The sequence below is a fragment of the Notamacropus eugenii genome, chromosome 6, assembly GCF_028372415.1.
Source record: "Notamacropus eugenii isolate mMacEug1 chromosome 6, mMacEug1.pri_v2, whole genome shotgun sequence".
Lineage (NCBI taxonomy): Eukaryota > Metazoa > Chordata > Mammalia > Diprotodontia > Macropodidae > Notamacropus > Notamacropus eugenii.
This window is the reverse complement of record NC_092877.1, coordinates 388217394-388283464: the sequence shown is the minus strand read 5'-3', so window position 1 is coordinate 388283464 and position 66071 is coordinate 388217394. Positions and strand designations below refer to the sequence as shown.

Here is a 66071-nt window from a genome sequence, read left to right as displayed (position 1 = left end):
CCTCTTTTCCGCTTTCCAGGACGGTTCGAAATGCAGCAGGGAACTAGGGTGCAACGCCAGCTGCCCAGAAGGGCCCGCCGAGGCTGCGGTGAGTGTGGGCCCGAGTTTCCTAGCCCGGCTAGGAGAGTTCCTTAGCCCCGCCCTTCAGAGCCCCACCCCCGATGCGTGGCCTCCATAGCCCCGCCCCCTGAGGCGTGGCCTCCAGTTTAGGGAATCCCCGGCCCTGCCTTCCGGAGCCCCGCCCTCAACATCCCCGCCCCCTGGGCGTGCCCTCCAGAGCCCCGCCCCGAGGCCTGACCTCCCACCCCCGATTGGGTCTGGGGGAGCAGGGGGCGTGCCCTTCGCCCCGGCTCCTCTGACCGCCTGTCGGTGGTGTCCCTGGCCAGGACCTGCAGTGGCTGCGGCTGCGCTGCGAGCTGTCCTCCGCGCCCTCCAAGGTGTGGCTGAGGGCGGAGCTGAGCCCGCAGGTAGGCTGGGACGGGGCTGGGGAGGGGAGCAGAGCGGCCCAGCGGCCCCCACCTGCCTGACCCTCCTTTCCCGCCGCAGCTGGCCAAGACCCTGTCCAGACTGTACCTGCCCGCTGAGATCTCCTTCCCCGAAAGTGTGTACGAGAGCCAGGGGCTGGGCAGCCTCCGGAGCTCGGTGAGGGGCCGAGGGAGGTTGTTCCCATCCGATTCCTAATGGAAGCGCTGCTGACCGAAAGGCCATCGAGAAGTCCCCCCCACTCTTGTCCCCTTTCACGAGGGCCCCTCCCCCTCCACACTCTCAGGCACCTTCTCTTGCCCCCTCTCGGCCCTTCCGAGGGCCCCGATGATGCCCCGGGCACTGGGAATGGGACCCTGGCTGGCTTCCCAGGGAGCCACATTAATGCGTCCTTCCTTAGCTCCCTTTTAAAGGGAAATAGAGTCGGTTTGGAAAGTTCGGGAGCCGAAGGGTTTGTCCGCTGCCTGCGGACTTACTCTGGCCACTAGGGCTGCCGAGGAGTGCGGCTCTGGATGTCGGAAGGCCTCCGCGAAATCCCAGGCGGATGGCCGTGTTTGCTGGGAGCAGCGCGGAGGCCCCTAGGACGACGTAGCGCCACATGTACTTGTGGACCTGCCCGTTGTTCTTAGGGCATCCTTTCAAAGCCACACCACAAAGCCAGACCGAAGCCCTCAAGGGCAAGGGGAGCGAGGGGGGCATTTAACTGAATTCAGAGCAAGAGGTCTGGCTCCCTGCCTGTGAAGGCAGCAGCAAGGTCGATCTGGGAAACATCCCTTTTGGACAGTGACTGACCAGAAACCTGGGGATCGTGGGATGCCTGCAAGGGGGAGCAGGGGAGCATTCGTTCATTCAAGTGTCTCTGACCTTATTTTATAAAACGCGAACAGCCCACTTGGAAATAGCAAGGGGTGCAGATGTTTGCTTTACACATCTTATCGAATCCTCACAACAATCCTGGGAGGGGGGCTGTTATTATCCCCATTTTACAGATGAGGAGACTGAGGCAGACAGGTTCAGTGACTTGCCCAGGGTGGCATAGGGCCCCTGCCCTCTCCACTGCAGCGCCCCCTACTGTCCTCCAATTTCTGGAGAAGGGTGTGGTGATCCCTCCCCTTGCATAGATTACCTACCAGCTGGTTGGCTGTCCTTCCAGATCACTGTTATCCTGCTGAAGGCTCCCAGGTTCCATACCTTGCCCATCATCCTGGGAAGCAGCGTTGGTGGAGTTCTGCTGCTGGTCGGGATCATCGCCATGCTCTGGAAGGTGCGTCCTGTTGGGAAGGTACAGACTGTGGCTGGGCAGGAGGGTAGTGAGGGCCTGAGGGCAGGGACCTAAGGACAAGAAGGGTCCAATCATTAAACATTTGTTAGGTGCTGAGCTGTGCCAGGTGCTCCTGCCTTCACGAGGCTCAGATGGGTCATTCTCACATTAATGGGAATTCATTTAAGCCAGTCGAGACTGGCGGAATGGTCGCCCTGTGGGACTGGTGACTTTTTGATGGCAGGGCAGCCAAGCATCATAAGAGCCAAGGGAGAGTTCTTTTCATGGTGGCAGAGAAGATGTTGTAGGTCTGCCTGGGAACCAAACCACTGTCCACTTTAGAACCTAAAGAAATAGACGCCTTTCGTATTGGGTGTTCCGCATCATGCTGGAAGCTGCAGGATGCCAGAGAGGGGACAAGAAGCAGGCAGGTCCTCAGTAGGCACAGGAAGCCTTGGCTGGGAGAAGGGTGCTGAGGGGGGCAGGGCAGTAAGGGGCCAATGGAAGTCTGCTTCGGCTTCACCTTGGCCCTGTGCCAGCCTGGGAGTCAGTCTGCTAACCAAGGCCACAAACTAATGGCCTTCTGTGAATGCCAAATGATTTTCTTTGGCCTGACCCAGATACTTCCCTCCCCTATCTCCCACCCCTAGTGTTGTTACTGTGAGAAAATGGGTCCAGCCTGAAAGGTTCAGAGCATGACATCCTCTCCCACTGTGGGCCAGATATACATGCACAGTTTGGCTTCTCCATCAAGGAGTTGTTTTTCCTGTGAGGCCTCCCCCAAATGTCAGGATCCTCTTTGCCGATGGATGCCTCGTGTCTCTGACTTCGCTTTCCCTCTTTTTTATGGACATTGTAGTGTGGCTTTTTTAAAAGAAAATACCAGGGTGCTACCTCAAGCAACGCAAGGAAATCCCAGAGATCAGAATACCTGCTCCAGGCAGAGAACTAGGGCCCTGCAGCAGCTGGCTAGCTGGTATTTGGCAGCATCATTAAGATTTAACCCTCACATCAAACCGTGCTTATACTGTGCCTGGCAGCACCACCACTGGCTCTGTATCCCCAAAGAGTTTATTAAAAAAAGGAAAATAAACTACATGTACAAGATGTCTATAGCAGCTCTTTTCTGGTGACAAAGAATTGGAAAGTGAAGGGACGTCGCTCAGTTGGGGAATGGCTGAGCAAGTTGTGGTATATGATAATGAAGGAGTACTTTGTGCAATAAGAAGTGATGAGCAGGATGCTCTCAGAGAAACCTGGAAAGAGTCACCTGAGCTGATGCAAAGGGAAGTGAGTAGGACTGGGAGAACCTTGTGCACAGTAACAGCTCCATGGTAGACTGATGATCTGCTGTGAAGGACTCGGCTATTCCCAGCAATGCAGTGATCCAAGACAGTCCCAAAGGGCTGGTGATGAAAAGTGCTATCCTCCTCCAGAGAAAGAACTGACGTCGCCTAAATGAAGATGGAAGCAGACTTTTTTACTTTATTTCTGTTTCTTTATAATCTATACTTTCTTTTACAACATGACTAATATGGAAATATGTTTTGCATAACTAACATGTATAACCTATATCAAATTGCTCGCTTAATGAAGGGAGTGGGGAAGGAGGGAGAAAATTTGGAACTCAGAATTTTAAAAACTAATATTGAAAATTGTTTTTACATTTAATTGGAGAAAATAAAATACTAAAAAAATTTTTTTAAAGGATTTAATTTTCCATGAAGTAGTTGGGATTCAGCCTCCCAAGAACTATAAACCCACAAACTCTAGAAACACAATTACGAGACACTTTTCACACAAATAAAAACAGATCTAAACAACTGCAGAAATAGTAACTGCTTGTGAGGGGGCCAAGCCAATAGAATGACAGTTCTACCCAAATCTATTTACTTATTCAGTGCCATTCCCATCAAACTACCAGAAAACGGTTTTATAGAGCTAGAAAAAATACCTAACAAAATTCATGTGGAAGAAAAGATCAAGACTGTCCAAAAACCCAAAGGAGGGTCCTCGCGGTGCCAGATTTCACGTTGTATGGCAAAGCTGTCATCATGAAAACAGTCTGGTCCTGATTAAGAGAGACAGTGCTGGATCCATGGGATAAATGAGGTATACCAGACATATTAGTGAATAACCATAGGAATGTTACATTTTTACATATAATTTAAAAATATAAAATTCAAAGAAAAAAGAAAACAAGCACAAATTAAAAAACAAGATTTAACCTTCCCCAGGGATGTCAAGCCTGGTATTTGTAAGGGCTAAAGGGATCCCTGTTTTTGTAAAGGGAATCATGAAATGGGGGTCACCTCTCCGACCAAGGTGACAAGGGCCTTGCTTGTCCTTGACACTTGGGCTGCTATGTGGGTGTGGTCGCTGAAAGCCAAAACTGGAAGAAAGACCTCAGAGTCCCTCTCACCTGAGGACAGGATATGGAGAGACCCCCGGGGCTCTTGCTAGAGTCAGCAGAAAGGTGAAGAGGGCCCCTGGAGGGTGGGGTAGTGGGGCCTTGTCCCCAGAACTCAGCCTTCTAGGAGACCCCAAGGTCCCAAACCTCCATGCTTTTGTTATACACAGATGTATTTGGATCAGCTAAAAGCAACTGGTTTTAAATGAAACAAAAAGGGCCCAGCCTGCTTTTTAAAAATCAAGTTGGGCAGTTAGGAAGGAAGGGAGAAGAGGAAGGAGGAGAAGGGGGGAGAGGGAAGGAGGAAGGGGAAGAACTAGAGACCTGGCCGTGTGGATGGCAGCCAAAGGGGATCCTGGTGTTGGGAGCTGGTGGGAGGTGGGGGGAGCTGGGGAACTTTGTTCTTTGATCAACAGCTCCTCCAGGCTGGATTCTACAATAGGAAGTAGGGACCCTGGTCACCCTTGGTTGGTTGGTGGGCCCTTTCCTAGGCTGCCAGTCATGCCTGAATCCACAGGGAGGGCCCAAGCCTCTCTTGAGGTGACTAAGGCAGCCTACAGGCATTTGGACGCCAGGCAGAGGAGTCAGGCCCAGTCTTGGTTAATCCAAGTTCTTTTAGGATTTCCAGTAGATCCCCTAAAGCGTTGTTTAGGGAACCACCCTGAGGGGGAGCGTCATCAAAGTCCACACTCCTGAGGGTCTGAGGGCCTACTACCCCTAGGGCAGCTTTCTTCTGCCCTCCCCCCAGTTACTTCCACTCCATTAGCATTGTCCTCCCTCTTTGTCCCCATTGGCTCATCTTAGACCCCATGTCCTTTCCCGGCTTGCCTGTCTTAGGCTTTAGTCTTAGTCATGACATGAGGGGTGCCAGTGGTGGTGGGATGATGCCTTCTGCTTGGGCCACATTAATAATGTACCACCCCTTCTATTTATGGCATCCATTTGTCACCAGCCTCTTAGCAGGCACTACCCACATTCCTTTGGTGGAGCATTTCTTGCCCATCTGCTCCTCTGTCCCTCTTCCTGGACATCTGCCTTCTTTCTGCCTGTGAATCTATAGCTGAAGGACAGCCTGAGTCATCCCTCAGTGGGTCATCCCTCCCTCCAGAGCTCTGCGCAGGGAGGCTTAGTGGTTCTCCTCCTTGACCTGAACAATTTGCCTTCTCTGCTCTTGCTGTATGTACCATTATGCTGGTGGAAGAAGCCTGGACACCAGATTAAGCTCAGTTGGCTGCCTTCCTGTTCATACACCGCCCCCCCCCCCCACCATGGCTCCCCACAGCCTGTGCCCCTGACTCTCTCTTCCTTCTTGTCCTCTGTCCAGCAGATGGCTGCCTTTCTGGCCGGCCTCATGGAGAAGACGGAGGCCCTGGACGTCTCATGAGCTTCTACCACAATCAACCTTCCTTGTCTTTCAGGCTCAGAGATAAGGTGACCTCCCACATGTCTCCATCCCCTCCCCTCCCAGGTCCTTGATCATTCCTCACCATCTTCAGTGTCTCCCTAGTTCTGACTTCTCCCCAGCCCAACAGCCATACCTAGCTTCCTGTGATCTCTCTGGAACCTCGAGACATCATCTTGTCTTTCTCTCCCTCCTCACTGCTGATACCTTGAGTCTTAAACCCTTTGTGGTGGGGTTTTCCTGACATTACTCTGTCTGAGAGTGCTGGGGACCAGTTTTATTTCAGTTCTCTCTCAGTCCTGGCCTTCGGGCCTCCTTTGTTCTGCTGACCATGCCTCATGCCCCCCAAGGCTCCAGCTGGGCCCCTCCTTTCTTGCTCCTCCATATGACCTCTCCTGCTGACCTCCCTTGCTCCCAGGTGTTAAGCTATCACTTCTGTGCAGAGGATGCCCCAGCCCTTGCACTCAACCCTGAGCTCTCCCCCGGCTCCCCAAAGACCTGCATTTCACACTGTCTGGGGGTTGAGCCTGTCCATTCAGAAGCCCTTCTGGAGCCTCATCCTGAACATGGGAAGACCAAACTGTGCCCTGTCCCCTCCCCCCACCCAGTCCCCAAACCCACTGCCTTTCGAATTTCTGTCCTGGTATCCTGGTACCCACTACCTCCCACACACTCTCATCTTGACCTCTCCTCCCCTTCCCTTTCCTCCATTAACAGGGTTCTATCCATTGACACCATACTCAGAGCCCTGGGCCCCAAGTCAGGAAGACCTGACTTTACCTTTGGCTTAGTTTCTTCAGCTGTAAAATAAGATCATAATAGCCCCTACCTGGGAGGATAGGGCCTATGCTTATTTCCTTCATTCCCTTCCCCTCCTCAGCCATCCTCATCCCTTGCCAAGGCCTGCTGGTTTTACCTCCACAGCATCTTCAGGTTTGTGGCCTCTTAGAGACTCATGGTGGCCCTATTCTTGTCCAGCCCCATAGCACCAAACTGGGGCCATTGCAAGAACTTCCCAACCCATCTCCCTGCCTCGGGCTCCCCCAACCCACCCCGAAAGGTCTGACTATCCCATAGCTGCTCCCTATTGCCCCCCTGGTGGCAGCCATAGTCTTCTGTCTCCCACGCTGGCCTTGTCGCTGCATGGTCACCTCATCTACTCCCATGGTTTCAATGATCACTTCTCTACAGATGACTTCCAGAGCTACAGATCCAGCCCTAACCATTGCCTGGGCCTCCAATCTCACATGGACAGTAGCCTATTGGACATGGCTAGCGATAATAATAGCTAGCTTTTGGGTCCTTGCATAATCTTGGGAGGGAGGTGTGATTATTATCCCCATTTTACAGATGAGGAAGCTGAGGCAAACAGAGATTTAAGTGACTTGCTTATGAGCTAGAGCTAGTAAGCATCTGAGCACGGATCTGAAGTCAGCTTTTCCTGACTTCAGATCCAGTTGTGAGAAATAACCATCTCACCAAAAAATTCCACATGGCCCTCGGTGAATTAAGGAAAGATTTTTAATGTCATTTAGGACAGATAGCCTGCCTGACACCCCCTTGTGGAAAAGGGTAACAACACGTGCAGGCACACTTCAAGACAATTACAAAGCCATTTTATCATTTCTGTCCCAGTTCGAATTTCCCCCTTGTATCCCAATGGTCAAGCACTTCTGGGTTCATAGCCTATCTGAAAACACCTACTTCCCACCCCCACATGAATCCACACTTCTTACATTTCTCATTTCCACATTCCCCCACTTTTCATCCTCATTTTCTTTATACTTTATTTAACAAAGGAAATGCTAAGCCATAAAATGCTTTTAGTCTCATCCCAGTTTGTCTGCATTGGATCTTATGATCTCCATAGCATGAGAAAGGAATTTTCTCAATTGCTAAGAGAACTGACAAAAGTTGTGGGTTGAAGATTCTACCCAGAATATCCATGAGAAGAGTCCCATTGTCTAAGACCACGGATGGGTTAATGGACCACATCCATGGTGAGGGTCTGGTGGTTTTTTGGATCCACCGGAAAAGGCCTTCTCAGAACCAGAGAAGGGGAATCTGCTCTTCAGATGCGCTGATTTAACCTGCCTTACTTCTTCCTTCTGCAATCAGTTTATCTTTTACGTTAACAACAAGTATGATTCCTTATGTTTCACAAATTATATCTGTATGGTTTCTGTGGAAACAAAATTCAATCATACCTTCCACACTGAGCTATCCACTGTGTGCTCTGGGATCATATCTAGCATTTACATAGGAACTTGAGGTTTGCAAAGCACTTTATATATATTTTACTCATCTGATCCTTACAACAACCCTGGGAGGTAGGCACTATTATTATCCTCATTTGACAGATGAGGAAACCAAGGTAAAAAGCAGTTAAATAACTTGTAGCTAAGGAGGGTCTGTAGCAGGATTTGAATTCAGAATTTCCTGACCCCCGGTGTAATGCTCAGTCCATTGGCTTACTGCCATCCTGTACTAGATGACTTGTAAGCATCTCAGGTTTAACATGTCCAAGACTGAGCTCATCATCCTTTCTCACAACCCTTCCCTTTCCCAACTTTCTTATTACTTTAGAGGGCACCACCATCTTCCCAGGTTCTTATCCTCAAAGTCATCCTCCACTCTCCCCTCTGCCTCATAGCCCCAGATCTAATCAGGTGCCAAGACCTGTCTGTCTCACCTCGGCAGCATCTCCGGTCCATTTCACCTCTGCAGCAGCTCTCTCTTTTTATTTTCATTTTGGAAATAATCAGGGTTAAGTGACTTGCCTGGGGTCATACAACTAGTAAGTGTCTGAGGTCAAATTGGAACTCAGGTCCTCCTGACTCCAGGGCCAGTGCCCTATCTACTATGCCACCTAGCTGCCACTTGCAGCATCTCTTGTCCATTTCAGCTCTGTAGCATCTCTTGAAGGTGTCCCCTTCTATTCTTGGACACTCCCCCTACCCTGATACAGATCATTACCTCACCTGGACTATTGCAATAACTGTTGGAGGGGTGGGTGTCTGTCTGCCTCCTGGCTTTCTCTACTTGAGTCCATTCTCCACTCACTTCTGAAAAAGATTTCCTAAAACACAGGTCTAACCATGCCAGTCAGTCAATAAGGATTTATTAAATACCTGCTATGTGCCATTGCCAAGCACTGGGGATGCAAAAAGAGACAAAAGATAGTCTCTGCCCTCAACGGGCTCACAATCTAATGGGAGAAACAAGTAAACAACAATGTACTGACAAGCTCTATACAGGATGAAGTGAAATCACCAAAGGGAGGTACCAAGGTAAAGACATCGTGTAGGAGACAAGATATTAGTTAGGATTTAAAGGAAGCCAGAAACGTCAGTAGTCAGAGCAGAGGAGGGAGAGCATCTCTGATCTGGGGGATAACCAGAGTGAGTGTCCAGAGTCAAGAGATAGAGAGGGTCCTCTTCATGGAATGGTCAGGAGGCTGGGGTCACTGGAACAACAAGATATATTGGGGAGGGAGATGTAAGGACTGAAAAGGGAGGGGAGGCAGATGAGGAAGGATTTTGAAGGCCAAACAGGATTTTATATTTGCTTTGGGAGGCCTTAGGGAGCCACTGGAGGTTAGTGAGTGTGTGGGAGGGAGTGACATTTCTACCACCACCAATAGGACATAGGGAACCCGAGCAGAAATGCTGAGGGGATGCTCAGAGGTGCCCACAGTCTCTCATTTAGTTCCCTCATTCCTTTTACTTCCTCACCAGCCACTCCTTTTTCTGTACCTTGTAACCTGAGTTCTTGCCCTTTCACTTGATTGAGACTATTCTAAGCTTCCCAAGACCTTTTCATCATTTAATCTGGAGGCCTCATCTCCATCCTCATCTTTCCTGGCCTCTCTGAAGCCTCTGCCATGGTCAGATGTCCTTTTCCTGGATACTCTCTTCTTCCTAGGTTTTTGGGACATTACTCTATCCTAGTTCTCTGATCTGTCTGGCTCCTGCTTCTCAATCCCCTTTGCTGGAACCTCATTCAAGTCTTGCTTGGGTGTTCCCCCAAAGCTCTGTCCTGGGCCCTCTCTTTTTCAGTCTCACTTGGTGATCTCACCAGCTCCCATGGGTTCAATGACCTCTGTGCAAGGTGATTTTCAGATGTCAGCCCCCAGTTCTATCTTGAACCCAGACCCACATCACCAATGATCTATTGGACATTTCCAAATGGATTTTCCATAGATATCTCAAACTCAACATGTCTAAAATGGAACTTATTACCCCTCCTCCGCCCTCACCTCTCTCTAATGTCTCTATTTCTCTGCCAGTGCGGACTAAAGAGCAGGGACAAAGGAAGCATTCTTCATTTCTCTATGAACAGACCCTAAAGCATCCACTTTTCTCTCCTGGATAGTGTGGTGCATGTGAAAGTAGGGCAAAGGGACCGGAGGTTCTGGTGTGGGCACCAGAATATGTGGCCTATGGGTGCCCTGTGATCAAGGCACAGTCACTCTTAGATTTCATAGTTCAGAATGTGGACGAACCAAGGTGGGCACATTCTATTCTGAACGGGATTCTCATCTACAAGAGGTTTCAAGGATGGAAATCATGGGAACTATGTGGGGAAGTGATCCTTCTCTTGCGATACAGGCAAGGAACTGGAGAATAGTCTGATGTGTGCCCTAGATTTGGGGAAGGGATGCATTTCAGAAAGTTCACAGGCAGGATTCGTAGCTTCCCGTGAGCCAAAGTTCTTTGGGGATTTTTGCCCAGGAGGGTTGGGAAAGGAACAGGAATGAGGTGGTGTGTGTGTGTGTGTGTGTGTGTGTGTGTGTGTGTGTGTGTGTGTGTCCCTTTGAGTGTTTTACTGATACATATTGGCTCTTCAGCTGCATTCATTTCCCAAGAGCACCCTCCACAGCACCAAACAGGACTTTTCCTTTTCAGTGAGAGAATCGTTGGTAATGACCTGCTGTGGCACCTCTGCCAGACAGAAGGCCTGGGGATGCTTGGCTCTCTACTAAGTGGGAAGAGGTGCCTCGCATCATCTGGTGATTTTGCTGATCTGACTTTGGTGGGCTTTTTCATCCTCTCCACAGGGTCCTAACCCAGTCATTTCATAGAGGAGAAAACTGAGGCTCAGGGAGGTAGCCAAGGTCACAGGCAAGGTTCCCCTGCCTATCCCAGAGTCCTTCTGTGGTACCGCATTGCCTCCTGCCTCCGTCCAACCATTCATCCTTCAGCGGAGGCTTCCTTTGTTCCAAGCTATGGATTACCATGAGAAATGCTGGTGAATTTTTCATGTGTATGTCACTTGTCAGTTGCTGGCTTCCTTAGGTATATGTCCAGTTAACAGAGTGTTGGGTCAAAGGTTATGGATGGCTCAGTAACTTTTCTAAGTGGTATCAAGCTTATTTATTCCTGTCAATTCACTGTGGATTTAGGATGCCCAATCTATCACAGAGGCAAGAATGACATTCTGAAGGCACAAAGAAATAATCCCAGTTAGAAGGAACAAGGGGAATCATCTGTAGAGACCAATGGGAATGCACATGGACCTCATAATCGACAGTGACTTTAAAATACACAAGTGGAAGGCAGAAGGAAGGGCAAGAAATCCAAATGCTTAGCTGGGCTGGAAGGCTAACAACAACAAAAGTGAGCTTGGGATTGTGTGTGTGAGTGTGGGAGAGCATGTGTGAGTGTGAGTATGGGAGTGAGTATGTATGGATGTGTGAGTCCAAGTGAGTATGTGAGTGTAACTGAGTATGTATGAGTGTGTAAAAATGGATGTGAGCGTGTAAAAGTGTGAATGAGAGTATGTGTATGTGTGTGAAAGTATGTATGTGTGTGAAGGTGTGAATGGGTATAAGTGTGAGTATATGAGTGAGTGTGTGCGACTGAGAGCATGTGTGTGTGTATGAGAGAGTGTGTGAGTATATTGTGTTTGTGTATGAATGTGTGTGTGTGAATGTGAGTATTGTGTTTGAGTGTGTGTATGAATGTGTGAGTGTGTGTAGAGCTATTTGTGGGGAAAGAGGTAGCTGTGAGCATGGAAAGGCCCACAGCTTCAGAGGGATGGGACAATGAAAATGGACAAGGAGGGAGCAGAGCTGCAGTTTCTCCAGCCTGCGAAGAACAGACCAGAGTTGGCTGATAAGACGTTCACTGCCAGTGTCAGGCAGGACACGAGGAGAATGCCCTGGCTGCTCAGGACCAGCTCACCCCTTACGGAGCTCAGACAAATGCCACCCTCTGTAATGAAAGAACTGGGGTGGGGTGGGATGGAAGAGATGCCACAGGACCAGAAGAGGGAAAACACACCATTGTTCCTAAAGGGTTTACAAACTACAAGTCAGGGAGCGTGGCTTGGTTTCTGGGCAAGATTTGAGAACACATTATTAAAGCAATGGCTAATGACCACCTGGAAAAGAAAGCGGTGATTACTAGAGCCAGGCAGCCTTCACCCAGAACAGGTCAAGCTAGGCTGAGGTCTTTTTGTGGACAGGGGGGCCCAATTGGCAGATCAGGGGAACTCTGAAGGTCACTAAGCCAGATTTTAGCAAAGCTCGGACAGTCCTTCCCAGAAAACAGAATGATGTGGGCCAAGTCCCAGTATAACAAGGGGGATTCAGATTGGCTGAAAGTTAGAGCCCAGCATCAGCACCATTGGCTCCATGTCAGGTCTCCATGAGTGTGTCGAAGGGGTCAGTGTGGAGCCCTGTACCAGGTCAGGACCAGAGAACATGATGCCACCAAGCTGGGATGGATGACTAGCTAACATACTGGACAGCAACAGAAGGTCTTGCTGGGACTAGACTAGACTAGGTAAGGTGGGGGGAGAGGGGAGAGACAAATCAAGATGAAATATGACCATGTCCTGTCAATTGTATTGGAATGGGTTTGCCAAAAATCAGCTCCACAAGGACAAGATGGTTAAGGGAGAGAAGTCTGCCTGCAACGGCCTGGAGGCTGCAGCAGCCTTGGAGCTCAGTGGGGACCAGTCAATCAAATGATAGGACGCTGCTGTCTAGAAAGCTCATCCAGACTTAGCTGAAGTGAGATGCAAAAAATAGGCTGCTGAGGGCCTGCTGTATCTTGGCCTGCCCAGACCCATCTGCACATCCCAGGCTAGGAGAGGGGAGTACAGAGAAGGGTACCAGGCTGGGGAACATCCCTGAGTCCATGGCATGAAGAGAAGGGCAGGCTGGGAGAGACTTGGGGTCTCTTATGTCTTTGAGAGGCCACCTCAGGAAAGGGGTTAGGGTTGTTCTGCCTGTTCCCAGAGAGGCAAAAAAAGAGTAGAAGTGGTCAGGGGTTCCCCACCACCCCGAGAGGCAGTGAGCTACTCTCAGCTTGAGCATGAGTCAGATGCCAAACCTGAGATTCTGTGACTCCTGAGGTAACAAAAGAGGAAGGCGGAGAGAAGGACATAGGGATCTGGCAGGAGGCAAACCAATACGGGCCAGAGAAGGCCAGGGAACTGGGGCCTTAAGCCAATGCTGAGAAGTCAAGAGGTGCTGACAAGTAGTGAAGGAGGTACCGGAGGGGGGCGGGGGGGCAGGGGCGGGCGCTGGGGAAGGTCCCAAGCCCCGAGTCTCTTCCCAGCAGTTACTGCAGCGGTAGCCTGTGTGAGTGGAGGCTTCCTGGGGTAGGCCCCTTCTGCTCAGATGACTTTGGAGTCTCACTACCTCTCCACCCTGCTGAGGGCTCCTGGCTGGCTTGGAGGAAAAGAATAATGGTCTCTGGCCTATGGGATGAATCACCCAGTGTGTGGGGGGTGTAGATGTTGGGAGGATCAGATGGAAGGTCACAGGACTGACTGAGGGCAGGGAGGCTGTGGTCATTTTCTAAATGAGGAGCCGAGTCCCTTAGAGGTGTCAGACATGGAATGGGAACCCAGGACTGGCAGCAGTCCGCTAGGAGTCACTGTGATCCAATGTGATCTCATGTTCACTGGGGGAGGGACATTCTTGTTCTGGAATCTGATCCTATGGCTGGCGTCGACCCCGCAATGGGGGCTCTTGGTCCTGGGTCCACATCCCTGTAAGCTCTCTTCCATGAAGACCACCTTTCTCTCCATATGAACCCGTATCCATAAACTCGACTCTGGCTTCACGTGGCTCCGTGGACAGAGAAATCATCCACACCTTCTCCCCACTGCCAGCTAAATGGAGAGCAGTGCCTGAAGTGCTGCCTACAGATCTGGCCCCAGACACTCACTGACTGTGTGACCCTGGGCAAGTCACTCTGCCTCCACTTCCTCATCTGTAAAATGGGGATTATAATAACATTCCCTCACAGGGCTTTGTGAGGATCAGGTGAGGCCATATTTGTAAAGGGTTTAGCAAGCACCTGACACCCTCCTCCAGGGGCAAGCAGACTCAAGGAACCCTCTTGGCGTCCTCTTGTTAGGGATGATGAAAGACACAGAAACAGGACTTCTGTGGGAATCGGGGAGTGATGAGAGGAAGCTGAGGGTCGGTAGGGCATGGTTTTAACCAGGGGGAGACCCCTTCTAATTTTCTCCTTCCTCCTCCTCACTGGATGCCCTGGGACTCTTCCCCTCTGGGAGTTCCTGGGAAGAGTTAGGGTGAAAGAAGAAGCCGCTGCTCAGACCACAGCAGGGAGTCTCAGTCCTACCCTTGGACCCCTGTGGCCTTTTTCTTTCTTCCCCTGAGCCTGAGAAGTGAGCCTGAGATGAACAGGTCCACAGGGCTCAGTGTTCCTGGAACCCATCATCTCTCAGCTCTGGGTTCTCTCAGGCTGGCCATCCCCTAGGCTCACTCTTTGGAAGGCATGGACGGTTTGACTTTTGCCCTCGTATCTCAGTGCAGTGCCTGACCCTCAGGAGTCAAGGAAGCAACCATCCAACAATCAATCAGCTTTTACTAAAGCACCTACTAGCCAGCTCTAGACCAGGAAGGCAAGAACATGGGGGCTCATCATCTAATGGCAGAGACGCCCCACCCCAAATGGATGGAAGGTGTCCAGGCGGGAAGGCTTCAGCAGCCCAGGGGCTGGCTGTTTGACCTTCTTTTTCCACTAGGACCAGTCCCACCCCAGCTCATGTCCTGACTCATCCGTGAATTAGCCTGAAGCAAGGCAGGGCTGCCCAAAGGGGTCAGCCCCACTCTCTCCTCCAGAGTCATCATGTCCACTGACCAGATGAGAGTCAGAATGACCTTTGATGGCCCAGGATGCAGTGAATGACCTTGGCATCTTTTGTCTGACCGAGCTCCAAGTGCTCCACAGCACTTGCTTCAGTTTGCCTCCATGGGACTTGAAACAAATTGTTCTCATCTTCCCATTGCTCCTGGGAAAGTCTTCACATGCTTGGGGTAGACGCCCCTCACTCACTGATGGGTTGGAGGCCCCTCAGTCACCGTCAACCAGGTTTAGCTAGGCTGCTGAGGGTTTTACTGGGGTGTGGCCACAGCACATTCTACAACTTCTTGGGTCCACAGGTGAGAGTTGGGGGACAGGTGGGCCCCAGTGGTGGATGAGCAGCCCTTCCACCGGAGGTACTAATACTGAACACCCCCATACACCCCTAGGGAGTGGCAAAGGCCTCCTGGAGAGAGTTTTGAAGGAAGGAAGGCATCTCAGGCATAGGGCACAGCCAGGGCAAAGGCATGAAGGCTGGGTTCAGAGCCAGTTGTTTGTAGAACAATCAGGAGGCCTGTGTCTCTCTAACAAAAAGGAACAGGGAGCTACATGCTTACTGACTGACTGATTGATAGATACTGTTTGGCCCAGGTCAGGTCACCTCTAGGGGCGGTTTTCTTCCTGCCTCCAAGGTCCCTTGGGGCCCCAAGGCTGTATGTGCTCACAGTGGATTTCTCTTACTTCCCTTCGATGGGCCCTCCAGCCTACCAGCCAAGGGATACACGCTCTGCCTGCTATGGGAGCTCAGTCACTGCTAGGCTCAGGGTTGTAAAGGACACCTCTACATAAAATTGATCCCACTAGTTTGGAGTGGGCTTGGAGAAGTCAGCCCTGACCCGGACAGCTGCCAGATGTGAGGGAGGGCTCCCCAGTTCTGGGGGTGGGGAGTCCAGGGAGAAGCCAGGGCCTCCACCCTGGGGCCTACGGTCTGCCAGTATGGGCTGCCGTGGTCACCTCAGCTGCCCAGGGATGGGCCAAGCTTGGCCAGCTTTCTGGGCTCAGCTTTTTCTGGTCACAGTTGGGCCAGGGGAGTTTGGGAAAGCCACAGGTCCCAGACCTTGGAACTGGGATCAAAATAATCTTGCCATGCTCCTCCCCCTCCTTCCTTCAGGTGCACTGCCCCTGCTCCCCCCTCTTTCTCCCCCTCTTCCTCTCAGGTGCCACCCCCCCTCCCCTCTCCACTCCCCCTTTGCCTCTCCCCTCTTCCTTCTCCTTCTCCTCCCCCTCCTCTATTTCCTCTCTCCTCCCTTCCCCCTTCTCCCCCCCATCCCCCCCCACTCCTCCCAGGGACTTGCCTCCAATCATAGGAGGAACAAATGAAAGACTGGATGGGCAGAAGAAGGGGACAAAGATCGTAGGGGGAGACTCTGCCCTGCCCACCCGCCCCCCCAGCACCCTGAGGACCCTCTGCTGTCTGAAGTCAGCCCAGCACAGGGAGCCACAATGTAGGAGAGTAGGGTTCCCAGGCTGGCTCGGAGGCTGCCCCAGCGCCGCAGTGCAGGCAAGGGTGGGGAGGAGGGACTGAGAATGAGCCCCGCCCCCCGGCAGCTGCTGGTGGGACTTCCAGAGTGTGGGTGCCGAGCTGCCCTGTGGCCAAGCCCCGCGGGCCAGCCCGAGCCAGGTCGATGGATTGCCGGGGCCTTTTCCTCAGCCTCTTTGACTACAAGACAGAGAAGTTTGTGATTGCCAAGAACAAGAAGGTTGGGCTCCTGTACCGGCTGATGCAATTGTCCATCCTGGCATACCTGCTGGGGTGAGTGAGCGGCCGTGTGTGTGAGTGTGTGTGTGTGTGTGTGAGTGTATGAGTGTGTGTATGTGGGTGTGTGATTATGAGGACTTGGACTTCCATCCTAGTCTGGCTCTATCTCCCTCTGCAACCGTGGTCAGGTCTGTCTGGGCCTCAGTTTCCCCATCTGTAAACCACAGGGCTTGAACTACAGGATCCCGAAGGTGCGTATCTGAGGATCCTGAGCCCCAGGGACATTCAGGGGAATCTGCTGTCCAAAAGGCTGCATTCTGCTTTACGGGTTGCTGGGGATTTGGTGGGACCAGAGCTCCTGGTGTCTGGCGGTGGGACAGAGAGACAGAGCAGGCTCCCGCCCCTCTCTTCCCCAATGCTTACAGATCCTCCCTAGGGGAAGGCTGTGGCTGGAGGGGGACAGCGTGGCCCCTTGGCTGCCAGCTTCCCCTGCCCTCCCTTCCCACTCCCATCCTCCATCGTTGGTGCCCTGCCCAAAGATAAGAGTCATCCCCCAGCCCAGTTCTATTTATAGCCAGGGCCAACTAGGTTCTAGGCCAGGCTGACTGACAGGGACAGCTTGAGCTCCCTACTGTCCTCTCCTCCAGGCCTAGGGAGGTCGCTGGGCCAGAGGGCCCCAGGGGTGTCCTTGGGATCCAACAAGCTCTCCTTCCCTTCCCGCTTTTCTCTTCTTTTTCTCTCCCTTTCCTTCCTTTCCTCTTCCTCCCTCCTTTCCTTCCTTTCCTCTTCCTCCTTCCTTTCTTTCTTCCTCCTTTTCTCCCTCCCTCCTTATGTTTCTCTCCTTTCCTTCCTTTCTCTCCCTTCTTTCCTGCCTCCCTTCCTTTTTTCCTTCTTTCCCTCTCTCCCTCCTTTCCTTCCTTCTTTCCTCCCTTCCTTCTTCCCTTCCTACCTCCCCCCTTCTCCATCTCTCTCCTTTCCTTCCTCTCTCCCCTTTTCTCCCTCCCTTCCTTTTTTCCTCCTTTCTCTCCCTCCCTTCTTCATTCCTTCAGTTCTCCATGGATTCAGAGCCTACTTAGTTAACATCCACTCATTACTTACAGGGCCCAGCTCATTCCTGGCAGACTGTCAGAAGTGCTGAACACACCTCTCTAATTAAGCCAGGGTTGGGGAGGCAGGTTTAGAGCATGCTGGATGACTAGGATGATGGGGGGTGGGGGTGTGTGTGTGCAGAGGCACTTGCTTGAGGAGGTGTGTCAAGATTTGCCTTCTAGTTAGAGCCAGCAGTGGCATAGACACCCCGTGTAGGTGATGGTGGTGATGGTGGCTCACACTTGCAGTCTCCTGGGGGCAGAGTCTCTCCTTGAGGCCCCAGATCCAAGGCACTGCTCACTGAGCAACAATGCCCTCCTCTCTTGGGGAGAGTCGCTGGAAGGTGCTGAGTCTACCTGGGCCTGATGGTTGTCCTCAGCCTCTGTCCCATGGAAGAGTCACCATCCTGGAGCTGGAAGTAGCCCTGCTCTTAGTGGAGCCGGAATTGAATCTCTGAACTGGTTCCAGCCCAGAGGAGCTCTCCTACCTCCGCAAGGTGGTAGCTGGTGGCACAGTAGGAAGAGAGCTGAATCTGAAAAACAGAAGGCCTGAGTTCAAATCCCATCTCAGACACAGATCCTGGACATGTCACTTCACCTGTCTGCTTCAGTTTCCTCATCTGTAAAATGGAGACATTAACAGCCCCTCCCTTTGCAGGATTGTTATGAGAATCAAACGCAGTCGGTACTCTTGGCACTATAGAAGCATGCACCCTTGTTAGTGTCACCTCTCCCGGCCCAGCCCGCACAGGCTGCTTCACTGCTCAGGAGATGCTCAGCCCCCTTTTGTCCATCTGCAACACTGACAGACTTCTCCTGATTCTGGAAGCAGGGGTACAACAGAACAGCTGACCCCTGCTCCCACAGGTGGGCCTTGAAGGTGGCTATCACACTGCCCCTCCTTCTGATTTGTCCTTGGGGCACCTGAGGCATGTTCCTGAACCCCCTCCATGCTGGGCATCAGAAACTTTTGCCCATCATAGAATCAGGACACTCTTGAACTCCAAACTCTGTCTGAAGTAGGAAGACAGACAACAGTGATGACTCACCTATTTGGATAGAAAGGCTATATAACTCCAGGGCTGAGGATGGAGGCCGAGCAGAATAGGGAGTAGACAGTTGGTACTAATTCTTTCCTAGGAAGAAAAGTGGAGGTGAGGGGCCTTGCAAAGCATTTGGGGAGAAAGGAGTGGGGTGGGGCGCATGGAGTGAACCAACCAAGTGATTAAATACTCTGCTTTGATTCATCAGTCAGGTTAGAACAGGTACCAATCAATCAGGCTTTAGTCAACAAGCATTTATTAAGTACCTACTGTGTGCTAAGAGCAGAAAAAGTCCTTCATCACCAGGAGTGACCTTGGACACGTGTGGTCAGATCAGCTAAGGAGAGTCAGCAGTGAAAGCAGAGGAGAGGAAGGAGTCCTGTAACTGAGCCTCTGGGGAGAAAGAGGTTGGGAGAGAAGATAGGGGAGGAGAGAAGAGGGGAGGGGAGAGGAAGAAAGGAAAGGAGAGGGGAAGACAGAAGAGGGAAGAGACAGCAGAGGAGAGGAGAAGAGAGGGGAGGGGGGGAAGGGGAGAAGAGAGAGGAGGAGGAGGAGGAGGGAGGAAGTGTTGCCATTGAGAGAAGAGGTCGATTGGGAAGGAAGACCCAACCTGTGGCCTCCTCCCCTCCCCCTGTGCCCAGGTCAGTTTCAGAGCCTTCCAGCTTCCTCACTGAGTAGATCCAAGTCTTTATAAAGAGCCCAACAGAAAAGTGCTCGCAAGTTACACCTCATCCCAACTTTTCAGCCTTCCTGAGAGCCGCTGGTTGATGACGCTCAAGGAGAGTGGAATTTCTCTAAAAAGATCTGGGGAGGGGGAGGGCTAGTGCCAGAGTTGGCTGACAGAGCACTTGGTCCTCAAGGGTGGTGCTATTAATGTCCCCATTTTACAGATGAGGAAGCTGAGGCCTATAAGCCTTCTTGCAGAGGTGGCGGGGGACCAGGCTGGTTGGCTCCAGCTGAGGTTCTCTTCCAGACCTGAGATCAATTGCCTGACTCAATCACCTTGGCCCAGGTGTGCCTGGTCCTCAGCCCTGTGTGGTTGCAGACCCTCTGAACTTCAAATGAGACAATGTATCTCTGGGTTCCTCACTGTTGTGGTTGTGGCTACAATGTAGTCCCCACCATCCACAGAGGATCTACCCCTGACCCTCAGGCCCTTTTCCTTGGCCTGCTGCAGGTGGGTGTTCCTGGTGAAGAAAGGCTATCAGGAAGTGGACACAGCCATCCAGAGCTCGGTCATCACCAAGGTCAAAGGTGTGGCCTTCACCAACACTTCGGAGCTGAAGGAGCGGCTCTGGGATGTGGCCGACTACGTTATCCCGTCCCAGGTCTGAACCCAGGGGGCCTCAGCCTCTTGTCCAGCTACTGGGCATCAGGCAGTTCAAAAAACTGGAGTAATGGGGAAAGGGAGAGGCATGAATGGCCCTGGGTTCAAATGCTGGCTCTGCCCTCTGTTCCCTTTGGGACCTTGGACAGATCACTGAGCCTCTATTGGCTTCAGGTTATCCCTGGACCAGGCAGGGAAGCTGCCCTCAGGGGGTCCCTCCATCTCTACAGCTGGGACCCTGTGACTCAGAGAGACATAGGGAGCTATCCTATGGAACAATGGCCAGTCCAGAAGGCAGGGCTGGGGCAGTTGGGGCCGGGAGTTGACAAGGCAAATGAAACATTTCCTAACATTTAGAGCTAACCCAAGGTGGTGTGACCAGCCCAGGAGGGGGCATGGCTTCACTCCCACTCATCCCTCAATTATCCAAGACATTTTAAAGTGGGCTCTTCTTCTGGTCTGGGATAGATGATTGGTCCCCCCACACACACCCTCAGGTCCCTGCTGACTCTGGAATTCTGACTCCCAAGGGATTCTAGTCTTTCCTTAGCAGCTGTCCTTGGCCACAGAGGTGATGGACTGGCTTCATGGAGCTGTCTGCGCCAAATGCACCCCTTGGTCTGTCTCAGCAGTGACAGCCTGCAAGTGCTAAGGCTCTGGGCTGGGGAGGGAAGGATTTAGGGTTAGGGTTGCCTTCCCTCCCCTCTCTCCTTCTCTCTCCCCTGTCCTTGATGCCCTCCTCCCCCCTTCCCTCCCCTCTCTCCTTCTCTCTCCCCTGTCCTTGATGCCCTCCTCCCCCCTTCCCTCCCCTCTCTCCTTCTCTCTCCCCTGTCCTTGACGCCCTCCTCCCCCCTTCCCTTCCCTCTCTCCCCTTTCCCTGTTTAGATTCTGACAGCAGCAATTGTGCTGGACAGGGGGGTGTCAGGCTACACATGTAAGATCGGGGACTCTAGGCCAGGAATATGGGGACAGAAGAGACTTGGGATTGGGGGCAAGCTCAGAGGTGGAGGAATGTCAGATTAAAGGCATGGAGACTTTGGGTAGAAAGGAGTTTCCTTATCCTCTTTGTCCACAGCCTAGGTCTGGGGCCAGCCCTGGGCTCAGACTGGAGGCAGACAGGGAGGAAACAGAGCCTCCATGGCCAGGAGCGTGTGTGAGCCTGGCCTGGGGTGGTGGATCACGCTGTCCTGACCTTGGCTTTTCAGGGAGAAAATGTTTTCTTCGTTGTCACCAACCTGATTGTGACCCCAAATCAGCGGCAGTCCCACTGTGCTGAGGTAAGTGGCGATGAAACGCAGAAGGGATTGACTGGGAACTGGAGGAGGGAGGGGATTACAGTGAAAAATGGTGTCACCCTTTTCCAGGGGAGCCTCCTCAGCTGTCAGCCCCAGTGGGCATCCCTTCCCATCATCCCTCCCCATCACCCCGATCTGGCCCCAGAGCTGTCTCCAACACTGAGCCAAACCACCTTCCCTATGCCATGGGTCATGCCCATCCTCTCTCACCTACTCCCTTTTGTAACTAGCAGGGCTCCTGTGGAGAGAACAGTGAGATGTGTGGGTAGTGGGAGAGAGTTAGGAGTCAGGTTCTGGACAAGGAGCAGAATTTCTCTTTGTAAACTAGTCCATATTCTGTTCCACTAACTGAGCACGTATTTCCTGAGCACCTGCTCTGCGCTGAACACTGCTTCTTCGTGCCAGGGGAGCCAGCAGGATAAAGGAGATTCCTCCAGTGTCTACCCACACCCCATCCATCCTGCCCCCAAAGGGGCTGTTTTCAATTGAAGTTCTGACCAGCCACTCTATTCAGAACCCCAGGCAAGACAGGAGACAGCCCCCTTTCTGCTTCTTTTCTACCACCTGATTCTCATGTCTTCTAGGCCTAGTATCTCCTGGTTTGTTAGCCTTTCTCTGGCAGGCCAAGGTGGAGGCCTTGAAAGCTGATGAGTTCAAGGCTCTGGTAGTATGGGCCGTTAGTGTGGGCACTGAATTCTCAGAGGTTTATGCAACAGGGAATGAGGGGAGGAGGGAGAGGTCCACGGTTGCCCAGGATGGAATGGGAACTGGAGAGAGTCCTGTGGGCCTTGGTAGAGAAAGGACAGAAGGGTCAGTGCCTAAAGGAAGGAATAGACAGGGTTGGTGCCCACGGGACTGGACCTAGATGCCAGTTGTGGCTAGACAGAAGAGAGGGGGAGGGGAGAGCAGTTTGAGAAAGGCCTTGAATGCCATACTTGGGAGTTTGGAGGTTATATTTGGGCAGCATAGAGCCCTTGAGGATTTCTGAGCTGGATGAACAGATGGAGACCAAGTGATAGGAAGCTGAGCCTGGTGCTGGGGAGCAGATGGGTTTGGGAGGAAGGGAGATGGGCAACAAGGGGTCCATGTCTCCCAGGCCTTCCTTGTGGGAGGTAGAAGGGAATAAGGATTTCTATAATGCCTACTCAGGTGCAGGGCGAGGCGCTGCTTTTGTTGCATTCAGTCGTTTTCAGTCATGGCCCCATTTGGGGTCTTCTTGGCACAGAGATGCTGGAGGGGTTTGCCATTTCCTCCTCCAGCTCATTTTACAGTTGAGGAAACTGAGGTATACAGATGTTAAATGCCTTCCCAAAGTTACACAGCTATAAGCATTTGAGGTTGAATTTAAATTCGGGTCTTCCTGACTCCAGGACCAACTTGGTGGGCAAGGTGAGCGGGTTCCTGGACTGTGGCTGCCCCCTGCTGGACAGGGCTGGGCACCACTGGGGAACCTAGGGAAGAAAGCTGCCCCCAATGCTAATGTGTGCTCCTCTAAAGCACTTTGGGACGGCGGACTAGGTACTAGGTTTGTGGAGTGTCTACCACACGCCAGGATCTGAGAAATGGGACCTGTCCAGGGTCACACAGCATCTGCGGTCTGTCTAGTTCTGAGCTCAGCACTTAGCTGTGCCATGTCTGGTCTCCACAACCCCTCTTCCCTCCACCCTGCAGAGTTCCGGAGTCCCTGGTGCCCTCTGCTCCCAGGACAGTGACTGCCCCAAAGGAGAAGCTGTTATTACTGGGAATGGTGAGCCATGGGGGTTAGACCTGTGGCCAGGGGCACTGGGATGGGGTGGGACTTGGGCCACCAGCCCCTCCCCCATGTGATCCATTGATTCCTCCGTGCCCAGGAGTGAAGACTGGCACCTGTCTAATGGGCAACAACAACAGCAGTGGCATATGTGAGATCTTTGCCTGGTGCCCTGTGGAGAACGTGTCCAAGCCGTTGTAGGCGTCTCTGGTCTGAGGAGAGGGATTGGGGGAGGTGGGGCCCTCTGGGGAAGCCTTGGCCCAGGGGAAGAGATGCCCGAGGCAGGTCTTAGCCATGCCAGCTCTGGACTCTGTTCCTCCATCCAGGCAGGGGCCCCTGGGCTGGAGCCAGGGTTCTCTCCGCCTGGGCTAGGAGGCAGGAGAGAGGACCAGGATGGCTAAGCCCAGGCTCATATGCGGCTGGGGTGTCATTCTTTCTGTCCACCTGAGGAGCTCAGCTCAGACGGGGGATTATGGGATTATGGAGGGTAGGGGAGCCTGCCTGGGCTAACCTGACTTGCTGGGACTTTCAGGAAGCCACTTTTGGGAAAGGCTGAAGACTTTACTGTCTACATAAAGAATACCATCTGCTTCCCCAAATTCAACTTTTCCAAGTAAGGAGGCTGGTGACTGCTAGTTCACAAATGAAGGATGTGTGTGCCTGGTGGTGGGAGACTCCCTTCTGCCCTCCTCATAGGGATGTGCTATGAAAAACAGACAGAAAAGCAAGAATGCCCATCCATGTGTGTGTGAATGGCATCAGCGAGTGTGCTGGGGTTCTCAGTGAGTATGGCATCAGCAAGTGTGCCAGGGTGCCCAGGGAATGTGGCAACAGTGTGCCAGGGTACACTGTGTAGGGTTATGTGCACTCATGCATGCCTGAAGTGTTAGTGGAGGTAATCAGTTCTTTGTGTAGGTGCCTTTGTCTTAATAACTGCCATGACCAAGCTTGGTAGCGTGTCTTGGCTGCCACCTTGGAGGCATCACAGATCACAGGGCCATGGAATGTTGGGACTCAAAGGTCTGCTAGTGTCCTTCCTTCATTTGGCAGATGAGGAACTAAGGCTGGGTTTGAGAAGGGGAGGGCATCATTGTGGCCATGCAGGTCTGCTGTGTGCAGAAGTTAGGTGAGGGGGGCAGAGGGAACTGCCTGGGGCAGGGGGGCACAGTGCTACTCTCTCCCCAGCCCAGGATGCCCCTTTCAGATGAGAAATACAGATGAGATGAGTCATCTGGACTGCACTGGAGAACATGAGGCACCATGGGGGACCCTGGACTCCCCGGGCTGTCTTGGTCAGAGATCTCCATGCCTTGCTCTGGCACTGGAGAATGTCCACAGGGTGACCTCTTGCTGCTGGGTGCCTGTTCTAACCTCCCTGAGGGAGGGGCTTCTGGTAGGTGGGCGGAGCTAGCCTGGGGCAGAGGAGTTAGAGCATCAGTTCTGAAGTCCAGAGTCAATCAGTCAAACATCTATCAAGCACCTACTATATGACCCACATCATGCTAGCTTCCCTTCCAAGAGAGAAGATCACATGCAAACCCCCAGGTTAGACATAACAGAGGAGACCCACACTGATGACTGACTGACCAACAGAAGGGCAAGGCCCACAGATGTCCTGGACCAGGTGGCAGGGACCTGCCAAGTGGAGGGGCAGAGGGAGAGCCGTGCAAGGGCAAGGGGAAGTGAGGCATTCCAGGGGGTGAGTGGCAGAGCTGACTCAAAGGGTACCTGGAGAGGAGAGTGACCAGAAAGGTAGACTGAGGCCAGATTGAGATGAGCTCTAAACAGGGGATTTTATGTTTGCTCCTAGAGGTAATGGGTGCAGCCACTGGGACTTACTGAGGGGGCATCCTAAGCCAGGCCCAGACCAGCCTTCCCTCATTTCAAGTAGGCGTCTCAAAGGCTGCATTGTCCTGGCCTTTCCTAGTCTCCTCCACTGGATCTTTCTCCAGGCCATGCCCGCTGACCCTGGGTGTCTTCAGAGCTCTCTTTGTCCTACTCTGTGCAGACGATTCTCCTGTCTCCCTTTCCTGCCTCGACCTCTCTGCTGGCTCCCAAACATGCCTATCAGACATCTCTAACACAACGTGTCCAGTGTTGGACTCCTCCCTTCCCCCCAAACTCTCCACCCCATCCCCGCCTTCTCTGTGACCATGGAAGATGCCCCTATCCTCCCAGTCCCTCACCCTCACCCCCACATCCAGACCATTGCCACCTCTTGTTTCTGCCTCTGAAACATCCCCCAAATATGCCTGCCTTTCTCTGACACTGCCACCCCTGGGGCAAGCTGTCATCTCATCTTCTGCCTGGAATGTTGCAATAGCTGCTGGGAGCAGGGGGCAGTGTTGCTTGCCTCCCGCCTCTCCCTCCCTCCATTTTATCCTCCACTCTGAGGTCAAAGGGATCTTCTGTAACAGCGGGTCTGAGCACACCACCGCCCTTCCTAGCGCCCTGTAAACTACTGCTTGGCTTCCAGAGCCCTTCCAGCCTTACATCTCATCCTTCCTACCTGCCAAAGTCTTCTCTTCTCTCGCCCCACATCAAGCACGCCATGCCAGAGGAGGTCTGTATGGGGCTGGGGGGAGCACAGGGGGTGCTCATCCCCCTAGTCCTGGTCACTTTCTTTCTTAAAGCAATTTAGGATGAATCAATCAATCAACATCTAGTAAGCACCTACTATGTGCCAGTCACTGTCCCTGGCCTGGAGGAGTCAGCTGCAGACAAGCTGTGTGCGACATGAATAGGGGAGAATGGACAGAGGGAAGTAGGAGGGGTAGGAGGGAGATGTCAGTGGAGAAAAGGGAAGCAGGGGAGTCAGGCAGGGGGGACGGCCCGAGAGAATGCCCAAGAATTCCTGGAGCAGAGATGGACAGTTTGGTGCATGGCCAGAGTTACATGAGCTGCCCCATCACACTGCTAAAGTGTCCTCCATCCCCTCCCCCGCAATGTGTCCCTCGACCTCAGCCCTGTCTCCCTCCTCCCAGTCCATTCCCAGGGAATTCCCTTTCCTTTTGGATGGCCCCTCATGTGTGGAGGAGTTCTGTAGGTGAGGGTTGACCTCTCTCAGATCTTTTATGGGAGTCTGGGACTGTACCTATGTCCCCATTCATTTTGTGCCGACTTTCTGGGGTTTACTTGGGTTCCGACGCCATCATCCATCGCAGGCAGCAGCAATCCCTCCTGGCTTCATGCACCCACAAACCTGATGAAGGCATGCTCACTGGAGCCAGTAGTTGCTGAGTGTCTGTGGTCAGGAATAGAGCTCACGGCCCTCTCCTGGATCTGACAACCCTGTCTCTACAGGTCCAATGTGCTGCACACCAAAGACAGAAGCTTTCTGAAATCCTGCCGCTTTAGTCCAGAGAACCATTACTGCCCTATCTTCCGGCTGGGCACTCTGGTCAGCTATACTGGGAATAACTTCCAGGAAATGGCCTTGGAGGTAATACTCCTTAAACAGCCAGCCTTCCCAGTGTATGGTCTGGTTCCAGCTTTGGGGCCCCTGCTGCTGCCAGAGTGGGCTGAGCTCCCAGAGGCAGGTGCCTAGGGAAGCATCTGAGCCTTATCCCAAGCTTTCTGTCCTCCTTGTAACCAACATGAGCTGTGCCATCCCTGGGCCACATTCACAGGTACACCTGGCCTGTCCTTCCTTGTGTGCTACATGCACACCTGGGCCATGAGCACCCATCCTACACCTGCCCAGGCCATGGGCAACCACACCACACACACCTAGGTCATGCAAATCCAGGCCATCTCACATCTGGATCGCTGACATGCTTTGCACACACATCTGAGCCTTGCACACTGTTGACCCTTGGGTCACACACATCTGGACGCATCTGTTAGTTGAGGGGTGGGACTTCCCAGAGTAGGGAGGGGCCCCCTAGGAAGGTGGCCTGCTTCCTCTTCCCCCCATCCCCAGGCCTGGTTGTGTCTTGTGGCCCTGAGTTGTGCCTGCCTCTCAATCTCTCTCTCAAGGGTGGGGTGATAGGGATTCAGATCGAATGGGACTGTGATCTGGACAGAGACCCCTCAGCCTGCAAGCCTCACTACTCCTTCAGCCGCCTGGACAACAGATTTGCAGAGAAGTCTGTCTCCTCTGGATACAACTTCAGGTAAATGGGGCTGCACTGGGGGATGAGGTGGATGGTCCCCCAATGGATGCAAGCCAGGGCTCAGATGCCTCTTCTTGGGAACAGGGAGGGGTCCCTAGGAAGAAGGGGGGCAAGTCAGGGACCCCCAAGGGTGCAGCTGCCCTCTCCAGGGAGCTCTGCCCCAGAGTGAGTGAGATCAGCCTGTGCTAGCAGGAAGCCTGAGGTTCTGAAATCTGGGCAGGGCCACCCTGGTGCCAGGGTGGGCTCCATCACCCAGAACCTCCCTGGCCATCAGTAAGTCAGGACCAGTGATTTTCTTCTTGGGATGACAGTGCTTAGAGATCCATGAGTCAGTAGGCTTGCTTGGCTTTTTGGGTGAGAGTTGGGCTGGTAGCAAGAACCTGGCATCAGCACCTCCTCCTTTGACCAGATTCGCTAAGTATTATCAAGATGCCAGTGGGGAGGAGTTCCGCACACTGATGAAGGTCTACGGAATCCGTTTTGATGTGCTGGTGAATGGCAAGGTGTGTGTTCATGGGTTCTCGCCATGGTCAAGCTGGATCAGGGCATTTGCCCTTCGGGGCCCCCCCAAGCCCCCAGCCTCCATTCCTTTGGATCTTTTCTTTCAGGCTGGGAAGTTCAACATCATCCCCATGGTCATCAATGTGGGCACAGGCATGGCTCTCATGGGTGCTGTAAGTAGCCCAGTACCTTCCTATCCTCCTGCCCACTTGTCTGACATCTCCCTCCCCCCAGGGGCTGCTTGAGTGGCTAGACTCTAAAGCCTGGAGGCAGGCCCCAGATGGCCAAGACAGGGAGATGGCTTCTTTCTTTTTCGCATGCCACAGGTGGCCCTGGATGCTCAGGTCTTGGTGCTAGGCCCGGTCTGGAGTTTCTGTGAGGTCAGGGTTCATGAGGCCCTCTCTCCATTTCCATTGAGAGAGGGGAGAGACCTCAGGTTCCAGTGCAGCCCAGCCTGTAAGTAGCTAGCTGCCAGGAGGCACTGGGATGTAGGAAAAGGCCCCCCTCCCCCCCAGGGCAGGCTGGCATCTCCCAGCAAGTCTCCATACTGATATCGCTGACTCTTTTTTAGGGGGCTTTCTTCTGTGATTTAGTGCTCATCTACCTGATCAAAAAAAGCCACTTCTACCGAGATAAAAAATACGAAGAAGTGAGGTAAGCTGCCTGCCCATCCCCCGCAGCCCTTGCCACACTGCCTGCATTCAGTGCCATTGGCTATCTGCAAAGCTGGAGGTGGGTAGATGGGCCCAGTGCCCCAGCCACAGGCCAGCGGTGACAGGCCTTCTCCTTCATTTCTCCCCACAGGCTAACCTCACAAAAATTCCTGTCCAAGCGCCTGGTAAATGGAAAGCAGGCCTCAGGCCTCCCAGCTGGACAGGGGCCACTAGGGCAAGTCCAGACGGTGGAGATGTAGCTGGAGCCTCCCTCCTGACATGGGAAGGGAGCTAGCCCCTGGGCTGGCAGGCACACATGGAGGGGGTCTGCTGCTCCAAACTCGCCTCCTCCTCCTCTGACCCTTCTCGCTGCATTTTGTCAGCAGCCAGTGCCTACTCTCTGGAGGGGTCCGCCACCCTGGACAAACAATGGACCTTTTAGAAATCAGTGGAGAAGGTGGGGAATAGGCAACCTCACCCAGAGGCCCACCTGAGGGGCTGGCTTGGGGCCAGCATGCCAGCCTTCCCCTCCTGTTGTCAAGCCTTAGGGCTGAGAGCCCATGGCATTCTGGGAGCAGTGCCCAGCCCAGGGGCTGTAGGAGAACCCTTTGAGCCTCCCCTGCCCACTCTGAAGGGGAAACTGAGTCAGAGACCTGGGAGCCCTTAGCTGGGGGAGTACTAGCCTGGGGGTGGATGCGCCCTACAGATACATGGGTCTGTCTAGTTTGGGCCGCTGCATATAAAAACCAGGATGGGCCACCATTCTGTCTGGCTGTTTGGGGGTGTCTCTCTGGCAGCCAAGGGACTTCCTATGTCTTTGGGGGTACTTTGGGTGAAGGTTGTTGGACAGAGACAACTTCTGCAAGTCAGAACCTTCTCTCTTCTCATTCCCTGGACCAGAAACTTAGATTCTGGTTCAGGTGTGTGGTGAGGATCAAGTAAGTACTCTGCAAATGTTACCCAGCCTCCTGGGGCCAGCAGCTCGAACTCCTCTCACAAGGCCTCTGGGGCGAAGCCCTGGGCTAGGCAGGCAAGGGCCCCACTCTTCCATCAGCTGATGTCTCCTAGAGAGGCTCAGCCTGAGGTCCCTGATGACAGGCAGCCCTTGGAGGTGAGGTGTGAGGTGCCTGGGGATGAGGGCAAAGCATTTCTAAAAGAGCATCTGTCTGCTCAAAGGCAGGAGGAGCTGCTCTGGAGCTCATGGAGAAGACACACAAGGCCTCACTTCTGACATTTGGGGCCACGTGCCCACAGTTCACAGCAACGCTAACTTCTGTACGATCACTGCTTAATAAAGTGTGTATAACCCACAAGAAACTGGCTTTTACCCCAAGGAACAAAGATCAGTCTGGTCTCGCTTGCAAAGCAGGACCAGTCGCTGGAATCTCTTGGGCCTTAGAAAAGACAAGGTGACTCCCAGGTCACTGACTGAGGCCTCCCGTAACCCTCAGTCTTATCTATTTGGCCACCAGGACTGGGAATGACTGTTTGCCTCATGACACACTCAAGTCTCCCCTTGACCATCCAAGCGCCGGGCCATGAGCCAAGGCTGCCACAGCCATGGGCACAGACAGGGGCTCCTTCCTAGGTCATGGGAGGTCCTGCCTGCTTCAGAGGACTTCTCTGGTCTGGCTGCTGGTGTGCCCTCCCCTCTCTGGAGCTCAGCTGCCCATGGGCTTGTGGTACTGCCAGCTCTCACCTCCTCACGTTAGAGGGCCCGGGTGGGCGGAGCCATCTCCCCCGGCCCTCCTTGCGACCCCATGGGGCACTGCAGGGGATTCTTCCCTCTGCTCCCCCTCGTTCCTATTGATTCCAGGGGAAAGTGCCCCAGGAGACGGAAAAGTGGGGGCGGGCGAGGTGGGCGGGAGGGCTCCCCGGGCGCCCCCGGTCGTCCGCAGCACCAAGCACAGCCAGGCCACGCGCTTCACATGCCTTTAATGGCCCCCCACACCCAGCCCTCAGTACACGTGCACCATGCCGTAGAGGAAGGTCCAGAAGAGCACGTAGGTGAAGAGCCCCCCCACCAGGCCGCCGGTCAGCAGCGGCCGCCGGGACTTGAAGTACTTGTGCCAGCGCCTGCCCGCCTTGAGCGCCAGCAGCAGGGACAGCAGCGTGGACGCCAGGAAGTAGAAGACGAAGCCGTAGAGGCCGGTCAGGCCCAGGATGCCGGCCGTGGCTCCGGACAGGGCGGACACGGACGTCCGGCAGTAGTCCAGCACGGCGGCGTTGCCGCGCACGGCGGCCTCGCTGATGAAGGGGGGCCCCTCGCGCTTGGGGGCGGCGGCCATGGGGGCGCTGGGGGCGGAGCGGGGCCGGGCTCCTACGGGGCCTCTTCCATCTACTCCACCTGCGCGGGCGGGGACACGGAGGTCGGCCGGGCACGGAGGCGCGCCCCGCGGGACCCCACGCTCCAGGGCGGAGGGGCACCCCCGCTCGTGGGCCGAGACTAGCGGGAGCCCCCAAACCCCGCTCCCTTTTGTCTCTAGGATCACGCACCTCCTGTGCATCTGGCGAGGGCCCAGACCGGGGATGGGGGAGGGGAGGAGGAAAGGGGGCACCCGACCCCCCAGGGAACAGAACCTGAGATGGCAGGCAGGCAGGGGCCGCCCCTCCCCTCCGCCGCGCCCCTCCCCCCTCCCCTCCGCCCCCGCCCCTCCCCCCCTCCCCTCCGCCGCGCCCCTCCCCCTCCGCCGCGCCCCTCCCCCCCCCTCCCCCTCCGCCGCGCCCCTCCCCCCCTCCCCCGCCCCTCCCCCTCCCCTCCCGCCCCTCCCCCCTCCCCTCCCCCCTCCGCCCCGCCCCGCCCCCCCTCCCCAGTTCTGCTCCCCCCCACGTGCCAGGCCCGGGGCCTCCCGCAGCAGCTGAAGGGCCAGGCCCACGTGGGACCCGCGCCCAAGGAGGAGGAGCGAGGGGGGATGGACGGGAGGGGGCCTGGCTCGGGAGGGAGACCGAGCCTCTGACCCCTGACCCCAGGACGTCCAGGGCGCGGGTCCCACGTCCTCCCTCCTGACCCGCGCTGACCCTGAGGAGGGACCAGTCCCGGGTCTCGAGCGGGGAGAGGAGGGAGGGACGTTGTACCTGGTCCGAGCGGCGGCGGCGGTGACCGCGTCGTTCCTTAAGCGGGCGGAGAGGACGCTGACTGCAGGGGCGCCATCTTGGCCCTGAGGCTGCCGGGAGAGGAGAGCGGGGCCAGGGCGCATGCGCAGACTCATGCGCGTTCCCCCTGCTCCTGCCCCGCCCGGGCACGCTGCGCATGCTCCGTGATGCTCTCCCAGGGGCGGAGCCCGGGAAAGGGCGGAGCCGGGGAAAGGGCGGCTCCCTCCGTGATAGGCTGCGGTGCTCATGCATGATTCATGAGGGGCGGAGCCTCCAGAGCCCTTTTGTTCTGAGGGTGGGGCCGGGTGGGGCCGGAGCTACAGCCAAGATGTCCTACGTGCCCGGGCAGCCCGTCACCGCGGTGGTGGTGAGTGCGGGGGTCGGAGGGAGCCCCCGTGAAGCGGGGTGCGGGGTGAGGGGGCGGAGACAGGGGTGGGGGTGAGTCCGTGTCTAACGGCGCGCCCCCGAGATGGGGGAGGGGGAGGCGGGCACCAGAGGGCACGCCCCTTCCCCCTGAGAACGCCAGCATCTGCCCTGTGCCCCCCGGGGCCTGGAGTGGAGGGCTGGAGCCGCCGGCACCCCAACTTTGGACAGCTCCGGCCCTCAGCTCCCCCCTTTGCCTTCGCGGGGAGCCCGAGCAGCCTCGGGGGCGCACAGGCCGGGACGACCCCGTCTCCCCCATTCTCCGGTAGGGTTAGGGGTAACAAGTGTGCATCGGGCCGGGAAGAACGTGCCCACCCTGGGGGAAGTCGGGGCTCAGCCCCCACTACGTGCCAGGCGCGGCGCGGGTACAGAGACCGGGACAGGCAGGGGACAGTCAGAAAAGGTGACCCCGGGCAGCCGTGGGGGGCGGCGGGGGGGCAAGGGACAGTCAGGAAAGGTGACCCCGGGCATCCGTGGGGGGGGGAACCACCCCCCTGACCCCCCCAGTCAGCGCCCGGCCCCGGCCCTTTGCCCCCCGGGCGCACGGTGAGTCACCATTTCCTGGTTTCTTCCTGGGGCGGCCCAGCCCCTCCCCGTCCTCAGCCCGCCTGGGGGCAGATGGTCAGAGGGGACGCCCCCTCCGAGGGACCAGGTCAGAAGAGCCGGAGGCAAAGTTCTCACCCAGCTAGAACTGGCGTTTGGGCTCCGGGCACAGACAACCTTTATAGGGAGGCCCGTGCCCTCCAGGGGCTCACATCCGCACAGGGCATATCCTGGGGACCTTGGGCACACACGAACCAAGAGGACTGTGCCCAGGCGCCAGCTGTTTAATGTCAGGAGAAGGGGGCAGGTTGTAGGGCTGGGCACGTGTGTGTGTTGGGGGCAGTGTGACTCCGCGGACCCTCCGGGCAGACAAGCCTCAGAGCCAGGCTCTGTCTGTCTGCGTCTGCCCGTTCGTTGCCCACTTTGACCCTCAGACCTCTTAAGGGCTCTCTCCCTGCTATTTTCATCGGGCAGATTCGGAGGCAGGCGCTGCCAGAGGGTACTGGGGGGGGGGGGCATTCGGGACCAATGCAGGGCTTTCTCTGGGGGGCCACCGGGACTGTGCCCTCTGACTCAGTCATTCTGCCAGGTATATGAGTGAGAAGGAAGGAGGCCTAGAGGGCTCTTGTGGGGCCAGACTATGGTGGCAGGCCCCAGCTGGTCCTCTTCTCTGTCCTGGTCAGCAGAGGCTGCCTGAAATGCAGAATCCATTCAGCGCTTGGCCATTTTACTTGCTCCCTTGGGGGATTGGGCAGAGCCCTGTGGCCTCAGGCCCCTGCCCCGAGGGCCAGCCAGCTCACCCTGGCAGGGGCTCCATCCCCTCGAGGATGGACAACAGGGATGATTGCTCCAGAGTCCTAGTGAGGCACAATCACCTTCCTTACCTTGTCGCAGAGACACCAACTCCCAAGGCCCAGGCCTGGAGCCAGCCCAGGGCCCTTGGGGCCAGAGCTGGAACTCTCACCACTGGATGGGGCAGAGGCCATGACTGGGATGGCCTTGCATTCTAGCCCTCTCCTGTCTCTAAAGCTAATATTTGACATGGCCAAGACCCTTCTTTCCCAGAAATACGGGGGGAAATGATTTCTCTGTGGGACATCCCAAAGCCCTCTGAGTCTTTAACGGGGAAAGGCAGCCAGGATGCGGGCTTAGAGCTAGAGAGCAGCCCTTGGCATCCCCAACGTTGGGAAGACCTCATTGTCTGGTGTGACCAGCATGGGGGGGAAAGGGCTGCCTCTTGTCTGCCTCAGTTTCCTCTTCTGTAAAAGCACCTTGCTACCTCCCAGGGTGCTTGTCAGAAACAAAGGACGCAATAGATGGAAAGTGCTTAGCCTGGCACCTGGAACAGCCAGGGCTTAAGAAGGCTTTATTCCCTCCCTCCTCCCCTCCTTTACCTTCCCTTCTCCCTCTCCCTCCCACCCCTTCCCTCCCTTCACTTTTTTTCTCCTTTCTTTCCCTCTCTCTCCTTCCTCTCTTCCTTCCTTCCTTTCTCTCCCCTCCCTCCAGGTCCTGAAAGAACTCAACAGCCCCAGAACATTTTTGGGGGGTGGGGGAGTCTGGGAAACAGGGACTTTCTGGCTCTGCATTGATTCTCATGAGTGGAGAGCAAGCCAAGGTGTGGTGAGAGGTGGGTTTTCAGAGTGACCACACTCTGTTCAAGGGGAGAGCTTTTGTTTGGAGAGGGAGTGGGGGGGTGAAGTAACAGGGACACAGAAAAGCTGGGAAAGGGTATTCAGAAGACAGGAGAAAGAAATGCCAAGGAGAGTGGAGAAACAGACTGGGCAGTTTAGAGAGAGAGGGCAGAATGAGGAGCAGATGGGGGTGTGCCTCTCCTCACCCCCCCCCCCCCAGCTCAGATTGGTCCACCTTCCCTGGGTGGGGCAGCAGTGACCTGGAGGGTGGGGGTAGGACTTGGAAGCTCAGAAGCCAAACCCTTGAAGACTTTGAGCTTGTTTTCTCCCTTGGACATGCGGAAGGTCTGCTCTGTGCCCAAGTGGCTTGGGCAGCCCACATCTCCACCAAGATGACTTTTGGGGCTAACTTTTTTCTTTTCTCTGACTAGCAAAGAGTTGAAATTCATAAGTTGCGCCAAGGTGAGAATCTGATTCTTGGATTCAGTATCGGAGGGGGCATCGACCAGGACCCTGCTCAGAACCCCTTCTCTGAAGATAAGACAGACAAGGTGAGGGCAGCCACTGCCAGGGAGTCTTGGGAACAAGGGGGACCCTGGAACATCCATCTGCCCAGCAAGTCTCTGTCAGCTCAGGCCTTAAATCCATTTGGGCTCCCTGGCTTGGGGTGGGGGAAGGGGTCTCTGGATGGTCCTGCAGTGATGCTGTCCCCCTCACAGGGCATTTACGTCACCAGGGTGTCAGAAGGGGGCCCTGCAGAGGTGGCTGGCCTGCAGATTGGAGACAAGATAATGCAGGTGAGGAGGGTGTGGGGGAAGGGAGTTGGAGGGTTACTCATCATCACTGGACCCCTGGCCAAGAGTGGCCACCATGCGCTCACGCCAGACCTAACCCTCCTAACATTGGGCTGATCTCAGCTTGGATTCCAAGGGTCTTGCTGTTCTACTCGCTTTACAGTTGAGGAAACTGAGGCAGGCAGTGCTGAAGTGACTTGCCCAGGGACACACAGCTAGGTAATATCTGAAGCTGGATTTGAACTCGGGTCTTTTTGACCCTAGGCACACTGCCATTGTGCCCAGCCCTGTCCTCAGGGGCCAGCAGGCATCCTCTGATAATTCCCTGACTCTCTCCTCCCAGGACGGCCTGGCTGCCCCTCAGACCCCTCCCTAGGCCAACCCCCTTTGCCCCCACCCATCTCTGCAGCCGGGCTCTGAGCACAGCCCTACCCAGGGCCCCAAGTGGTCTCCTTGGCTAGGCTCCTCCAGCCTCTGCACCACTTGAGGCCCGCCTCACTGATCACTCCACTCACTTAAAACTGTTAGGCATGTCCTTGCTGGCCCTGCCCCCATCTTCTGCCCCACCTCTTGGTGAAAAGGCAGGCTTGTATTTTCCTTTCCAAATGGTTCTGACCCTGTTTCCTCTGAAGCTGTGTGGCCCTCAGTGCTGGGTGGGCAGACTGGACTCGGGCCTGGGACACCCCGGGCCTCCAGGGAAGAGACTGAGCCGAAGTAAACCCAAAGCCACTTGTTCCCCAGTAGGTGGCACCCTCTTTCTGAACTTTTCCTCTTGGGTCTGGGGTGGGCCTGAGCTGAGCAGGCTGGCTATCCCTGTTTCCCAGGAGCCTCTCTGAGGGAGGTCCTTCTCAGGCCACAGGGGGCTGCCCTTGGCAGTGGAGGTGGGGACTGCATTAGACCCCTGTCTGCTGTTTGTGAGGGCTGTGGTGGTGGGAGTGGGGGATGCCTTGGACACTGTGGGCTGGGCCAGCCAAGTGAGCAGCCTGGGCCCTGACAAGGACTGAAACGAGTCTGTGTTCACAGGTGAATGGTTGGGACATGACCATGGTGACCCATGACCAAGCCAGGAAGAGACTCACCAAGAGAAACGAGGAGGTGGTGCGGCTGCTGGTGACTCGGCAGGGTCTGCAGAAGGCAGTGCAGCAATCCATGCTGGCGTAGGGACTCCCCTGCCCTGGGAGGGGTGAGGACAAGTCTCCTGACCCCCACTGGGGAGACACGGACAGAGGCTGGAGCTCTGAGCCCCAGAGCCACCTGTATTTTGGGGAGTCCTGCCATCAATGCAGTTAGCCAAAGGAGAGAGTTGGGGTGATTTAGGGTATAGGGCCTGGGGGCTCATCCCTCTTCACCTTGGGCAGCTGAAGTGGGTACACAGGGTCTGATGTGGGCCCTGCTGTGGCTCCGCTCTGTCGATGAGGCTTCCCCCACCTTCCTCAGCCACCCGAGACCCTGGGGTTGCCCTTGGCACTTTGCCCTGCAGGGCCTCTCCCTGAGCTGGGCTCCCCCACCAAAGGATGCAGCGGGACTCTTCCCAAGGCTTTCATTCCAGTGTGGGCCCCCAGACTGTGGAGAGGGGGCAGCTCCTGCCCCCTCTCCACCTCTAGCCTTTGACCCCTGAGAGATTTCAGGAGGTCCAGGCAGTGCCCCTGTCCTTGCTCTGCCCCCCACTCCTGGGAGGATGGGGCTTTTTTCTATTTTTCCTTCAAATTTTCTATGTAGCAATTTATATCAAGTTTTGCAGATGCTAACCTGGTAGGAAAAAATCTCTTATGAGCCCCCAGGCCTTATTTTTCTTACTGTCTCCTGTCTCAGTAGCTTCTTGTACTCAATAAACAAAGCTGGAATTCATGTGTTTGTCCTTACTGAAGGGGGAGAAACATTTCTGATCTGCCCTCAGGGTTTGGGGTTATGGGATACCTTAGCTGGGGGTGGAGTGGGGCAGGGGGCATTCACCTTGGCTGCCCTGGCAGCCTTTCTGGTGGGTCTGGGAGAAAAATGGTCAGAACCTCCTTCCTGGGGCCTGGGTTTCTGCCCTTCTGGCCCTGTGTGTGGGTGAAATCAGAATCTTCAAATCAGAAATCACCAAAAACCTTCATGCCAAGAGGGGTGGCCGTGGATCACTTGAGAGCCCAATGCTGATGGGCAGAGTTTGTTAAGAATGTGTGGCCATCTCTGCAGGGGTGCCTGGGCCTTGGGGACTTCCTTCACCTGTTAAAGGCATCCAGCTTCTGGTAACAAGGGTTAATCTGACATGAGCTCATTGACCAATAGTATGGAAAATTAACTTAGTTTTCATTTAAAACCGCAGATTACTTACAATGATCTTTTAAAAATATAACAGAAGAAGTAGAAAAAAATCACGTTGGCAAGCCACCACCATCATTGCAAAGCTGCCTGGAGCAGAAGAAGCAGGAACCTGGGGGGGTGGTAGGGATGGGGAGGCCAGGCTGAAGACCACCCAGAGTTCTTGGAGGTGGGGGCAGAACTGTAGAATCCTGCTGATAGCTGAGGGTTGACCTGGGAGCCCCCCCCACCTGGAGAAGGAAGGATGGAGGGGGAGCGTGCGTGCGTGCGTGCGTGTGCGTGTAAAACTGCTTTGGGGAGTGTGGTTGTGGGGGGGTTCTCCAAAGGCAGGGTCAGAACTTCTCATGGAGGGGAGGCAGCTGAGTGAAGTTTGATAAAGCCTCCCCCGCACCCCCCCCAAAAAAGCACAATACTGTGTAACAAACAGCCTGGCTGCTGGGGCAGGCTTAGGAGCTTTCCCAGCCTGGCCTGGCCCCACAGCAGAGTTCCTGGCAGACACCACCAGGTAGGATGCCTGGACAGAGCAGCAACAGACAGCAGGCGCCAGGAGGCTATGCTCCCTGCTCCCTCCTCCCTCCTCTGGCACGACGCCACTATGGATGCACCTCAGAACCCGTGAAGGGGTGCGAGAGCCTTGAAAACACAAAGCAAAAGAAAGGCCTTCCTGAGCACAGGGGATGCAGGGGCGGCCATGGGGCGAGGTTGGGCCGACTCTAGGAGCCGGATGCCGCTCCCATCACCCCTGAGCCAGGAGCAGCAGGCTTTAATTGCAGCAGACAATTGGCTTAAGATCCCAGAGGGCGAGCCAGCTATCGAGCAGGTGAGCGAGCACTGCAGGACGTCTGGCGGGCAGAGGCAGGCTCGCCATCGTCAAGGCTGTGGGCTCGGATGCTGAGGCTCCCACTGTCCAGATGCCAGAGCCACCCGTGTGGCCTACAGGATTGGTGGGACTGTCCGCGAGAGCTAGGTGAGCTGCTCGTACCCTGGCTCTCTATATAAGCAGTAGTGCTGGATGATGAAAACTATGTCAAAGAGGATGGAGAACACGCCGAGGCCAAACTTAGTGGGGTCTCCGAAGATCAGGGTCCACTCATCTGCGAACAGGCAAGAGAAGACATGTGAGCCTCCAAGGGCCCTTCCTTTGCATGGGCCAGAAGGAGGGAGAGCACCCGGCAGTCCAGCCTGGGGATGTGGCCCAGCCTACAATGGAGTCCAACCCAACACAGGGTCTAGCCCAGGGATATGGCCCAGCCCAGCACGGGGTCCAGCCAGGAAGCCCAGTCCAGAGATGTGGCCCAGCCCAGCATGGATCTAACAGATGCAGAGAAGCTGTGCAAACATCTTAGACAAAACACACAGGATCAAAAAGGCAAAATCCTGGCATCTGAACTGCCGTCCCCCTTTCCCATTCACACATGATGAGGTCTGTCCGTTGGGGAAGGCTCTGGGGCTGTGCCCCATCCTCCGGGCCTCAGAAATAGCAGAGTAGATGTGGGCACTCAGCCCTGGTCTCCGCTACCCTGGAGAGCCATAGGAGGAAGGTGGCCCTGGGGAGCACCACAAGAGAGGAGCCAGGAGGGCCCCCTCCCCCTTGCCTGTGATAGGTCATGGTACTGACCCCCTCCCCCAGCTGCATTCCCTCAGCCAGCTGTGCTCACTCGGTTGGCCTGGTCCCTGTACATCCACATGGTCAAAGAGGAGCTCACTCAGAGACGCTGGCCTTCGTCAAGCCTCTCTGGGGAGAACAGTCAGATGTCCAGAGACTAGGGCACAAGGTATTGTCCAGAATGGCTATGTTTGGATCTCAGTAGCAGTAAGGGAGGGACTGGCTTGGTCCTTCCCCCCCAGCTCCCTCCTGTGACTTTCTCTCCACTTCCTGTCAGTAGGAGTGGGAGGGGTGGGGAGGGTCTGCTCTCCTCTCAGTCAGTCTGATTCTGACCTTGTCCTGCCTGGGGGGTGCTGGGACGGGGTTACCCTGGCATCAAAGGCCCTGCATTAGGCTCCCCCTTGGGCATGCCAGCTAGACCCGAGTCTCCAGGCTGTTTGTGTTCAGAATCCCCCCAACCCTGCACCTGGCGCAGCCCAGAACCCTGTGCTTGATGCACCCCCATGAGGTGACATGCGACCTGGAGGGAAGCTCTGAGGACCATGGCTCCCTAGGATGGCTCCTGGCCCCGGCCGTGGGCAGGACTGATGTGTAAACCCTAAATGCACACTTGTGTCTCAAGGCAAGGAGGGTGAAATTTGGAACTCAGAAGTTTTTAAAAATGTTAAAAACAAAAGATAAAAAGGCATGTAAGCGTGCACTGCCTGCTGGTCTGAGGCTGCTTCCAATCCCCCGCCAGGCCGGCCTGGTCACTCACCATTGTTGTAGGACTGGACAAACATCTGGAGTAGGCTGAAGAAGCCTCCTGTGAAATCCAAGAGCACATTGCCAATGCTCCAACCCTCCGTGCTCTTTCGGCGAAAGTTCAGACACGCCTGAGACGTGGAGGGACAGACAGATGCAGAGAGGGCGAGAAGGCCAGTCCTAAGCCAGTGTCCACGGGGATGGGGGAGGGCCCTCCCTTCCCGGGCCCTGTCCCGTGGCATGTGGACATGTAGACTGGACAGGTCCAAAGGCCCCCCCTTCACGTGTCCCTCCCTACCAACGCGCACCTGCTTTCTGACTTCCCAAGACTTCTTCCATTTGGCCAAATCCTTCCTCCTGAGGCCCCCTCCCTGCCCTCACAGGCTCCCCTGGCCTCCCCAGTGGGCCTCCCATGCATCTGTCCGTCTCCCCCGCAGCAGCAGAGGCCCAGTCTCTACCTGTGGGAAGTACTTGATCAGTGTGACTGCAAGCTTGATGTAGGAGAAGCAGAAGAGAAACTGCAGCCAGCTGATTGCCCCGCCGAGGGCCACAAACATCATGGCGATGGCAAAGAACCAGGACAGCAGCAAGAAGCCCATGGAGGCCCAGGATACTTTCTGGCTGCCTCTCTGAGGGGACAGACAGGGGTGTCACTGAGCAGGGATGGTGTGAGGATCCCCACGTGGGCCCAGTGTCCCCCCTCCCATGGGCCTGGCCCCCCTGTACAAAGCTCTGAGGGAGGCCTAAGGATGGACATACGTGAGAGGGACAGGAGAACCTGCCTGGGATGTGCCTTGAGAAGTAGCAAGTGTGGGGGAGAGCCTGGGGAGGCCAACACAATGCCCTGCTTGTGTGAGCGGTGGCTTGGTCCTTGGAGATGCCCAGAGGCCAGATGGCCCCTCAGAGTATCTCCTCTCGTCAAAGAGTCGGCACTGCTGAGGCCCAGGCAGGAATCCCATGCTGACACCCCCCCACCCCACCTACTAGCCAGATATGGAACCCAGACATGTCTTGGGGGAGTATGGCCGTGGGCCTGTCCAGGCCCCGCCAGCCAGAGCCTGTGCCTAGCCAGGGCTGCCCTGCCTCTCCTGTCCTGGGGCTGAGTTGTATCTGAGGCAGTCACCTGTGGGGGGGGGGGGGGGGGGCAGGTTAGATGCCAGCTTCAGGTCATGCTAAGGACAGTAGCGACTCCTCACCCACCTCATATAAACAACACTGCCCAATGACCACGAGGGTGAGGACCACGGCATGAAGGCTGAAAAAGACGTCATTGCTGTCCACAGGGTTCACACCAGTGGGATGTTCATGCAGAAACTGCTCCTGGGGGGGGGGGGGGGGCGGGAGCAGAGGGGATGTGAGCGGCGGGGTAGTGTGGCCCCGTGGTGACCCCCTGGGATGGAGGATCCTGGACCTCACCTTGATGTAGGGTACCCAGAAGAGGCCGACGTTGAACACAGAGTATGCTATGAAGCCTGTGAGGTTCAGGGCGATGAAATCAAAGCTCAGGCCAACCACGCTGCAAGACGATGGGCAGAGAACTTCACATGCAGAGCCCAGGGGCCACTGGGTCCAACAAGGAGTGCCAAGCAGCAGCCTTGCCTCCTGCCCACTGCCACCAGACAGCATGCTCCCTGGGAAGACCCCCCCCCCCCCCCTTCTGGATGTCGTGACTATAGGATCCAAACAAATGGGAGGGAGGGGCAGAGGCATGGCCTCCCAGCCCAGGACCTGCATGGACTGTGTGAGCCCTGGGGCAAGTGATCACTGCCCTGATGCAGGAGCAGACAGGGTGGCCACGGACCTTCTCTGGGGCCCCCTGTCCCCAACCTCGGGGATCCCTCCTTCCAACATGGCAGATGTGAACACGTGCTTGTGTGTTGGGTGGGGGGGGCACCACTCCCTTATTCGTTTGTCTCTAAAACATGATGTGGGTAGAGTCCTGACCATCCTCGGCACTGAACTGTCCACCCCCTGCGCCTTTACCTTTTACGTCTCCAGTTTTCAAACACCTGTGGGTAGAAGGAGATGGACCAGGCCACAAAGTAGATCCACCCAATGATGCGGCTGAGCCAATCCAAAACCCGACTGCGGAACACCAGGAAGTGGACAAGGGTCCTGTGAAGGAATTGGGCCCCACTGTGAGGGCAGGGGAGGGGGGGTAGGGACCTGAGGGCAGCCCCCCCACTGCCTGGTCTCCTGGCAGCGCTCACCTGGTCTGGTTGGAGCGGTCAATGCGCAGGAGCAGAGTCACCTGACCCACGTCTAGCCCAGTCACGGAGAAAAAGCAAACCTTGTGCCCAGATGGCACCTCGACCTGCGGGAGGTGACAGAGACCCCTGCCCATGCAGCTTTGGCCCACAACTTCAAGGGAGGGGGTTCCCCAGGGAAAACTCCTCCCAAAGCAGATAAGATACTTACTTCAGGAGGAAACTCAAGGATGGTCTTGTTTTTGGAAACGTAGAGGATGTCCAGTGTTACCACCGAGGCTACGTCCAGTGGAGCCCTGGGAAGGACAAGACCAAGGTCATCTCCCATCCTGGAACCCTCCCTTGGCCCTGCCATTGACCCACTAGACTGTCTACACTGCACACAGAAGATTTCTGGTGAGTCAGAGGGAAGGGAAGGGGGAGGGAGGAGCCCTGGGGTGGGCCCCCCAAGTTCCCACTCCTCTGCTTGAACCTTGGGGGGTGAGTGGGAGCAGAGAGAGAGGAGGACCTGCTCCCTCCTCGCCCCACCCACACTGGCTCATACTGTTGCCCCCCACGTAGGCAACCCTCCAGGAGGGGGCTGACACTCACCCCAGAGTGACCGTGACGTTTCTGGAGTCGCCCTTCTGCAGGCTCACCATCCGAGGGGCAGCCAGGCTCACAGTGGAGCCTGATGGATCAGATAAGGGGGATAACAACAGCAAGCTGGCGCCAGGGAAGGGCCTGGGGGGGCCCCCCCGAGCTGCGACACCCCCCCCCCCCCGCGTCTGTCCTCAGCCCAGAGGAGAAGCCCCCCAGACTGACCGCCCGGCCCCCCCCAGACTGACCGCCCAGCCCCCCCCAGACTGACCGCCCGGCCCCCCCACCTGTCCAGCCCAGCCCCCACCCTGTCCGACTTCCTCCTCTGAACCTCCCGCCCCTCCAGCCTGGGAGAAAGGGGGAGGGGAAAGCTCGACCCCCCAGAAGGAGCCAGGCAGCCCTCGCCCCACTCACCGCACGCTCCCCAGAGCTCAGACACCAAGAGGAGCCACCACCAGGACCAGGGCCGCGACCACCCAGGCATCTTCTGGCCTGGAGCGGGGGAGGGCGTCAGGGGCTGCCCCCTCCCAGCCCCCTCCTCCACGAAGGCTAAGGGCCCACGGGGGGAGGGGTGGCGGGTTCTCAGGTCCGAGGGGCAACCCCGCTGGGCCGCCTGCAGTGCCGGGTACCGCCCACTCTCGGCCCAGTGAGGGGCAAACATCTGGAGGCTGGAGAGGGAGGCCAGGGTCCGCCTGCCCCACTCCCGCGCCGCACACAGTCGCCGGTCCCCCCCACACCTCCCGCCAGGCTGGACGCCGGCCCGACGCCAGGCGCTCCATCACTCGCCTTCGCCCTCCCCCTCCCGCCTTGGGAGCCCGCCACACTGGAACTCCGGCTGTCCTGAGGGGCCTGGCGGGGCACGCCGGGAGTGCCCGGAGCCGCTGCACCCACTCACCAGGGAGCTGGGCAAAGGAGAGGAACCACCAGCCCGTGACCAGCGCAAGAAGATCCACCTCAGCTGCCCAGCGGCTACTTGGGGCCGCCCGGGTGTGACGTAACGGCCCCGCCCCTCGGCCGGCCGGCCAATGAAAGGAGAAAAGTCCAGTCTGGCCACGCCCATTACCCCCGCCCCCCGCCCCCTGGGGCGGTCTGCGCCTGCGCCGCCGCTCTTCCGCCAGACTGCGCCTGCGCAGCCCCTCGCCCGTCAGACTGCGCCTGCGCCTGTGCCGTGCGATCAGCCTGGGTGGTGCCATGGCGGCTGCGGGCGGCGACGGTCAGGGCGGCTTCGTGCTGGGCCTCGACCTGGGCACCTCGTCCGTTAAGGCGGTGCTGCTGGAGGCCAGGCCTCATGGCGGACCGCTGGTGCCCACGGCCAGCGCCAGCCGGGCCACGCGAGCCGACGTGTCCCCGAGCAGGGAGGCCGGGCCGCGGGTGAGCCGCTTCCGCTGCCCCTCCCCCTCCCTTCCCCCTCCCTCCCCTCCCCTCCCCCTCCCCTCCCCTCCCCTCCCCTCCCCTCCCCTCCCCTCCCCTCCCCCTCCCTCCCTCCCCTCTCCGCTCCTGGGCGGGAGGGGGAGGGGCAGCCTGGAGCTGGGGGCGGGGCCTGGGTGCCCGCCCTGGTCTCCCCCTCCCCATCTCCCTTTAGGCCCCTGGAGGTGGGACCTGAGTTGGGGGCGGGGCATGGGGAACTTGCTCTCTGGCCTCCCTTGGGGCCCCTCTCTCCGAACCTCCTCCTACCCCAGCCCCCACCCAGCTCCAAGTCCAGTCTGATGTGGCTGACCCTCAGGCGGTTTTGTAGCCCTTGCTGAGGGCTCAGGGTCCTGTGAGGAAGGCCCCTGGGGGATGGCAGGAAGCCATGGTAGGTTAGTCATTGGGCACAGCCTGGGCAAAGGCCCAGAGGTGGGAGGTGGAGTGTCATTCACTGCCTCCCTTGACCCGGCTCCTAAAGGCCGGGCCTCCTGTTTCCCAGCTTTGCTTGCTTCTGCAGTTTCTGTCCACCTTTGGGCTCTGGGGGGGACGTCCATCTCTGTGTCAGTCCTTGTTGCTGCTGCTCTGCCCGGGACCTAAGTCCTGGGGGTAAGGTGAGTTTTTCTTTGCCCATGGGACCCTCCTCTGAGGGCTCTCAGCCTTTCGAAGGAGTGAGTCAGAGGCATAGAGGGCCCTGGGGTTCATGTCCCTGGAAACAGAGCTACAAGGGAAACCCCATCAGACGTGAGCCCCAGGGTGAGAGCCCCCTCAGAAGGGAAGGCCAGCAGCCAGGTCATGTCTTGGATGCCTACGAGGGGGAGACCTGGAAGTTGACGAGGAATGTGAGCACAGTGTGCCCGGCACTGTGCAGAGGGTGCCTAGATGCCCCAGAAGAACTCCTGGGGTGATGGCCTAGGCCTAGGCCTACCTGCCAGCCGGTAACTGCTTGATGAGGGTCCATGACCCTCCAGGTTGCACCAAGAGGAAGGACTCAAATCCGGCTGGCATGCCCCCTGTCCCTTGCACCCTACAAGAGTTGAGGTGGGGGATGGGCTTGTGTGAGGGGTGCAAAGGAGATAGGCGCATGGTAACTGAAGAAGTAGATGGACCTGGCCTGGCTGCCAATGGACAGCTGTACCAACAGATGCTGGGAGGATCTGGAACTCTCAAGAGATGGGAAGAGGGTTTGAGGTGGGCCTGTGGAGCCTCCCAGGTCTTCACAGGCTCTGTCCCTTTGGTCTGCCTGACAACCATTCACGAAAGCTCTGCAGCCTTCACTGGTCCCTGAGTTCTGGTCAGGGCTTCTCGTTTAGAAAGTAGTGTTCATTAGACACTAGAAAGCATGTGATTGAAACTGAGGTAAACTAAGGCACAGAGTGCCAAGATGGTTACCACATATGCTGGGGGTCTTCACTCAGTCTGCCAAACACCATGAGGTGGGGCTTCCTGGCCTTGGTGTGTTTTGGGGAGTATAGGAGAGCAGAAAACAGGATGCGTTACTGATGGAAAAGGAAGGGACTGGCTGGACGTGTGGGTCACAGGCCCAGCCCCAAACTCGAAGGAAACTGCTGCCCGCCTGTGTGACCTGGTACTGCCAGACATCGATAAAGGATGAGCACCTGAGAGGTCCCCCCATGGGCAGCAAGGTGTGGAGAGACTGTGTACTTATTTGAGGTGGCTTGCGGGGTGGTTGGACTGGCTGTCACAGGGTACCTGAGTCAGATATTACGTCACTGACCTGGACCGAGAGGGAAAAGAAGCCTTTACAGATAGGGTGGAGGCCCAGAGAGGACCAGCTGACCAGTGAGGGAGCCCCACGCTCCAGGGGACTGTGACCCTTGCTTTGGAGTCAAGCTGCGCATGACGTGTTGAGCTCACCTTTCTTTGAGGCCAGGCCATGCTGGAGGCAGAGTCCCTGCTCATGAGAGGCTGAGGAATTGGAGCCCCTCAGCCCAGAGGAACCTCCCAAAAATGAGAAAATACAGTGGACATGCTGTCCATACACTTGGCCCAGCATAGAGGAGAAAGCTGTGTAAGTCGGAGGCTGAGAAAGGAAGGTGTGTGGGGTCAGGAGGCAACGCGGCTTCCCCCACGCAAGCCAGCCACATTCTGTGTTCCCACAAGGAGTATGGTAGAGACGGTGACCTCAATTTCAGCAAGAAGATGCCCTGGGTTCACAGTGAGGGGCTTGCTGGATGGGAGGTCTCTGGTGTTGTGAGTGCTCCGGGGATCTGTACTTGGCTCTGAGCTTTCAGTGTCCATTTTGTCCAAGACCAGCCAGGCTACACCCAAAAGCCCAAGAAGCCTTGACTTCCTCTGACAAGTCCATCAGCTCCTGAGGGTTACTGAATCAGCAGCCTTTGCTGGCTCCCAGTCTGGCCTCTCCCCAAGTGAATAAACTGCATTTAGTAAGCACTTACTACAGGCACAGTCTCTACAAGAAGCCTCTCCTGATCCCCATTTTAGGTGGCTCCCCCGAGATCGCTGCCCCTTTGCCCTCATCGGCATGCGTGTGGCAGGCAGGGCCCTTCGTTTCTGCCTTAGCCCCAGCCCTTGGTGTAGGACCAGGAACATAGCACAAGCTCTGCAAATGCTAGGTGAGGGCTCCCTCCTAGAGGTGAAAGGGGCAGAGGATGGAGGAGGGGATAGACTATCTTAGGGCTACTTGGTTCTCAGCATGTGCTATTCAGTTTTTTTTTATTTTCTGGGACCCAAGACCCTACCCTCTGCCCACACTCACATGTCCAGACCTCAGTGGGAATGGCCCGAGAGGCTGGGCTTCCTTCCCCTCCCAGACCTTCTGTTCAGGAAAGGCCATCCTGCTAGAAGGAGAGAGAAAGAATGCATGTATGTGTCCGTGTGTGTGCGTGCTCGTGTGTTCTGTGCTCGGTCTGGGCACTGCTGCTCTTTGTTGGGTCTGGGGATCATGTGCTGAGCCCCTTGGGCGGGACATCAGCATGACTCATGGCTTGGCCCCGGTCTCCCCAGGGCCAGGAGCAGGACGTGGGCAGAATCTTGCAGGCTCTGAGTGAATGTCTTGGGGCTCTCCCTGCTGGGCAGCTGCAGAAGGTCCAGGGCATCGGTGTGTCAGGACAGATGCACGGGGTAATGTTTTGGAAAAGCTGCCAAGGTAATTCATCTGTTGCTCCAGGAAAACAGCCCCCATTCCAGCCCTGAAAAATCATGGGGAATCACAGCCCTTTTGGTGGCAGCTGCCCTGAAAGGGGCAGGTCCAGGGGTCTCATCAGCCAGAAGCTGCTCAGAGCGTCCCTCACGGCCATCTGGTTCAGGGCTAGGTCATAGCTGGGGTGGGGGAGAGGGATGGAAGATCAAATTGTGGCCTTGGGATCATGTCTCCTCTCTGCCTCAGTTTCCCCTTCTGTCAGAGTCTTAGTCACTCCTCCCAGGGCCAAGGTCAGCACCCCATGAGCGACTGAGTCATAAGGGAGGCCAGGTCACTGGGGACGTTGGTGGCCCTTACCTCCATTACTTCTGCTGGAGGACCCCTGGGCCAGGGATCTGGGGCCCAACTGGGCTTTGCCTACAGGACCGGCTGTGCTAAGTGTCTGTCCTTGTGGGGCCTCTTCCCTCTTGAGTCTCTTTGGGTAAAGCTAGGGTGTTGGCGGGTCGGGGCCTTGAGGCCTGGTTCCGTCCCTAGGCTGCCCTCTTGACTCTCAGGCCTTACCTGTGGTCCCTCCCAGGACCGATGTCTCCCCTGCCCTATTCTTCCCCCCTCATTCTAGGTGTTAGCCCCTGAGGAGACCATTTTCATCCTCTTTTACCCTGTGTAGGTGCAAGCCATGATCATTTGTTATGTACTGCTGAGTACCAGCTTTCCATTTGGTCCTTTTACTAATCCCATTTGATAATTGAGGAAACTGAAGCTCTGAGCACGGAAAAGATTAGCCCAGCCTCCCACTGATGGGGCCCCGTCATGCCCCCTACCCTCAACCCGTGGGCCATATCTTCAGCCAAGCAGCTCTGAGGGAAACATTACAAGGGGGCTGTGTGACTTGGGATGGGACAGGCTTGGCCCCACCAGGCCTTGAGTGTGTGGAGATGTGTCTCCTTTCAGCTTGTTCTTGGATGGAGAATGGCCCCCACAGCGTCTTTGAGCCACAGCAGGTCAGCCGCCTCATTACCTGGCAGGATGGCCGCTGCACCAACAGCTTTCTGGCATCCCTCCCACAGCCCGAGTCCCACCTGAGCGTGGCAACGGGATTCGGCTCTGCCACCATCTACTGGCTTCTGCGCCACAGGTAGGCTTGAGGCCCTAGCATAAAGCTTCTTCTCTGGCTCCATGCCTGGGGGGCCTGCCTTGTGCCCAGGCCCTTGTTTCTGCAAGAATGTTCCTGTTATTTCCACTTCGTCATCGCACCCACCCAGGGGAGGCCGGGCCTGCCTTCTGTTGCCATGGCCTTGCCCTGGTTTCCCAGGCTCCTCTCCCCTGACATTGGCTCTGACAGCAGTATCTGGTGACTGACCCCATAGAGAAGGACAGCCAATGGGGTCTTCTGGCTTCAATTCAGACTGCTGGATGGCGAGCTGCGTTGTTTTGGTTTTTGCCAACAGCCCCGAGTTCCTGAAGCCATATAGTGCAGCGGGCACTATCCAGGACTATGTGGTGGCCATGCTATGCGGCCTCCAGAGACCCCTCATGTCTGACCACAATGCCGCCAGCTGGGGATACTTCAATGCTGAAAGCCGAAGCTGGAATTCCCACATGTGAGTCTGCCAGTGCCTGGAGGCGGCTGCCAAGCATGTGGGTGGCGGGCCTTGCCCTGAGTGCTTGACCGGCCATCCCTGTTCTTGTGGCAGGGTGTGGGTCTCTGGTGCCCTTGATGCCATCTTGGCTTGGTTCTTGCTGGTCTCCTGTGATGGGTTCCTGACCCACTAGTCCCAGAGATCCTCCCCCACTCCCTCTCCCTACAGTTGGTCCTGGTAGAAACTCCCCTTGAGACTGGTAGGGGCTGCCCTGTTGGGGAGGTACAAACAGTTTCTTCTGATTTGGGGTCTCCATCCCCTAAGCCCATTGTGCTGCTGAGGAGGTAGTGATCTGGGCAGAGGCAGGGACACTGCTTTGTTTTACAGTTTGGAGGAGTCTGGCTTTCCCACCCACCTGCTCCCAGATGTGGCTGAGGCTGGTACCATAGCAGGGCAGACCACCCACCAGTGGTTTGGCATCCCCCAGGGGACCAAAGTCGGCGTGGCCCTGGGGGACCTTCAGTGTTCCGTGTATTCCTGTATGTCGCGAAGCACAGATGCAGGTGAGAGCGGGAGGTGGCTTGGGGACACTAGCAGTGCCGGCCAGTGATGTCATCCAAGCATTTGACAGCAAATCCACCATTCTGCAGTGTTTGTCAGCTAGACCAGAGCAGACTGTCCTTGTTCATGCAGAATCAAGCAGTTCTGAGAAATAGTAAGACCCGAAGGGACCCGCCCTGCTCTGTGTGATTTAGGCGGTACTGTCAGGGGAGGTGGAGACGCTGGTTCTACATCCTCCTGGGCCAGCCTGCTCATGGGCCATGGAAGTGGGCTTTCATTCTCTTGTTCAGCCCAGATTTCTGTGGCAAAGTTAGACTCCTACCTGGCCTCGTGTGTGCCGCTGCTCGCAGGTGGGATTTCTCCAGCCTCTTCCTCCTGGACAAAGCTGACCCTGCCAGCAACCCTGCCCATCCCTGCCCATGCCCATAGCCATCCCTCCACCAGCAAGCCATCCCCACTAGCACGGAGCATGCAACAGCCCCGCGAGGTGAGGGAAGGTCAGCTGCCCAGCCCCAGCCCTGTCTTGGCCACTCAGGGCCATGGTCCAGGCCTAACGTCGTCTTCTCTGGGCACCCAGTTCTCAACATCAGCACCTCCGTCCAGCTGGCAGCCTCCATGCCTCCAGGGTTCAAACCTGCCACATGCCCAGATCCTTCAGCCCCAGTGGCTTACTTTCCCTACTTCAACCGGACCTACCTGGGAGTGGCTGCATCCCTCAATGGCGGCAACGTGTTGGCCACATTTGTCACCATGTTGACTCAGTGGATGGCGGATCTAGGTAAATCAACCCCCACAGGCAGATGAGCATCGATTGAGCACCTACTGTGTGCCAGGCCCTGGGCTTGGGCTAAGGATACAGTGAAGTCAAAAGACAGTCTCTACCCTCGGGGAGCCCCCGTACAGACAGGACAGATCGGAGAGAAGCAGTGAAACAAGGCTTCGCTCGGGAGGTGAGATCTGAGCTGAGACTTCACAAAAGCCAGGGAGGCCCAGAGACAGAGGGAAGAGAGAAAGTGTTTTGGGCAGAGGGCATGGCTGGTGCAAACACTCAGAGTCTGGAAATGGAGGGAACTGCCAGGAGTCCAATCTCTGGTTCCCAGAGTACATGGGGGAAAGGGGGGTGGAAATGTCTCTTTATAGCTGTGCAAAGTCTACTCATTTGAGTATTTGCCAAATACCTATTAATCACCCACTGTATACAGAGAATACTGTGGCAGGTGCTGGTAGGGATACAAAATTTAGGGGAGTGGAATAACAAAGATTCCAAAGGATGAGGAAACTGAGGCTGAGGATGGTCTGGGCCTCAGTCCCTGCTGCTCCCTGCCCCAAGTCCTGCTGGGCTTTTGAGGATGGATGGTGACTTGGCAGCCAGCATAGGTGGAGGGACAAGAGGCAGCCTGGGGGTACAGGGGGTGGGACACTCAACTAGAGAGGGCCTTGAATATCAGGCAGAGTGTTGGGGACAGCCCTCTGACGCAGGTGTCATTCAGAAGGTGATTTAAGATGGCAACGGAAAAAGTCAAGTAGAACAGAAAGGGGAGGGGAAAGGAAGGGACCTTGTGAATGTCCTGAGGGGCGAGACCCAGAATCCCAAACATGTCAGCCCCAGGTAGCGAGGAGTTAGGTGCAGCAGCAGAGTTGGGGGAAGGATAGAGGCCTGAAGTTGTGGGACTTGGGGGAGGGCTAGGAGAAGACAGACGGATGGAGTCGAGGGAAGCATCAAGAGGTCAAAGAGGACTGAGGAGGGTAGGCAGGAAGACCTCTGGCCTTGGTGATCATGATGGAAGCCAGCTAGGAGCTGAGAGGGTGGGGATGAGAATTCCTGAGTAAAGGAAGAGGAAATGGGAGAAGAGTTATGGAGGTCATAGAGGACCAAAAGTGTGGGGGTGGGAGGCTGGAGGCAGGAATGGGGGCATTCTTCCAGCGAAGCAGGGAGTCCAGCTGTCTGCCCTAAGAATGGTAGTGCTGGTGGAGAGGAGAGCAGCAGCAAGGCCTCCACCTTTCCCTCTGGGGCGCACCCTTGCTTAGGGGGCTTTGCTGGGCAGGGTGTCAGGGAGAGAGCAGAGAACCAGGCATACAGTAGCTTTCTAGTTCATGTATAAAAATGCTTCACTGGGTTTGGGGCTGGAGAGTGACTGGAGTAAAGTGAATCTGTTTGGCTCATGCAGGTGTGAGACCCCATGAGCCTGGCACTGGGCTCTCAGTGCAGCAGGGAAAACACCCAGGGGCTCACCGGATGCATTTACATTTTTTTTTTGGTAGGATTGGATGTTCTGGAGACGCTTATTTATTCACAGATGATCCAGACAGCCCTGGCCCAGACAGACACCCAACTCACCATCAACCCAACTCTTTTGGGAGAGAGACACCTTCCAGAAGAGCTGGCATCTGTGAGCAGCATCTCTTCCTCCAATCTGTCTCTTGGGCATGTGACCAGAGCTTTGTGCCGTGGCATCGTTCAGAACATCCATGCCATGCTCCCGTATGAGCAGCTGAAAGAATGGGGGATAGAAAGAATTATTGGGAGTGGCAATGCGCTGTCCAGAAATGAGGTGCTGAGGCAGGAAGTGGAGAAGGCCTTCCCCCTCCCTGTCTCCTATGGCCAGGACGTGGATGCTGCAGCTGGTGCTGCCCTGGTGATGCTGCAGGAAAGTGCCAGGGGAACAGCTGACAGGCACCAGAGGCCTTGCTTTTCCTAATCATTCCAGATGGTATCTCAGTTTCTTCACTTGGTTATATGCTCTGTTGATCCATCCACAGGGGTGGACTGATCTCCAAGCAGGCCCCTGGGGAGCCCCAGATGCTCTTCAAGTAGTGGGGAAAAGGAGGCTCCCAAGTCTACCTTAGCATATGATCTACAAGTAGCTCTGGGTGCAGAGCCAGCCTTTAAGAAGGAGAAGCTGAACTCAGTCCTTACCCTGTTGTCCTGACTGTTCCTTTTTGGGAGCACCTTTTTAATGATTCCCTAGTAGGCAAGGAGAACATGAATGCTGTCCTTAGAAGCTAACATATCATTCTTCAGTAGGCAGAAAAGTGTGTTGGTACCAAGAATTAGGGTCTGGCTTCCTTCCCGATCTCAAACTGGCATCTTGGAAAAGTCTCAAGTCACAGCAGACTGGTCTGACACCAGCAGCAGTAGTGGCGTAGATAGACCAAATGACTTTCCAGGAACGCGGATGAGTTTGAGCCGGTTTATCATAGATGGTTATCTAGTCTCCTTCGGCTCATAAACATGGTGATAGGAGAGCTGGGGCCCTGCAGTGTGGTTCTCCAAACCCAAATCTGTCTGGCTGGTGCAGCTGCTGCACTAACCCTGAAGCTGCAGCACCAAATTTTTAACAAGCCATCCAGGATGATGGGCCATGAAAGATCCAAGTTTGTCAAATACAAGCAGTCATATGGTAGCTATTAGGTATGGGGGGGAGCAGTCACCATTCATCGATGAGCCCCAGGGCCCTCCTTCATCCAGCTCTGTAGAGTGCAGGGATGGCCCTCAGCCCTTTCATAGGGTGGTGGTTCTATAGCTAGACACCTGTGCAGACACCTGTTGCTCTCCTTTGCAGAATGACTTGATGATAAAGTCAACCATAAAGATTTGGATCCCCAAATATTTTTCCTCTTCAGCTGCTTGTTAGGGAAGCCACAGGAAGAGCTTCCTAAAGCGCTGCTCAGACCCTGACTGAAGTTGATGTTTGTCTTGGACACCCAGATCCACAAGACACACTGGTCAGCTGGAGGGTGGCTCAAATGCCGTGAGGCTGGAAGTCATAGTCGGTGAGGAGTGAAGCCAGTGGGGCCATTTGGCCTGAAGAGACTTAGAGAGGATGTGGTGCCGTGTGCAGGTCTGTGGACATGGAATTGCCCATGTCAAGACAACGTTCGCACCCTTCCTGAGTCGGAGCAGACTGGCTGCCCTCCAAGGCTCCCTGCCACTTGCTGCTAATTGAACGTGATTCTTTCTAGTGGTCAAGACCAAAGCTTTCCATGTGGAGGAAGCGCATGAGATTTTCAGTATGAGTGGAATAATTATTCATCCATCCTCCTCGCAGGCCTGACACATAATAAATGCTTATTGATTGTTTTATGAACCACTTTATACAATGGATTTGATTCCTGTGAAATGATTTTCCTAATGTTTTGTACCGATTAAAGGGCAAGGCTCCAGAAACTCATGAAGCATATCCGTGTTTTCTCATTTAAAGGCCCCACTTGTTTGGGAAGGCTCAGTGCCCCTTGGCCCCAATGAATTGATGGGTTTATGGGTTCTGCAGTAGGTGGGCTTCATCTCCCCATTCAGGATGTAGCATCTCCTCAAATTAGGACAGGGGGAGATGGTCCTGAGCTCCCATCCCATGTCACAAGCAGCATGCTGGCCCTCTCCTCCTGGCTTTTCACTGACCAGTCACCCCTCCCCCTTATGCACAGATCTGACCAGACTCCTGGTCTGCTTCAGGACCTCCAACATCTCCCTGTCGCCTCTAGGATTCGATGGAGATTCTCAGTTTGGCACTTAAGCCCTTTACAACCCCTTGTAGCCTGTTATTCCAGACTAGTTACTCATTACTCCCTTGCAAGCTTCCTACCATCTAGACAGTGGTTCACTCGCTGTTGTCCTTAGAGGTGATTCTGTCTTTGTACCTCCTCCATTTTGCCTTTGAGAATGCTTCACTTCCTCCAAAGCTCAGCTCAAGTGCCTCCCACTGGAAACTTTTCTTGACTCCCCCAGGTCCCCCGAAGACTACCTTCTGTTGATTTTTTTGTTTTTATGTCTTCTAATAGAGGTAGGGACAGTTTCCCTTCTATCTTTGTATCCGCAGGCACATGATAAGCTCTTGATCAATGCTTGCTGGTTGGTAGGTGGGGAGGTATCTAGCAGGTGATGGAGAGCTAGCTCAGGAGAGAGGTTGGGGCTGGAAATCCATATTTGGTTGAGAAGTTATCATAGCTGATGTGGATTTAGTGCTTTGTGTGCAACAAGGGAAGACGATATTATTTAGTCCACTTTATATTTTATATATGCCCATTTTATATATGGGGAAACTAAGGCCTGGAGGGGCTAAGGAACTTGCCTGAAGTCACACAGAGAATGAGAGGTGGGGCCAGGATTTGAGTCTATCAATAGCAGAGAACAACGGAAGAGTTGTACTGACTTCTGTCATTCCCTACAGGCTGGAAAAGAAAATCCAGTCCTTTCCTCAAGGATGGGAATTTTCCAAACTGCCTAAGAGAATTGAGGGTTAGGGTTAGGTGGGCCCACCCAGAGGGAGCAGGTAGGTAGGATTCCAGGGGCACTTTAGGTGGGGGCAGTGAGGTGGCACAGAGGATAGAACACTGGGCTTGGGATCAGGAGGACTAGTATTCCTGAGTTCAAAATCAGACCTCAGACATTTATTAGCTAGCTGTAGGACCCTAGGCAAGTCAGTTCACCCTGTTTGCCTTAGTTTCTCCTCCATAAAACAAGCTTGAGAAGGAAATGGCAAACCATTCCAACGTCTTTGCCTAGAAAACTCCAAATGAGGTCACAAAGATTCAGACATAACTAAAATGACTCAGCTACATGGTGGTGAAAAGGACCCATAAGGAGACTGAACTCAAGAAGTCAGGGCAGAGCTTTGGGGGTGGGGAGGAAAGTGACAAGAAGACTCCAAAGGACAGTTCAGGTTCCTAGTCTGGACGTCTGTGAGAGCCAGGAAGGGTTGAGGAGTGAGTTGGACATGTTCAGGACAGACAGCAGAAAGGAGGATTGAGGCTGGAGGGAGAAGATCATGGCCCGGGATGAAACGGGGAAAGGGCAGCCTTAATCACTGGGGGAGGAAGGCTGGGAGCAACAATCTGGCGTGCTAGGAATGCTGTAGGTGGGAATTCCTGCCTGGGGCAAAGTTGGGGCTGGGGCAGCCAGACTGCACGGCCTCAGAGGAAGGCTCTTTGTAGCCTTGGAGCTCTTGGGGACAGGCCTGTAGAGGGAGGCAGGTAGGCTTCACCTGAGCCCTGGCTTTGGGCAGACAACTGCCCCTCAGATGATTCCTTGGATGCCTCCTGGGACTCTAGGGGCAATCTGGTGAGCAGAAGTCCATCACCAGGAGCCTGCCATTTTGGGAAGGCAGGTTCAAGAACAGGCTTGGTCAAGATGTGTTGCTGAGGTCCTTCCCAGCTTCGGGATGGAAAGACCCAGTACCAACCAGCAGCCTCGGTCATGATGGATTTTTGGCCTCTCATGAGAAGGGGGCCTCCCTCCTCTTCTGATTGCTGGTGGCCTTGCTGGGCCAGACATGAAGCCCTAGGGGGAAGGGCCCTGCCCACCCAACCCTCTTCCCTTGCCACCTGGCAAAGCAGGACCTCTGAAATGCTCTGGAGCTATGTCCTTGACGATGTCTATGTCTATGACCACGACTACATCCTCCCTGCCGGGCCTGCCTGGCCTATGTCAGTTTGTTTATAGATGCTTATGCTGTGGAGGAGAATGAGCTCCTGCTGTGGCTGATTGCCTCTTAATGAATCCCCAGGCAGACATTCTCCTCCTCCTCTAAGCATTATGAAGAATCCTCTGGTTTCCAGTTGATTGGGCCAAAGGCCAGAGAGTTGGTTGAAACTCCTTGAGTTCCACAAATAACTTTAGCCTAGAGAGGTCTTTGCAGATCAGTGGAAACAATCCATGCTCCCTAAAACATAGTCCCTGCACAGTATGCAGCAATTGCTTAATAAATGTTTGCTGGTTGGTTGTCTTCTTAGATGTGGAGATAGTTACACACTTCCAGTGCTCACTGTGGCTACGGTTTCTAAGCCTGCTGTCTGGCCACAGGGCATAGGGGGAAGTTTATAGCTCAGGCCAGAACTCCATCATGGTCACAGTGTTCACTGGCTTCCACCCAGGGCAGAAAACCTTGTATGACATAGTAATGCAGAATCCAGCGCTGCTGCTCAGCTGGAAGCCTGTTTCCTCATCTGTGAAAGGGGCAGCACCTAGATCCTGGAGCTCTGGAAAGGATCCAGGGAGATCCAGTGTGGAACAAGGTTTACAGACTTTTAAAGCTGTGGTATGTCAATGCCTGCCCCTCTATAAATGCCAGGGAGTAACTGGCTATAGCCGTGGCATCCTGGAGACTCAGCACCCCAGTCTGCTGGGGTTTTTACTGCCCGCTTCCTCCCTGTTCCTCTCTCTCTCTCTCTCTCTTTCTCTCTCCCTCTCTCACCCTCCCCCCCCCCCCCACCTCTTCTTCCTTCTCCTCCCTCCCTCAGGCTGGCTGCCTGAATCTTCCTTAATCTCACTTTACAGGTATGTTGGCTCTGCAGCACCAGGATGTCTGGCCTCAAGTGGAAAAGGGACAGCCAAGGATGAGAATTCTGTTCTCTTTCCTTCTTTGGAAATGAGGCATCTGCCCTTTCTAGACATGTCCACAGGACAGAGGAAGGCGTCAGACAACCTGGGATCACATCCTGGGTCTGCGATTTTACCACCAAAACGACCTTAGGAAAATCCCTTCTGCTGTTTGAACCTCAGTGTCACCATCTGATAAAATGGGGATAACAGCACCTGCTTCGAAGAGTTGTCAGGATCAGAAACAAGAAAAAATGTTGAGTGCTTTGCCAGCTTCCATAGATGCCTAGCTGTCATTACTATGGTCGTTGTGATCATGACCGCCCTCACGGATAGGTCATAACAGGCAGCTAAGGGGCACCAGAGTGCACAGAGCACTGAGCCTGGCGTCAGGAAGATCAGAGTTCAAATCCGACCTCAGACACTCACCAGCTGAGTGACCCTGGGCAAGCCACTTAACTTCTGTTTGCCTTCATCCACTGGAGAGGGAAATGGCAAAGCACCCCAGTATCTTTGCCAAGACAGACCCATAGACAGTGTGGTCCACAGGGTCACCGAGCTCAAAGCTGCTCACTGTACCCTCCTGAGGTCACAGAGGCAGGACCTGAGCATCTGAGGGAAATTCGACAGGACTAGATATAATGATGCCCCAGGCATTTCCAGTGGGTGCATGGGCATGAGCCGCAGCACAGCTGTGGGAAGGCCCAAGGCCTTGTGATGGCAGAGAGGGTTCATGTAAGGGAGGGAGGTAGGGAAAGTAGAGGCAATCATATCAAGAAGGCCTTGCATCAGTCATTCTGGAAATAAACATTTATAAAGTGCCTACTATGTGCCAGGTACTGTGTGCTAAGTACTGAGGATTAAATAGAAGCAAACAACAGTCCCTGCTCTCTAGGAACTTGCAATCTAATGTGGGAAACAACATGCAAACAACTATATAGGAATAAGCCCTATGTAGGGCCAATAGAAAATAATAAATAGAGGGAAGGCACTAGAGTTAAGAAGGGTTGGGGGAGGCTTCCTGTAGAAGGTAGGATTTTACTTGGGACTTAGAACAAGTCAGGGAGGTCAGTAGTGGGAGCAGAGGAGAGAGAGCATTCCTGGCATGGGGGCAGCCAGAGAAAGATGCTCAGAGTGGAGAAATGGAGGGTCTGGTTTGCAGAACAGCCAGGAGGCTGGGACACTGGAACAAGGAATACTTGGAAGGAAGTCAAGCGTAAGAAGCCAGCAAGGGAAAAAGGGGCAGGTTAAGCAGGGTTTCGAACGTCAAAGGAGGGACTTTGCATTTGATCCTGGAGGCCACAAAGAGCCACTGGAGTTTGAATAGAGGGTGACATGGTCAGGCCTGTGCTTTAGGAAAACCACATTAGGGGCTGAGTGAAGGATGGACTAGAGTGTGGAGAGCCTTGCAGACAGACCTCTAGAGACAAGGTCAAAAGAGAGAAGTGGGTGTGTCCAAGGTGCTGCAGAGGAGAAATGGACCAGAGATGGTGCAGGGGGTGAAATGGACCAGAGATGGTGCAGAGGTGAAATGGACCAGAGATGGTCCAGGGGGTGAAATGGACCAGAGATGGTGCAGGGGGTGAAATGGACCAGAGATGGTGCAGGGGGTGAAATGGACCAGACATGGTGCAGGGGGTGAAATGGACCAGAGATGGTGCAGGGGGTGAAATGGACCAGAGATGGTGCAGGGGGTGAAATGGACCAGAGATGGTGCAGGGGGTGAAATGGACCAGAGATGGTGCAGGGGGTGAAATGGACCAGAGATGGTGCAGGGGGTGAAATGGACCAGAGATGGTGCAGGGGGTGAAATGGACCAGAGATGGTGCAGGGGGTGAAATGGACCAGAGATGGTGCAGGGGGTGAAATGGACCAGAGATGGTGCAGGGGGTGAAATGGACCAGACATGGTGCAGGGGGTGAAATGGACCAGAGATGGTGCAGGGGGTGAAATGGATCAGAGATGGTGCAGGGGGTGAAATGGACCAGACATGGTGCAGGGGGTGAAATGGACCAGACATGGTGCAGGGGGTGAAATGGACCAGAGATGGTGCAGGGGGTGAAATGGACCAGAGATGGTGCAGGGGGTGAAATGGACCAGACATGGTGCAGGGGGTGAAATGGACCAGAGATGGTGCAGGGGGTGAAATGGACCAGAGATGGTGCAGGGGGTGAAATGGACCAGACATGGTGCAGAGGTGAAATGGACCAGAGATGATGCAGGGGATGAAATGGACCAGAGATGGTGCAGAGGTGAAATGGACCAGAGATGGTGCAGGGGGTGAAATGGACCAGAGATGGTGCAGGGGGTGAAATGGACCAGAGATGGTGCAGGGGGTGAAATGGACCAGACATGGTGCAGGGGGTGAAATGGACCAGAGATACTGCAGGGGGTGAAATGGACCAGAGATGGTGCAGAGGTGAAATGGACCAGAGATGGTACAGGGGGTGAAATGGACCAGAGATACTGCAGGGGGTGAAATGGACCAGACATGGTGCAGAGGTGAAATGGACCAGAGATACTGCAGGGGGTGAAATGGACCAGACATGGTGCAGAGGTGAAATGGACCAGAGATGGTGCAGGGGATGAAATGGACCAGAGATACTGCAGGGGGTGAAATGGACCAGACATGGTGCAGAGGTGAAATGGACCAGAGATACTGCAGGGGGTGAAATGGACCAGACATGGTGCAGAGGTGAAATGGACCAGAGATGGTGCAGGGGATGAAATGGACCAGAGATACTGCAGGGGGTGAAATGGACCAGACATGGTGCAGAGGTGAAATGGACCAGAGATGGTGCAGGGGGTGAAATGGACCAGAGATGGTGCAGGGGGTGAAATGGACCAGACATGGTGCAGAGGTGAAATGGACCAGAGATGATGCAAAGTGAAATCGATAAACCTTGGTACCACATTGGATGGGGGTGAGAGGCAGTGAGAAACACTGAGAAGTCCAGAGTGACTCCTGGGGTGTAAGCCTCAGAAACTGTGAGGGTAGGGATACTCTGGAAACTAGTAGAGAAGGTAGGAGCAAAGGGTTTAGGGAGAAAAATTAGTTCAGTTTTGGACGTGCTTAGTTTAAAGTGTCTACTGGGTATTCATAGTTGAAGATGTCTAAGAGGCAGGTGGGAGGTCAGTAGAAAAAATTGGGGTAGGGAAGGTAGATTTGAGAATCACAAGCATAGAGAAGGTAATTAAATTCATGGGAGCTAATAAGATCTCCAAAAAAAGTGAGGGCGAAAAGAAGGCCTAGGACAGACCCTGAGGGGGTCTGTCAGAGGTTGTGATCTGGAGGAGGATACAGCAAAGGAGACAGAGGAACGATCAGAGAGGGAGGAGGAAAACTAGAAGGGAGAGAAAGGTGTCTTGAAAACCCAGAGAGAAGAGAGAGGGACCAACAGTGTCCAAGGCTGAAGAGAGGTCAAGGAATGAGGATTGAGAAAAGGCCATTGCTTTTCATGATTAAGAGATCATTGGTGACTTTGGGGAGAGTGGTTTTGGTGGAATGATAAGGTCAGAAGCCAGAATGTAAGAGGTTAAGAAGAGGGTGAGAGGAAAGACAGAGAAGGACTGAATCTATTGTAGAGGAGTTTTGCTACAAAGGGCAGAAGGGACATAGCACCATAATTGGCAGGTATGAAGAGATCCAAGAGAGGGTTTTATCAGGATGGGGGAGACTTGAGCATGTTTGTGGGCTATAGGGAAGGAGCCAACAAAGAGGGAAAGATTGGGGGATGACAGAGAGTGATCTGTTGGAGACAGGCTGGAAGGGGATCATGTGGCAGGTAGAGGCCATCCTTGGTCAGGAGTGAGGCTGCTTCATTCTGTGAAACAGGGGAGGAGGAGGAGAGGGGGTGGAAGGTGTTTGAGTGATCCAGGATGAGAAAGTCTCGAATACAAGGCTAGGGTACTCAGACCTGATCTCATGCCTATTGCCTGGCAGGAACCTTTATGAAGGCCCTCTAGGATCAAGCTCCAGGCACTCCTCCTTTCTGCCCGTGACCTCTCCTTATTCCCCTAGAAATTCTTTTAGATATCTGAGTTTTTCTTGGTAGAGTGGAAGTTCTTTGAGGCAGAGACAGTTTTATTTCTGTGGATGCATTCTTAACCTGTGGCACATTTCCCTCTGACCTTTGATTTCATCTGGGTAGAGAACTTCTGGTGAGAACATTTGCCTTACTCCCAGCCCAGACCCCACTGGGAGACAGGACCCCCTTTTGCATCCCACCTGCTGCCAGCTCAGTTCTCCCCAAAGGGGGCAGAGCCTGTCTGAAGTATCTGGGCACCCTGAGAAAGCGAAAGAAGGCAGGGCTATGCTCGCTATTCTCGGACCCTGAACCACAGAGCCCAATGGCCTCCCAGACCACCAGCTCCGCTGCTAGCCTGGCCTCTGGATCCATCATTCAGGGCAACAGCCCTTCTGGAGATGATGTGACCTGGGCATTGCCTCAGTGGGCAATGGACTCTGCAGGCACCCAAGCTCCAGAAGACCTAGAAAAGCACCATCCGCCACCTGAGCGCTCTGCTCTGTCCAGGGCGTCAGCGTCAGAAACATAAGGTTTTATCAGTGCTCCTAAAGGCCACCAGGCCACCCCTCTCCCGACTGGAAGCTGAACCCTTCCCTGCTCTGAGAAGCTCCTTGAGAGCACTGTCTGACTTGTCTGTTTGTGCCCCAGTGCTGAGCACACAGTAAGTGCTTAATCAATGCGTTTTCATTCATTCCTTCATTCATTGATTCAAATGCTCTACAATTTACAGTCTTATAGAGTTGCCAGGAGCCCTGAGAGGTGTGACTTGCTCAGGGTCCTACAGCCAGAATGTACCACAGGCTGCACTTGGATCCAAATCTTCCTGGCTCCAAAGCTAACTCTCTTTACCCTGCACTGTGGTCTGGTACCTTGTGGGCACTCAGTACCTGGTGGTGGTTGTTCAAGAATTTTTTTACAAATTTCTCATTTCCCTGTCTCCTCTCTCTGTCTCTCCTCTCCCCCTCTGTCTTTCTGTCCCTTTGGTCCCTTCCCCGCCTTTTAAAGATCACTGGGCCTCTGTGGAGGATGAACTAGAGAGGGGAGAGACTGAAGACAGGAAGAACAGCCAGGCCCTAACTTGGATGTGAAGCATGCTCTGGGGCCAACTAGACACAGTGCATTAGGGAAGTTTTCATTCATCCAGCAATTAGGAAAGCTCAGCCACGGAGCAAAGTCCCAGACTGGGTGAGTCCAGTTACTGGGTGGGGGGTGGGGAGAGTTGAAAAAGGAGGGGTGAAAGTAGGGCCTTTGGGCTTCCCCTCAGGCTCAGGAGGATAGAAAGCCTGGCCAGAGGTAGGGCAGGCTGTCCCAAGCAGAGGGTTCAAAGATCTCTGAGGGAGCCAGCATGGCAGAGTGGAGGTCAGACATGAGACCGCAAGGGTCAGAGAGCAAGGGGGTCAGGAGTAAGAGTTAAGTGGTAAAATGAGGGAGGGTCAGTTTGTAGCAGCTGGTATATAGGAAGAAAGAGCCAGGAGAGGGGGGAGAGAGAGACAAAGACACAGACAGACAGAAATAGAAAGACAGAGAAGGAGGGAGGGGGAGAGAGAGTAGAGGAGAGGAGGAGAGAGACAGAAGGAAGGATAAGAGGGGAGAGAGGGAGAGAGGAAACAGAGAGAGGAGACAGAGGGGGAGGAGAGACAGAGAGAAAGAAAAGGAAGGAGGGAGGAAGAGACAGCAAAGGAGGGAGAGAAAGAGAAAGGCTGGACAGAGAGGAGAGAGACAGAGATAGGGGAAGAGAGAGGAGAGGGAGAGAGGGAGAGGCAGGGGAGAAAGACAGAGAAAGAGGGAGGGAAAGAGAAAAAACTGCTGGGGGAGAGGGGTGGGGTAGGAATGAAAGGCACTGTGAGAGTGCCCCTTGGAGGAATGGATGAGGAAGATGCACAAGTTTAGGGGAGAAGGGGAGAGCAGGCACATGAGGGTACATGTTCCCAATGGCCTAGGTTTTCTCTGGAAAACAGGAGATGAGGTCATCAACTGACAAGGGGGAGAGAAGGCAGGTGGGGATTTGGCAGAGAGAAAAGCTGAGGTTTGGAACATCCCTGGTGGAAGGGGGAGGCACTGTCACTCTGGATGGTAAAGAGATGGCGGTACAGCAGGGCAACCCCCTGGAGGCTAGGCTGTGTGCATTTGCATGATTCATGGTGTTTAATAAATACTTTTGAAATGAATTGATGAATTGATTTTGGGTCTTGGGTCACCCTGCAGTCCAGGGAGATGTCTCAGCCTGCAGGGGCATATCCTGGCTCCTGGTGCCAAGAGGAAGGGCGGGGGAGCAACAGCTGAACGCTGCAGCTGGACTTTGCCTCTCTGGCCTGGAGACTGGCCCTTGTGCCTGGTTGCTGCCTGCATGACTTTCTCAGATCTAGAGGAGTTGTAGCATCTGGCACTGCCACTTATTTCCAAGGTGGAAATATCCATAGTAAAAACCGTCCTTCCTGAGCTGGTGTGAGCTGGCTCCAGCCCTGCCCTGGCGCAGAGACACATGTGGGCTCTGTAGCTGTGTGTGTTCCTGTGTCTCCACACATGCTGTTTCATATGCTCGTAGAAATATTGGTGGTAAATTCTGATCTCTCCTGTCCAGTGTCACTGAGGAGCCAGAGAGGCCTGGATGTCTGAGGGCAGAGAGCCCCTCCCCTTGTGCCTCTGTCTGGGACCGGCCTAGGCTGGCCACCCTTCCTCCCCCTCCCAGCTCTGCTTTCAACTTTTTTTACTTTGATCCGGTGCCCTTGGGCCAGTATCCCTTTCTCTACCTTCTTTCATTAATTAATTAATCAACGGATGTGTGTAGGAAGAAAGCTGAAAGAAAACACACCCCTTCAGCAGCTGTCTTCCTTCATCAGAGGGCAGGGACTAGGGCTTTGTCTGCTATGTGTTCCCTCAGTACAGGGCCTGGCACATGGGGTTAGGGTAGAACCCAGAGTTAGAGGCAGTACTTGAGATGCCTACTCAGAGGGCCAAGGTGTGGCCTGGCCAGCCACGCTCCAGGCCCTCCCCACTTCTCTGCTCTCTTGGGGTAATGAAAAGCTGACTGAATGCATTGTGTGAGGGGGAAAGGGAGCATGTGCCGTAAGTGGGAGTTTGGGGTGCTTCTTGCTTGGGTTTTTATTAATATGTCAGAATGGCTTCCTTCTGTTTGATTAATAAATACAATGGCTTCTTGGACCACGTCCATTATCTCCTCTGGGCCTTGACCAATGGGGAAGGCCAACAAGATCCAGCTCATTTACAGAGGAAAGATAACCACTGGGAGCTGGGAGCTCTTGTCCCTAACTGGTTGGGGGTCGTGGAAGATGAGTCCCGCCTGTGGGCTCAGTGTGCCCGGAACTCCAAGCCCATGGTGGCCCCCTCTGCTGTTCCTTCCCATGCCTCGGTTCATCCCTCTTTCAGTTCAAAGGCTGCTGAGTTACTAGTCTTTCTTCCAGCCTTCTGACTTCAGCCCAGATTACTATGGGGCCTTCCGGCCTCCCTGGGGCTCCTTGGTGCTGGCATCCTGTGCTGTCCAGACCACTAGGCTCCTTTGACGCGTTGTCTCCCCCTTAGGCTGGCAGCCACTCGAGGGTAGGCCTGTTTTCTGCCTTTCCTCACGTCTCCAGCCTTTAGCCCAGGGCCGGGCACCTAGGAGCAGGCCCCTGTTAATCTGCACTGGCTGGCAGCCGCTTCCTCTGCCAAGTTCAGGCCCCGGGCCTCAGATGGGTGTGATGGATCTAAATGCTTTGCGGCCCTGAAAGCTTTACGGGAGGGGCCCCAGCTAAAGGAAGCTACTGAAAAGGGCGAAAATGATGGGAAAGAGCTTTGGGGCCCCCTGGGACCCAGAGCCGCCGCAGCCGCCGCCAGAGCTGCAGCTGCCTCGGCCCGTTCCCCAGCATCCCGCCGCCCCCCTCCTGAGGGCAGTACTTAAGCCCAGGCTCCATCGGTGGCAGCCCCAGCTCGGCCGGGAAGCAGAGGGTGCTCTGGCCTGGGCCAGCCGGGCACAGAGGGCCCGAGTCCCCGGGAAACGTTGCCACTCCTGCAGGTGGCTGCCAAGGTGAGTCTGGTCCTGTTTTGTCTTCGGGGACAATGGACGGGGATTTAGGGGGCGGAGGGACACGCTCGGGGCACATCTCGTCGGGAGGCATGGGGTTCGTTGGTCCTAAAAGACTGGCAGGAGCGGAGTCTGCTGAGTGCAAAAGGGACAGAGTTGCTGGGAAGCAATCCCCAAAGGGTGGAGCAAGGATGGGGCTTAGAGGGCGGTGCCCCCATCTGAGTGCTGCGCCCCCTGCTCAGCTACCCGGCTCCTCTTCCTCCCTAGCCACCTTCACATGCTCTTGTGCCCCACCCATGGGGACATCCCGAGGCAGTGCCTTCATGAGCCTCCTCTGCCACCATGGATGCCCTAGGCTGGGGGGCCTGGGCTCTTTGGACTGCACACAGACTTCCAAGGCCCCTCTGCTGTGCCCTCTGAGGGAAGTCTAAGCCCTGGCTGGGGGGTGGGGGGCAGGCAGCCACAGGTGGTACTCATCTGAAGGTCAGCTCCTGGTCTTGGCCCCAAGGATCTAGGCGGTGTCAGACTTGGGTGCCCACAGAGAAACCAGATGACCAACCCATTCATTGTTCACGGAGGAGGAGGGGAGGGGAAGGGGAGAGAGAGGGGAAGGGGAGGTGAAGGAGATGAGGAGGGAAGGAGAGGGGAAGGGGAGTAGGAGGGGACACCCTTTGAGGAGGTGGAGAAATGTCAGAGGCAGGGCAGTAGTGATTGTGAGGAGGTGGGATGTCTGGCTGTAGGAGGCCCAGTTCGAGGCCAAGGGGGGGCCAGCAGGTAGGAGTGAGAGCCCTGGCTTAGAGTCAAAAGATCTTGGTTTGAATTCCAGCCTTGTAGCGGGCAAGATTCTGGAGACTGGGCAGCCTCCCTCCTACTCTGGGTATCAGTTTCTTCCTTCATAAGATGAAGGTGTCGGATCCTACGATGTCTTAAGTCCCTCTCAGTGCTAAAATTCTATGGGCGGTGATTTTCCCAGAGGCTGGGCTGTGCTGGAGGCCAAGCACTAGGCCCTGGTCAGGCTGTTTCTAAGCCCATCAGTGCTCAGGGAAAGAAGCTTCAGTCCACTCCCCAGGCCACATCCCGACCAAGACCAGACTGGGGCAGTATCCTGACCCTGAGGGTGACTGCCCACTACTTTAGAGAGTAGCCAAGCATCTCCTTCCATGGCCACACAGAAATCCTTACCTCCTGGATCTCCAGGTGTGCTGTGGAATAGCACTTTGGGGAGGTGCAGGGAGAGAGCCCTAGGCCCTGGCAGGCCATTGACCCCACTGCCAGCCTCCCCCCCCCATATTGAAGCTGCTAGCTCTTCACTCTAGCAGCCTTTGGGTGGGAAGGTCAGGGCTCCTGGGAAGGGGTGGAGTTGGGAGGTGCAGGGCCCATGACAGAGAAGCTTTAGAGTCAGGTGCCCATGGATGTGCAAGTCACTTGACCTCCTTGAGTCTCAGTTTCTCTCTCTGTAAAATGAGGGCATTGGGTCAGATGACCTCTAAAGTCTCTTCCAGCTCTAGGCTTAGGTCCTACCACAACATATGTATCTTTGGGTTGCTTTGGGTACAACCTGTGATTTCACTGAACTCCCAGTGAGGACTGCCAACACCTGTCAGAACCCCTCGCCTGGGGCTCTGATTTGGCCTGGCAAGACAAGGTGGCAGATGTGTGGTGGGGGGTGGGGTAGGAGACACTGAAACCCAGGTCCCCCGGACCTTGCACTGGCCTAAGAGGCTGCGTCCAAGCATGTTTGTTCAGGATACCACAGCTGAGTCTGATGAATTTGGGTCCCTCAATTGACTGACTTGGGGACCAAATCTAAAGGCCCTTTCGGTGTGTGCTGCTCCCCTCTCCTCCCTGCCTCTTTACTTCCTACCAAAAGCTCAGCTGGAATGCTGTCAGGCTTGGTCGCCTCAGAGACTGCGGTTTATGTTCTCTCCGTCTGCTTGCATACCTTCAGAGACAGACAGC

At 55.2% G+C, this 66071-nt stretch overlaps 6 protein-coding genes across 15 annotated transcripts in view; 4 read left to right on the top strand and 2 right to left on the bottom strand.

Annotated features, from left to right (window-relative positions):
- ITGAE (integrin subunit alpha E) overlaps positions 1-7388 on the top strand; it is a 50154-nt gene extending 42766 nt beyond the window's left edge. For 2 of the 7 annotated variants that reach the window (XM_072619006.1, XM_072619003.1), the window contains 5 exons: positions 20-88; positions 387-467; positions 547-642; positions 1637-1747; positions 2604-2851. In XM_072619006.1, coding sequence (XP_072475107.1) covers positions 20-88; positions 387-467; positions 547-642; positions 1637-1747; positions 2604-2696 — 450 coding nt within the window. In that variant the 3' untranslated portion in view covers positions 2697-2851. Of the gene's footprint in view, positions 1-19; positions 89-386; positions 468-546; positions 643-1636; positions 1748-2394; positions 2852-5481 lie in introns of those variants that run through there. The other 5 variants (XM_072619004.1, XM_072619005.1, XM_072619007.1 and 2 more) reach the window with 5 other exon arrangements.
- Positions 7389-16213: 8825 nt separating this feature from the next.
- P2RX5 (purinergic receptor P2X 5) lies at positions 16214-29472 on the top strand. Of its 2 annotated transcripts, XM_072618998.1 has the most exons (12): positions 16214-16437; positions 19692-19842; positions 21047-21118; positions 22808-22883; positions 22987-23083; positions 23419-23499; positions 26190-26328; positions 26865-27001; positions 27411-27504; positions 27610-27675; positions 28074-28156; positions 28307-29472. In XM_072618998.1, exons 1-12 carry the CDS (start codon positions 16310-16312, stop codon positions 28413-28415), a joined length of 1233 nt encoding a protein of 410 aa, XP_072475099.1. In that variant the 5' UTR covers positions 16214-16309; the 3' UTR covers positions 28416-29472. The 2 variants fall into 2 exon arrangements, with proteins under 2 accessions (XP_072475099.1, XP_072475101.1); XM_072619000.1 differs by lacking the exons at positions 28074-28156; positions 28307-29472 and adding an exon at positions 27829-28042.
- Positions 29473-30073: 601 nt separating this feature from the next.
- On the bottom strand, positions 30074-31332 carry EMC6 (ER membrane protein complex subunit 6). Its single transcript, XM_072619002.1, has 2 exons — positions 31231-31332; positions 30074-30502 (listed from the first exon to the last, which is right to left on the bottom strand). Exon 2 carries the CDS (start codon positions 30441-30443, stop codon positions 30114-30116), a length of 330 nt encoding a protein of 109 aa, XP_072475103.1. The 5' UTR covers positions 30444-30502; positions 31231-31332; the 3' UTR covers positions 30074-30113.
- Positions 31333-31405: 73 nt separating this feature from the next.
- TAX1BP3 (Tax1 binding protein 3) lies at positions 31406-36487 on the top strand. The gene is made up of 4 exons (XM_072619001.1): positions 31406-31615; positions 34277-34396; positions 34565-34642; positions 35663-36487. The coding sequence occupies exons 1-4, from the start codon at positions 31406-31408 to the stop codon at positions 35798-35800; spliced, it is 546 nt and encodes a 181-aa protein (XP_072475102.1). The 3' UTR covers positions 35801-36487.
- A 423-nt stretch (positions 36488-36910) lies between these two features.
- On the bottom strand, positions 36911-43272 carry CTNS (cystinosin, lysosomal cystine transporter). 3 transcript variants are annotated; one of them, XM_072618995.1, is made up of 12 exons: positions 42975-43272; positions 42494-42571; positions 42092-42170; positions 41712-41796; positions 41504-41607; positions 41277-41408; positions 40710-40809; positions 40494-40613; positions 39752-39922; positions 39307-39424; positions 37926-38037; positions 36911-37576 (listed from the first exon to the last, which is right to left on the bottom strand). In XM_072618995.1, exons 1-12 carry the CDS (start codon positions 43270-43272, stop codon positions 37537-37539), a joined length of 1437 nt encoding a protein of 478 aa, XP_072475096.1. In that variant the 3' UTR covers positions 36911-37536. The 3 variants fall into 3 exon arrangements, with proteins under 3 accessions (XP_072475096.1, XP_072475098.1, XP_072475097.1); XM_072618997.1 differs by lacking the exon at positions 42494-42571; XM_072618996.1 differs by lacking the exon at positions 36911-37576 and having other exon boundaries at positions 37778-38037.
- On the top strand, positions 43271-52920 carry SHPK (sedoheptulokinase). The gene is made up of 7 exons (XM_072618994.1): positions 43271-43450; positions 46472-46613; positions 47559-47742; positions 48056-48208; positions 48575-48750; positions 49326-49526; positions 51011-52920. Exons 1-7 carry the CDS (start codon positions 43271-43273, stop codon positions 51445-51447), a joined length of 1473 nt encoding a protein of 490 aa, XP_072475095.1. The 3' UTR covers positions 51448-52920.
- Positions 52921-66071: the final 13151 nt, after the last annotated feature.

Excerpts from the sequence above, each read along its gene's own strand:
- CTNS (XM_072618995.1), bottom strand. The coding sequence starts at position 43,272 with ATGGCACCACCCAGGCTGATCGCACGGCACAGGCGCAGGCGCAGTCTG. Across the intron at positions 42,572-42,974 it reads CTCCTTTGCCCAGCTCCCTG|GCCAGAAGATGCCTGGGTGG; the intron begins GTGAGTGGGTGC and ends CCCCCGCTCCAG. Across the intron at positions 40,614-40,709 it reads TCTGGGTACCCTACATCAAG|GAGCAGTTTCTGCATGAACA; the intron begins GTGAGGTCCAGG and ends CCCCCCCCCCAG.
- SHPK (XM_072618994.1), top strand. The coding sequence starts at position 43,271 with ATGGCGGCTGCGGGCGGCGACGGTCAGGGCGGCTTCGTGCTGGGCCTC. Across the intron at positions 43,451-46,471 it reads GCAGGGAGGCCGGGCCGCGG|GGCCAGGAGCAGGACGTGGG; the intron begins GTGAGCCGCTTC and ends CGGTCTCCCCAG. Across the intron at positions 46,614-47,558 it reads GTTTTGGAAAAGCTGCCAAG|CTTGTTCTTGGATGGAGAAT; the intron begins GTAATTCATCTG and ends GTCTCCTTTCAG.
- P2RX5 (XM_072618998.1), top strand. The coding sequence starts at position 16,310 with ATGGATTGCCGGGGCCTTTTCCTCAGCCTCTTTGACTACAAGACAGAG. Across the intron at positions 16,438-19,691 it reads ATCCTGGCATACCTGCTGGG|GTGGGTGTTCCTGGTGAAGA; the intron begins GTGAGTGAGCGG and ends GGCCTGCTGCAG. Across the intron at positions 23,084-23,418 it reads GAGAACGTGTCCAAGCCGTT|GAAGCCACTTTTGGGAAAGG; the intron begins GTAGGCGTCTCT and ends TGGGACTTTCAG.
- TAX1BP3 (XM_072619001.1), top strand. The coding sequence starts at position 31,406 with ATGCTCCGTGATGCTCTCCCAGGGGCGGAGCCCGGGAAAGGGCGGAGC. Across the intron at positions 31,616-34,276 it reads AGCCCGTCACCGCGGTGGTG|CAAAGAGTTGAAATTCATAA; the intron begins GTGAGTGCGGGG and ends TTCTCTGACTAG. Across the intron at positions 34,643-35,662 it reads TTGGAGACAAGATAATGCAG|GTGAATGGTTGGGACATGAC; the intron begins GTGAGGAGGGTG and ends CTGTGTTCACAG.
- EMC6 (XM_072619002.1), bottom strand. The coding sequence starts at position 30,443 with ATGGCCGCCGCCCCCAAGCGCGAGGGGCCCCCCTTCATCAGCGAGGCC.